This window comes from Dendropsophus ebraccatus, chromosome 3 (genome assembly GCF_027789765.1).
Source record: "Dendropsophus ebraccatus isolate aDenEbr1 chromosome 3, aDenEbr1.pat, whole genome shotgun sequence".
Taxonomy (NCBI): domain Eukaryota; kingdom Metazoa; phylum Chordata; class Amphibia; order Anura; family Hylidae; genus Dendropsophus; species Dendropsophus ebraccatus.
Window position 1 is genome coordinate 173,306,507 of NC_091456.1, and position 68,856 is coordinate 173,375,362.

The 68,856-nt window shown below is 44.7% G+C and overlaps 1 protein-coding gene across 1 annotated transcript; it reads right to left on the reverse strand.

The window, feature by feature from the left end:
• Positions 1-24,847: 24,847 nt before the first annotated feature.
• Positions 24,848-60,125, reverse strand: MBD2 (methyl-CpG binding domain protein 2). The gene is made up of 7 exons (XM_069964794.1): positions 59,902-60,125; positions 43,818-43,977; positions 37,949-38,086; positions 35,104-35,194; positions 33,454-33,631; positions 29,172-29,302; positions 24,848-25,303 (listed from the first exon to the last, which is right to left on the reverse strand). Exons 1-6 carry the CDS (start codon positions 60,009-60,011, stop codon positions 29,185-29,187), a joined length of 795 nt encoding a protein of 264 aa, XP_069820895.1. The 5' UTR covers positions 60,012-60,125; the 3' UTR covers positions 24,848-25,303; positions 29,172-29,184.
• Positions 60,126-68,856: the final 8,731 nt, after the last annotated feature.

Below are 68,856 nucleotides of genomic sequence, written 5' to 3' on the forward strand. Positions count from 1 at the left end.
TGTTGGTTTACTACAGGTGGAGCAGTATTTATGTCTGCAATGTGGTGTTGGTTTGTTTTTTGCTCCACTGTGGTTTGGGTTTGTCACTGGTAGAGAAGTATTTATTGCTGCACTGCAGTGTTGGTTTACTACAGGTAGAGCTTTATTAATTTTTGCACTATGGTGCTGATTTGGTGCTACTCTGGGATATAATGTGCGCTACATGACAGTGCCTAGCACTGTGTAGTAGTATGTGTTTGTTGGTGAGGCCCCAGCATCAACATTGGAAGGCCTGGTGAGGGCCAAAAAGGAAAAGTTTGAGAAGCCCTGAGTAGACCAAAGATACTTTGAGATCCAGGTGTCCATTTGGGAGCCATCCCATCCTTAAAGAGGTGTTCCCATCTTAGCTTGCTAACCCTTATCCTTGTAGGTTGCTGACAACTTGAGCACCCATAGCCACATAGATAACTAGAGTCGTATACTTGCAATGGGGCTCCTGTACAGCTTATCCACAATGGCTACCCCCCTAGGATCAAGCATGTCCCACAGAGATGGATAAACCCAGTTCAGGATGTTAAATTAAAAATACATGAATTTTTAATATTGAAGAATACAGTGCTGGTCCCCACTGAGGAAAGCCAGAGAAGTTGCACAATAATCTATGAATGTATTAATTATTCGCTTTTATAAATCTCATTTACATAAATTAACATGCGACTTGTATTCCTGCTTTTCCTGCGATTTATCAAGCTTTCATTTTATTCCATTGAAATGCTAGACGAAATCACGCGGCCGGAACATTGTTTTCAATTTCTGACTTGCTCTAATTTTGCGCATCCATCATGCGACTGATCTTGTGGATAATTTTTTGAGAAATCAATGAAAAGCAAGGGGGAAAAGAGACATCAAAGTTCTGGCTTATTTATTAGGTTTCATAGATGATGGAGTACTGATTAGATGTGGACCGGTGGGGGGTCTGACCATTGGGTCACCATTGTCTATTTGGGGCTGTATACTGCACATGGCATCCAACCAAATTAACATCTGGGAGGGGCACTGTAAGGAAGATGAGTGTCGGCTACCCTAAGCCAATCATCTTTGGAAGATCAATGGATGCCTATAGCTTTTCCAGAAGAGTGGAGCTAGTCGTGTAGCAAAATCAGGTCAAATATATTATTACCATAGAATTAGGGTTAAACTATTGATAAGTGATATTCCGTAAATATTCATTGACAGCCTATCCTTAAAGTGGTTTAAATAAGTGCATGGTAGTATAGGGCTTCTCAGTCTGATTTTATGCATACCTTGCCATACCTTAATTTTACAGATTATCCCCTCCAGTGTAGTATTTTTATTATTACAGAAATGAGCTCCAAAAGCTCAAGTGGTGTTCCCCCTGGATGCACAATCCCAGCTATGTTAATGTCTAGAGATTAGTGCATAAGTGAGTCTGATCGTTCGGTATTTGAATACCTGTAGCTGAAGAAGTTAGATACAGCCCTAGGGAGTCCTGGAAAACATGGATTCAGCCATAGGCCATATACTGTATCCACGTTTTCCAGAACTCCCTAGAGCTGCATCCAACTTCTTCAGCCACTGGTATTCAAATGTCGAACGGTCAGAGTGGAGCATGCTCTAATAAAGGCCTAACAGTTGTGCACGGTGCCACTCCAAAGGGCCACAATACCCTAGACACTACCTGTCAGATGCTAGGTGTTCAGTTGAAAGCCATCTCTGCCTTTAAAGGGTTATTCACATCCTATTCACATATCTTCTATCCACAGCAAGAGTTTCCTCCAATCCTACTGTAAACTAAATTTTTGATACCTCAACTGGCTCCCTTAAGACCCTTAGCCTAGCCAACCAGACAAACCTATTTTTTCTTGCCTCTGCAAGGCCAAGCCCGTGGATTGCTGAAAGCTTCAGATGTAGCTCCTATAGCTATGTAAATAACTAGGCCTGGCCTCAAGCCCAGCGGGTCCTAGACTTGAAGTGGCGCTTCTGTACTGCCTGCCCCCGATTCCTAGACAAATACTCCTTTCCTCTCTCTTCTCTTCCGTTTTCACTTTAGCAGTGGACAAGATGACCTGCATATTGCAAGTCCTTTGCTGGGGCTTAAAGGGGTACTCCAGCGAAAATGACCTATCTTCAATCGCCTATCTTCCCCCCTTCCCTATCTTTTCCCCCCTCAATCCTCCACCAGGAAGTGAAGTAAACTCTTTCTTACCTAATGACTGTTGACCTCAGGCTGCTCTGTGGCAGCCATTTTGTGACGATGACATCATCAAGAGGGAGGAGGGTCTAAGCTCTGTTAGGTCAGATGACTCAGGTTGCTCAGCTCTGATTGGCTGAGCAAGCTGTAAGCCATCTAACAGTTTTAAAGAGTCAGTTAGACATCACAGGAGACAAAGTGCATCATGGGAAACCCCAAACCAGGAAGTGAAGAAAAAATGAAGCCACCAACTGGAGCTTCAGGGACCTGCAAACAGCGGGAAATTCAAATGGAGACAGGAGGGATGGTAAGTGGGAAAACTATGTTTATGATTGATTGACTGATATTTTTTATCAGTGCCGGAGTTCCCGTTTAAGCGCCTAAAGTATTCAGAAATCCTAACTTATCACTATGGTTCCACTCTACCTAAGCGTCCACAATGATGGTGCAGTAAATCTCTCATGCAGAGGTCACACTGACAATGCACAGGGCACCCCCCTTAATCCAACCCTGTGCTCCATCATGATGGACAGTGAGCAGGACCATGACTTAAGATAGGATATTAACATATTAACAGTCACAGTTCGCACCTGGCACCAGATATTACAGCTGTCCTCCATGGGAGCAATGCAGTAGATGCGACTCTATTAATGAGCAGGTAGTAATTACAGACGCCGCACACACAATCATTTCCATATAATGATAACAAGGTCGTCATATCACCTGTGATTATCATACCATACTGTGATTCAGTATTATTTACTATCAAGCTGTACTCCGCGCTGCCCCCTGGAGCTGTCACTGACAAATATTGCTTTCATTTCCATTCTAGCGCTTTCTTAATTAATTTTTCACCCTTAACAATTTCAGATTTTTTTTTGTGATTATCCCAACAATGTGTTGGAGAACCTGGTTTACAAAGAAAACAATGGGAGGGGCCACCTTTGTTGCCATACAAGAGAAGAGGAGTGGCTTACAATAAAGTGGGTGTGGCTTAACATGGGAAGAGGGTGTGGTCTAAGTGCATCCAAAATGGTGTAAAATAATAGCTGGTGGAAACTTAGACTAGACAGCCTAAATGTGATAGTAACCAGATAATAACTTTGACATATTCTTAGCCCGTCTAGTCTAAGTTTACACTGTCAAAGAATAAGGATGTTTTTATTTACCCCACTGTGTGTAGATACAAATATAGGACATAGGAGGTATATAACTCATCATTTTGTTGAGTTTTTCCCATATTGTGGATGCCCTTTTGACTCCATCACACAACAACTGGTCCTGGTGTGGGTAGTGGATGGTCCTAAGAACTAGACAGTGCCAGTGAAAAACATGCAGTATGTATCTAGTCAGCAGGCCAGGTCACCAAAAAGAGAGTCGGAAGGGTACCAGGAATGAAGCAGCGGCATAGTCAACCAGGTGTGGGATCAAGGCAGGTGGATGAAATGCAGTTCAGACAGTTTGAGGCAGCAATGGAAGAAGGAAATGGTTCAGAATTGGGCAGGCAGTCAAGTCGAGAAACAGACAGAATGGAAGGCACAGGAGCACACCTTTAGTCAGGACCACAAGGAATCAACAATGCTCAGGCAAGAAGGAACTGGCAGGGCAACTTTAAAGGAAACTAATCACTGCCAAAATGGCCAGGAAGTTATATGTACAGCGTAAAGAAGCCCACTGCACATCTATGAGCCTCAACTATGTGGGCATTTTTTAGCACAGAACTAGTCACAGATGGTGCATTCAAGTTGGCTGTAATCTCAAGGAGAAACTCTACTCCTTCAAGCCTGTAAAAATATTAACCCTTTTACTAAAATGATAGCCGGCAGACTGGCCCCCTCGCTCCCCTCGATCAGCCATACCGATCAAGTGGGTTTTGTCCCTAGACATGAAGCGAGGGACAACCTCAATAAAACGTTACTGTTGATGTCCCATGCCCAGGGGACGCGGTCCCCAGCGTGTATGCTATCAATCGATGCTGAGAAAGCATTTGACCGCGTCCACTGGGCATTTCTCTGGGCCACACTACGCCAGCTGGGTATGGGAGATGGGATGATGGGCAGGATAGGCGCCTTATACCACGGACCAACAGCCAGGGTCAAAGTAAATGGACTCTTTTCAGCCCCCCTTACAATTGCAAATGGGACACGTCAGGGGTGCCCGCTTTCTCCTCTGCTGTATGTCCTGGTTATGGAACACTTGGCGGTGGCACTGCGGGCATCTCCTGATATAGCGGGCATACGTCTGAAGGGCTCCCACTATAAGGCGGCACTTTACGCGGATGACCTGCTGCTGTATATATCTAACCCTGTCACAACCCTTCCAGCGGTCCTGCGGGAACTAGAGCTCTATGGCCAGGTCAGCAACTTTAAGGTCAACTATTCAAAAACGGAGGCCTTAACCCCTTGAGGTCAAAGCCAATTTTCGTTTTTGCGCTTTTGCTTTTTCCATTTTATGTTTAAAAGTCCATAGCGCTTGCATTTTTTCACCTAGAGACTTATTTGAGTGCTTATATTTTGCGAAACCAATTGTACTTTGCAATTACTGGCATAATTTTTCCATAAAATATGTTGTGAAACCGGAAAAAAAACATCTGCGCTGTCAAATTGAAAAAAAAAACGAATTTGTTTTGATTTCGGGGAGTTTTGCATTTACGCCGTTTGCCCTATGGTAAAACTGACTTGTTATGCATGTTCCTCAAGTTGTTACGATTACTATGATATATAACATGTATAACTTATATTGTATAGGATGGCCTGTAAAAATCCGTGCCACTAGACACCAGGGATAGTGTGCATAAAGCACTTCAATGCAGCTGTCAGGTTTGACAGCTGCATTGAAGGGCTTAATTAGCCGGCGCGGCAACGGGACCCGCGCCGGCTAATAGAGGCACTGCCCGGCTGCAGATTGCAGCCGGGATCGGTGCCGTTCAGAGCGGGGTCCCGGCGGGACCATGACGTATCAGATACGTCATGGGTCGCTAAGGGGTTAAACATTTCCCTCCCGGCCCCTATGGCACGGCAGCTCAGGGACGCCTTTTCATTTAAATGGCAATCACAAGCCCTCAAATATCTGGGAATCTGGGTTCCAACGGACCTGTCATTGCTGTTCTCTCTAAATTTCTCCCCATTGCTGGCCCGAACAAAGACTGACCTTTCTAATTATAATCACTCCCTCCTCTCCTGGTTCGGAAGAATCAACGTGATCAAAATGGATGTCCTGCCCAGATTTTTATATCTCTTCCAGGCCCTTCCTCTATACATACCCGGCCCGTTCTTTAAACAATTACAAACCATTGTCCGGAAATTTGTCTGGGGCTCTGTCAGACCCCGCATCAAATACAAGATGCTCACGCGTGCGAAGCACTCGGGAGGCGCTGGATTGCCAGATTTCTCCATCTACAGTAAGGCATGTACGCTGTTGCGCCTTGTGGATTGGTTCCACAGAGCCTCAGACAAACAATGGGTGGGGTTAGAGGGGGCCCTGTCCCCGATCCCATTAAAGTCTCTGCCTTGGGTGCTTCCTGTTGACCGCCCTGCTATCTCTGCCTTTCCCCCGCTGACTGGACAGTTCCTATCGGTGTGGGACAGGCTCCTAGCGTTATATAGTCTCTCACATCGCCCAGGTCTCATGAGCCCCTTGTTTGGTGACCAAGCTTTCCCTCCAGCTTGCGGTAGGGAGTCTTTTCTGCTTTGGTCAGCCTCGGAGGGCGCCCGGATAGGCCAGGTCTTGGGCGCTAATGCCACTCTTCCACCGCTAGCAGCTATGCAACAACTTTGCCCCGAGAAAAATCTATCCTGGTTCGAGCATGCACAGTTGAGAGCGTATCTGACCCTGCATTTCCCAGGAGGAGTCCGCACTGTAGAACAAACCGACTTGGAGTCCTTGCTCCTGTCACCGTCGCCGCCCGAGAGGGTTGTCTCCCGGATGTATCGTCTTCTCATGGCTAAAGATGCTGATACGGCTCTTGCCTTCATCTCGGCCTGGGAAACAGACCTAGGCGTCACATTCTCGGAGCCACACTTGCAGAAAATCTTCACCCTGACGCATAAATGGCCACTGGCTTGTCACGCGCAGGAGAAGAACTTTAAGATACTCACCCGATGGTACCGTTGTCCCTCGCTGCTTCACAGGTTCTACCCGGACGTGCCCGACACATGTTGGCGCTGCACCACAGGGGTGGGATCTATGCTCCACATTTGGTGGGACTGCCCTGTCCTGCGCCCCTTCTGGAATGCAGTCTTCGAAATCTATACCACGGTCACGGACAAGAGGTTGGTCCCTTCCCCTGCTCTTGCCCTGCTCTCCTTGGTCCCGGGCCCTCCCTCGGCCGCCAAGAAGGGCCTACTTCGTCATTTTCTGACGGCTGCCAGAGCTGTTATTCCTAGGCACTGGAAGTCCACAGCAGCCCCTTCTATTGCTAATTGGCTAGCCGAGATGGACTTCCTCTATCGAATGGAATCCTTGACGGCAGAGGAGCACGGCCGCAGTAAAAAAGTGGACCATACCTGGCTCCCGTGGATGACCTTCAAAACCAGCCCCTCCCTTGCGAGATGGCTCCCGTGAGCTGTCAGGACGAGGGTTAGCCCTCTCCCGGGCCCCGGTACTGGGGGTTGTCTCTCCTGCACTGGGGACGTCATGGCCCCCCCCTACCCCCACATGTTCCCCCCCCCCCCTCCCTGACCCCCCCCCCTACCCCCACATGTTCCCCCCCCCCTCCCTGACCTCCCCCTACCCCCACATGTTCCCCCCCCTCCCTGACCCCCCCCCCCCCCTCCTTCCTCTTTTCTTCTTTCTCTCACCTCCCTCATCCTCCCTAATGGGAGGTAGAATTGTGCTCCATCTGCCTCTTCTCTCCTACTCTGTACTTTTCTTTCTCCTCTCTTATGGAGTGGTGCTTTGAACAAGTTAACCGCCTAGACGGGCGATTCTGTTACGCTATTGAATTGTATGGTGGACACAAAAGCTCACATTTCCGTCTTGCGTGGGCGGAACTGTTCCAACATACTGCTTGCTTCGACGAATACCTCGAACTTTTTCTCTTCTGGACTGCTAGCTGTCTGAGGACCCATTATCTGTTGGACTCTGATTGGTCTACCATTACTTTACTACTTTATTACTTTGTTCCTTGTCTGCTTTGTTATTGTGACATACCTTTCAATAAAAGCCTGATTTACAAAAAAAAAATATTAACCCTTTTAAACCAAAACATGAAACTGGACATAACTGAGAGAGTAATTGTGGATTTGCTGCCTTACTGATCAGTCATGTATGACTATAACCTGTGCAGCCCTGCCCCCGCTGTGCGGTGATGAAATGCCTATGCGACCTTTCCCTGCCGCAGGTTGTAATGAGGACAATTAATTTAACGCCCGTGTACCGTCCTTGAACTTGGGGTCTATGCAAAACTCTGACAATGATATTGTGTGGGAGTAGATCATGTTTACAATGCGGTGACATCTCACTGTGCCGAGTGGGAGAAGCCCATCAATAACATGGAGAGGGGGTGAAGTAACAAAGCGGAGGCTTGTGGGACAGACGTTCTTATGTTATTCATGACGGGAAGTCTCATCCTGCTGGGAAAGCCATATGAGTATCAGACACCAACCGGGAATATAACCATACCATAGAGAAGTGACAAATGGAAGGCAGGGAGATGTTTGCAGCAGTAGTGTACTGTATGTGCCATCTATTTATAACAGGCACTTAGAAATGAACCCCGATCCCAGACCAGCCCCCCTAAATAAATACAGACCCTAGATTCCACAAATCTCATATGCACCGCAAATAAAATCTTCAGACTTAAACAAAAAGATTCAGTTCAACAACGTTTCTCTGAACCCAAACTATTAGCATTTTACTCCTGGCGTCTGGAGAAGTCAGATGCCGCCCTTGGGCTGCTGGGAAGCCATGGATACAGCCCATGGCCTATGGCTATATGCATGTGTTCCTGGACTCCCTAGGGAGGCATCCGACTTCGCCAGACATCAGGAGTCAAATGCCAATTTCGACAAGCTGCCTTATCACCACTGTGGTGTACCACTACGGGTGTTGCTATTGGTTACACCCTTCGTAAAAGCCTGTACGCTTAAGAGTAAGAGGTAATGTAGTAGTACCAGAGTTTTGCCACAAAATGTCGCTGTTACAACTATGTGCACCCAGATATTGCACAGCTGTAGTACCCAAAAGGGTTATTGTTTTGCTTATGTACCACATGGGTCTATACACCAATGAGAGTTCTTTCTTCTTCTCACCTATCATCTCTCTCTTTACTTTCACACACGCACTCCTCACCCACTCACAGTACACCTTACATGCCCTGTAGGGAGGAAGTCACATTGGTAAAGGAAGTGTAAGGTTTTTTGCCTTTAGATTCTGTAGAGATAGGACGCTCCCTACAGTTTTCTCTCAAGTAACCTCAGGACACAATATGCAGTGTTAAGCTTCCACTAGAAAGGACAAGTCAGGGATCATCCTAACCCACGCCATGGACCAGAGGAACACAGTGCAGGACAGTATCCATAAAGAAGTAAGAAACTGATCCAGATAAAGCAAAGATGCTATAAGCCTAGGAACTCTATCTCGCAGCGCGGGTGTAAGTAGGGGACCCTCAGCATACCGCTCATCATAGGTAACAAGGTCTGGGGCTTGTGTCACCCTCTAGGACGGGTCACTCGACACTGGTGGGCAATAGGTGGCGCAAAGACCAAAGAGTCAAAACGCAGTGTTCTTTCTACTCTCAAGTATTGTTCTATTTCAACCTCTGCAGTTCCGGCAGAGGACAGTACTACTTGGGTTGGGACTCTCTCAACATCCTCCTCTCTACTCTTCTGATCCTCTTTCATACAGTCAGCACGACTCAGTCAGCACGACTGTATCACTTCTTCTACTCTCAGTATAGATCTGGACTCTAAAGTAACTTATCAAGTTTAAAGTATTGTATCAAGGCAAAGCTGTATTATCTGCTGCCTACCTCAAGTATCTTTAGAGTTAACAAGATTATATTTATGCTAAAGAGACTCTGTGATTCCTTGTCAAGCACCGACACAGCACACACACATTTATTAGGTCATCTTCCCTTTCTGTGGGTGGCAGTACCAATAGTCCAGGTGGGTCACTACTCCACTCCGGACCACCATGATAACTACCCAAGGGACCCCGCAACAACCCGACAGGTCACTGGCCACAGGGGAATAAGGTATAGCCGGCCCTTTAAACTAAAAGCAGGTGTGCCACCATACCTGTGTGCCCAACCGGCACTGACGTCACAATAAAATACCACCGGGCAAGGCTATATCTCGGCCAACCACCACAGGACTGGCATCACACTTAACCATCTAGCAAGTGACTGGCCGTACCCTCACACTGGGGGTCACCACACTAGTGCTAACATTTTCATTATGATTGACCTTCACATACCATGCTATGAGCACCGATCCTCAGGGGGCCTCTATCTGGATGACATCTTTGCCATCTTGTACAGACAGTTCAGACAGCGGTCATCTGCATTCAGCACAAGCCATTAGACATCCAGACAGAAAGCAATGGCGGCAGCCGCCCGTCCCCTCCCTGAAGGAGCAAACACCATAGCCACAATGTAAATAAATAATGGAATAAAGCATTAAATACTGAACGCCGCATGGAAATAACTCAAATCGGAGTTTTCTCTGTTCTCCACCTTTTACCACTTTTACCAGCGAGTTCTCAATGTGAATTATTTTGTCAAGTGGGCCGGAAAAAAAAAAAAAAAAAAAAAACTTAAAAAGCATTGGATGTGACCCAAAAAATCCACATCAGATATTATAGGATCTGGCCCTGTAAACTGCTAATGTGACATCCGGAATCTTTGTAATAAATCTTCCTTACTGTTTTGGTTTATCTTATTGTCATTTGTTTTTAAAGTAATTGATTTCAAATTAACTGCTGTCAAAGAGTTATATAGATTTGTAAATCTTAGTACTTATCAGCTGCCGTATGCCCTGCATGAAGTGGTGTATTCTTTCCAGTCTGATACAGTGCTCTCTGCTGCCACCTCTGTCCATGTCAGGAACTGTCCAATTCCATGATGGAGGGCGGAAATTCCCCATCCCTGCCCTACACGTACACCTCAGCTTCTGTCTTATAGAGTCACCATGTCTTCCATGTCTACGGGCTGTATTGAGTCTTTTTTGAGTTGCTTCGGCAGCAGCCTTCTGCATTCATTGAACTTTTGTTGTACATAACCCAGCGTCTATCCCCATAAGACCATCACCAGACCCGATTCCTTATTTTCAATTTGTTCACAGTCTTAAGGTCACTGAGCTGAGAAGGATTGAGATTCATAACACAGAATTACGGGAAACAACCAAAAATCTTCTAACCCATCTGTTCGAAAAAGTATGGAGCTGCAGAAATGGCGGCTTCCTGCAACTGTGATTAGTGAAGAGTGAAAATTGGCCGGCACGTAGCGGAGCAGCAAACATTACAGAAAACATTAATTGGATATATAGACCATTTTCTTGGCAGTAGAAAAAACACGACTCGTCATAGAGTCTAAGGAAGGAGCGATGTAAACTTATCCCAGTCATGGGTGACCACACCGATCTCCTACTGTGCTCTCTCAACCTTGTATGTATCTTTGAGCTGTATATTTTTATTCATAGGGGGCATGAAAAAGGATAATTTTTGTTATGGGAATAAACCCTTTAACCCTTTAAGTTAAAAGGGGCTATCCAGTGTAGAAAAACATGTCCACTTTCTTCCAGAGACAGCACCACACTTGTCTCCAGGTTGGGTGTAGGTGTTGAAACTCAGTTGCATTGAAGTGAATGGAGCTTAATGGCAAACCGCACCTGAACTGGAGACAAGAGTGGTGCTGTCTCTGGAAGAAAGTGGCCATGTTTTTCTAATGATGGATATCCCCTTTAAGCCACAGTCACAGAGCTGATCAGATCAGCGGAAGGTGGAAGAACGAGAACACAGCCAGGTCTGGAAGATCACACAGCGGGAACGAGGAGGGGTGAGTATCGCCGTAAGTTGTTTTATGCCAGGAAGAGGCAGAAGGGAAAGTTTAACAATTTCTCCCTTTGAAGTTGGTACACTCCGGATAGCACTGTAAAAAGGTCAACTTAAAGGGGTACTCCATAGAAAGATACCAGTTAATTTAAACACATTTTGTTTTTTTATAAAAAAAAAAATGTGTTCAAAATAACTGATGTCATAAAGTTGTAACAGAGTTGTAGATTACATCCATTTAAAAAAATAAGTTCTCTGCCAGCTGCCGTATTTCCTGCAGGAAGTGGTGTATTCTTTCCAGTTTGATGCAGTGCTCTCTGCTGCCACCTCTGTCCATGTCAGGAACTGTCCAGAGCAGGAGAGGTTTTTTATGGGCATTTACTACTGCTCTGGACAGTTCCTGACATGGACAGAAGTGGCAGCAGAGAGCACTGTGTCAGACTAGAGAGAATACACCACTTCCTGCAGGACATACAGCAACTGATAAGAACTGAATGACTTAAGTAATTTGCAAATCTGTATAAATTCCTGCCACCAGTTGATATAAAAAAAATCCCCCTTAGGAATACCTCTATAAAATGTACTGCAGCATCTTTAAAGGGGTATTAAGGGGGTGGGGTGCAGGCAATTAAGAAATAAAAAAACAGTCCTATGCCACTGCCTTTACAGAGCTCCTTCCTGATGCACAGCACATCCTGTCTTCAGTGGGGGAATGTGCAGTAGCCCACTCAACCAGTCAATACCAGAGGCAGATGGGAGAGCAGGAAAGGGTGTTTTATAAAATGATTGGCAGAAATAGTCAATGCTGCCTCTAATTAAAATTGATTGTGATTATAAACCATCAATATTGGGATCTAGAAGGACCCCTTTAAGGGAGTGTAAATTAGATATAGCAAATTATGTGGATACTGTATGTCCACAAAAATCCAATATAACTATGTATAAATGGAGATGGGATATTTGCCAAGGAATTTATTTTCTATCACACCAGCTCTGAATCTGTAATGTCTCATTTCCCCAGTGGAGGCGCTGCAGGGAGATTGAACACTTTCTGCTGGGTTCCCCCCAACAGTTGATCACAGGGAATCCATATCTAATGCCTAAAGCTCTGGAAAGACTCAGTCACTGACTTCAGGTTGAAGCTTCCGAAAGCGTGCGCTGAAAAGTAGAGACATTTTATAGTATTGCAGATGAAGGTTGTAAATGTTATGGCTGCCCGTGAAATAAATGCAGATTGAAGATGGTTGTTGTGATATTGACCAGATGTTTCAGAGTCATATACTGAGCTGTAAACAACGAGAGGGTGCTGTGCAGTAAGCAAAGGAAAGTGCGCAAAACATTAACTCTTAATGGCCTGTGAAAATATAGAGAAGCGTGGCGCTACACTGAGGAGTCTGAAAAACTGATTATAATAGGGTTAATAAGTGCTGGATCTGAACGGCACTTTATCTGGGTCAGTGGCTCTTAAAGGGACTACAAGGGATCATAAAAATCAAAAACAGTTAATAGACATCCAGCTTATAATAATAAATAAATACTCACCTATCCACCAAATAAGTAATAACTGCTAAAGTAGTGGGAGGCCGATCTGCTTCTGCCTAAATGAAACGTCACGTGAACATGTGCGTTTATGCTCCATTAACACTTTATGAGACTGCCGAAGATGGCTAAAAAACATTCATATACCTTCTGCAGGCCTATAAATACTGAATGCAGCAGCACATGCTGACTCTGAGAACAGTATTATAGTAGTTATATTCTTGTATATAGGAGCAGTATTATATTAGTTATATTCTTGTATATAGGAGCAGTATTATATTAGTTATATTCTTGTATATAGGAGCAGTATTATAGTAGTTATATTCTTGTATATAGGAGCAGTATTATATTAGTTATACACGAACTGGAGAGAATGGAACGGCTGCACATCCTATCTATGGCTGATACTAATGCCGCCAGGCCTATATTAAAAATCAACACCAGAGTGTCTGTATATGAATTGATCAAACCATATTGCCCCGTGTACCACCGCGCAGGTCCTCTGGTCCACACGGGTCCCTACGCTAACTCCACACCGTGTCGGTCAGCGACCGCCAACCCCGCAAAGCGTGCACGTGCAGGGAAGGGAGGCCACGGAACGGCCCTGCAACCCCAATGTCACAGGACCAGACCCAAAAAGCCCCACCAAAACCCAGCCAGCACCACCGGCGGGGAAGGCTGCCCCCAAACGACACAAGTATGGATATGGTATTACACTTACCATTGCTGCTCTCACAGAATGGGGAAGACATAGGGTCCAGACATGTGAGCACAGACATATCCTGCTAAATTTGGTCATGTGGGTCTTATAAAGGAGTGCTAGCTGTTCAGAGAGGGAGAATTGCAAAACACCTCCTCCTGGTGAGACCCACATGACCGCAATTAGCAGGAGACACCTGAGTGCACATGGTTTTAATCCCTCCTGTTTTTTTCCCATTCTGTTTGCTGCAGCTATGGTGAGCGCAATACCTTATCCAGACTTGTGCTGCTTGGGGGCGACCTTCTCCGCCGGAGGTGCTGGCCGGGTTCTGGTGTGGTGTTTTTGGGTCTGGTCCTGTGGCATGGGGGTCGCAGGGCCGTCCCATGGCCCCCGTTCCCTGGCTGTGCACGCCTGCGGGGTTGGTGGCCACTGACTGGCACGGTGTGGACTTAGTGTAGGGACCCATGTGTATCAGATACCGGCACGAGGTACATGGGGCAGTATGGCTTGATCAATTCATACACAAAATTCTGATGTGTTTTTTATTTAGCCAAGCGGCACTAGTATCAGCCATAGGTGTGAGGTGCAGCACTCTGTTTCTTCCCTGAACCGCATTTTGTTTCTCTCTTTTCTCCGTGTATTGCACTCCTCCTGGTGAGACCCACATGACCGCAATTAGCAGGAGACACCTGAGTGCACATGGTTTTAATCCCTCCTGTTTTTTTTCCCATTCTGTTTGCTGCAGCTATGGTGAGCGCAATACCTTATCCAGACTTGTGCTGCTTGGGGGCGACCTTCTCCGCCGGAGGTGCTGGCCGGGTTCTGGTGTGGTGTTTTTGGGTCTGGTCCTGTGGCATGGGGGTCGCAGGGCCGTCCCATGGCCCCCGTTCCCTGGCTGTGCACGCCTGCGGGGTTGGTGGCCACTGACTGGCACGGTGTGGACTTAGTGTAGGGACCCATGTGTATCAGATACCGGCACGAGGTACATGGGGCAGTATGGCTTGATCAATTCATACACAAAATTCTGATGTGTTTTTTATTTAGCCAAGCGGCACTAGTATCAGCCATAGGTGTGAGGTGCAGCACTCTGTTTCTTCCCTGAACCGCATTATATTAGTTATATTCTTGTATATAGGAGCAGTATTATATTAGTTATATTCTTGTATATAGGAGCAGTATTATAGTAGTTATATTCTTGTATATAGGAGCAGTATTATATTAGTTATATTCTTGTATATAGGGGCAGTATTATAGTAGTTATATTCTTGTATATAGGGAGCAGTATTATAGTAGTTATATTCTTGTATATAGGAGCAGTATTATATTAGTTATATTCTTGTACATAGGGGCAGTATTATAGTAGTTATAGTCTTGTATATAGGGAGCAGTATTATAGTAGTTATATTCTTGTATATAGGAGCAGTATTATAGTAGTTATATTCTTGTATATAGGGAGCAGTATTATAGTAGTTATATTCTTGTATATAGGGACGGTATTATAGTAGTTATATTCCTGTATATAGGGGCAGTATTATAGTAGTTATATTCCTGTATATAGGAGCAGTATTATAGTAGTTATATTCCTGTATATAGGAGCAGTATTATAGTAGTTATATTCTTGTATATAGGGAGCAGTATTATAGTAGTTATATTCTTGTATATAGGGACGGTATTATAGTAGTTATATTCCTGTATATAGGGGCAGTATTATAGTAGTTATATTCTTGTATATAGGGACGGTATTATAGTAGTTATATTCCTGTATATAGGGGCAGTATTATAGTAGTTATATTCTTGTATATAGGAGCAGTATTATAGTAGTTATATTCTTGTATATAGGAGCAGTATTATAGTAGTTATATTCTTGTATATAGGGAGCAGTATTATAGTAGTTATATTCTTGTATATAGGGACAGTATTATAGTAGTTATATTCCTGTATATAGGGGCAGTATTATAGTAGTTATATTCTTGTATATAGGAGCAGTATTATAGTAGTTATATTCTTGTATATAGGAGCAGTATTATAGTAGTTATATTCTTGTATATAGGGGTAGTATTATAGTACTTATATTCTTGTATATAGGAGCAGTATTATAGTAGTTATGTAATGGGTAGACAAAGACAGCACTCACCCGGTATCTTCAATCAGCTCACTTTATTTCATAAACCGCAGACAGCAGGGAGGGAGAGGTAAGGACGCGCACTGGGACGGCCGTTTCGGGGACACGCCCCCTTTGTCGACCAGGTGATGACATCATGTGAGAGGAGGTGTGCTCTATATACAGGTAACGTGCACGTGACCAAACAGAAAAAAATGTCAACATATAAAATTTCTTACACAAATACACTGAGATCATTCCGCTCATTTAGGCCGAGCGGACCAGTAGCGTTGAGTCGGGAGATCCAGAGAGACTCTTTTCTTAGAAGTGTTTGGTGTTTATCTACTCCCTCTGGCACAGAGTTAACTCTTTCCAGTCCGAGAAACTTCAGAGTCTTTGTATAGCCTTGGTGGGCAGTCCTTAAGGCTCTATAAGGCGTGGGACACCTTTGCCCGTCCTTACAGAGTAGGCATGTTCTTTAAATCTTACCCATAGTGGTCTTTTTGTTTTCTTCACATAGAACGCCCCACAGCTACAGACTATTGCATATACTACAAATGAAGATTTGCATGTATTAAAATCCCTAATCATACATTCATGTTCTCCTAAGCGAATGAAAGCGACATTTAACAACTGGGTGCAGTACTTGCATTGGCCGCATCTCCTGTTGCCTTGAGGCAGTGTCCGAGACAACCAATCAATATTTTTAGTTGGTAGATTGGGAGTGTTTAGGTGATCAGCTATTGTTTTGTTTTTTTCTGTAAGAGATACATGGTTTCCTCTCTGCAATCTCTCTGAGGTCGGGGTCTGACTCCAACAGATGCCAGTGTTTTTTAATGGCCTCCTGTACAGCTGAATTATTGGAGGAATTCTGAAATATGAAATTGAACCTCCTATCTTGGGGTTTGTGTTTAGCTGTGGATGACAGAAGAGTGTTCCTGTTTTGTGTACTAGCCCTATGACGTGCTTCCCTAACTAGGGTGTCAGGGTATCCTCTTTCAGCAAATCTCTCCATCTCGGCAGCCCGTTTATCGAAAGAATCATCAGTGGAATTCACCCTGCGCAGGCGCAGCATCTGACCATACGGAATTGCTTTCTTAACGTGCGCAGGGTGCGAGCTGCCGAAATGGAGGAGAGAGTTGCAAGAGGTAGGTTTTCTGTACACCGAGGTGTGAATCTCATTGTTGCGGATATTAACTTGAACATCCAAAAATTCCAGAGAATGACCCCCGAACTTAGATGTAAAAAACATATTAACGTGATTATGTGTATTAAGAAAATGAATAAAATCAGAAAACTGTGCCTCTGTGCCCTGTCAAACAACGAAAACATCGTCTACAAAACGGTGGTATGACCTAATGAACTTAATGTATGGATTTTCTGTGGAACAGGTTAGCATACTTACAGGAGACCGGCGTGCCCATGGCTGTGCCGATCTCCTGCCGATACCACCTGTCCTCGTAGCGGAACATGTTGTTGGTGAGAATAAAAAGTAAAGCTTCACCAGTAAAGTCCACCATAGCTGTAGGGTTGTTGCCCTGCGTGACGTACCACTTGACAGCCTCCACACCCGCATCATGTGGGATGCGAGTGTAGAGGCTCTCCACGTCTATTGAGGCCCCCCCCCCCCCCGACTGACCACTAAACGGTCAAGTGAAGTCATAACTACATAACTGCTAGCTCTGGTCAGGAGTGCTTGCAGTTAAAGGGACATTTGCAAAACCCAGGAGACCAGCAGGGCCACCCGGTGCTGCAAATGATGACGGCTCAGGGGGCCCAGTGTATTGCAGGAGCAGGCCATGGGGCCCCCTGATGCGGCGGGTCCCATAGCAGCCGCTATGGCTGCTATAGTGCTAGTTACGCCCCTGAGTCTTGTATATAGGGGGCAGTACTATAGTAGTTATATTCTTGCATATAGGAGCAGTATTATAGTAGTTATAGTCTTGTATATAGGGGGCAGTACTATAGTAGTTATATTCTTGTATATAGGAGCAGTATTATAGTAGTTATATTCTTGTATATAGGAGCAGTATTATAGTAGTTATATCCTTGTATATAGGAGCAGTATTATAGTAGTTATATTCTTGTATATAGGAGCAGTATTATAGTAGTTATATTCTTGCATATAGGAGCAGTATTATAGTAGTTATAGTCTTGTATATAGGAGCAGTATTATAGTAGTTATATTCTTGTATATAGTAGCGGTATTATAGTAGTTATATTCTTGCATATAGGAGCAGTAATATAGTAGTTATATTCTTGTATATAGGGGCAGTATTATAGTAGTTATATCCTTGTATATAGGGGCAGTATTATAGTAGTTATATCCTTGTATATAGGAGCAGTATTATAGTAGTTATATTCTTGTATATAGGAGCAGTATTATAGTAGTTATATCCTTGTATATAGGAGCAGTATTATAGTAGTTATATTCTTGTATATAGGAGCAGTATTATAGTAGCTATATTCTTGTACAGGCTCGGACTGGGCCACCGGGGGGCCGGGGAAACCCCCGGTGGGCCCCAAGCTGGAGTGGGCCCCCTGCTCCTAGGGGGGCCGGGGGCCGCACCTCCCTTTTTAACTGGAAGCGATCGCAACAATCGCTTCCAGTTAAATGTAAGGAAGTGTTCTGATTGACAAAGCGGGAAGCCGTAGGCTTCCCGCCCTGTCAATCACTCTTGTGACCGCAAGCAGAGATTTGCTTGCGATCACAAGAGTGTCGCAAGCTCCGTTGCGAAGTGCCGCCAGCGCCATCACTGACCTCCAGCGCAGCGGCGGCTAGGACTTCCGGTTCATGGAGCGAATACCGGAAGTCCCAGCCACCGCGGCGCACACTGAGGTCAGTGATGGCGCTGGCGGCACTTCGCAACGGAGCTGCTCACCTGTCAGGAGAAGAGGAGGCCGGCGACCGACGGGGGATCGTGTGGTTAGGTGAGTAGTCTTGTTTTTTTTTTGTTTTTTTTTTTATCAGAGGGGGTAAGATAAGGGGGGGGGGGGCTGTATACAGGGGGAGGACAACATAGGGGGGGTATATACAGGGTGGATGACAACATAAGGGGGGCTGTATACAGGGGAGGACAACATAAGGGGGGCTGTATACAGGGTGGAGGACAACATAAGGGGGGCTGTATACAGGGGAGGACAACATAAGGGGGGCTGTATACAGGGTGGAGGACAACATAAGGGGGGCTGTATACAGGGGAGGACAACATAAGGGGGGCTGTATACAGGGGAGGACAACATAGGGGGGGCTATATACAGGGGGAGGACAACATAGGGGGGTATATACAGGGTGGAGGACAACATAAGGGGGGCTATATACAGGGGGAGGACAACATAAGGGGGGCTGTATACAGGGGGAGGACAACATAAGGGGGGCTATATACAGGGGGAGGACAACATAAGGGGGGCTATATACAGGGGGAGGACAACATAAGGGGGGCTGTATACAGGGGAGGACAACATAAGGGGGGCTGTATACAGGGTGGAGGACAACATAAGGGGGGCTGTATACAGGGGAGGACAACATAAGGGGGGCTGTATACAAGGGGAGGACAACATAGGGGGGCTGTATACAGGGGGAGGACAACATAAGGGGGGCTGTATACAGGGGAGGACAACATAAGGGGGTATATACAGGGAAGGAAAACATAAGGGGGGCTGTATACAGGGGGAGGACAACATAAGGGGGGCTGTATACAGGGGGGAGGACAACATAAGGGGGGCTATATACAGGGGGAGGACAACATAAGGGGGGCTATATACAGGGGGAGGACAACATTAGGGGGGGGCTGTATACAGTGGGAGGATAACATAAGGGGGGCTATATACAGGGGGAGGACAACAGAAGGGGGTCTGTATACAGGGGGAGGACAACAGAAGGGGGGCTATATACAGGGGGAGGACAACATAAGGGGGGCTATATACAGGGGGAGGACAACATAAGGGGGTCTGTATACAGGGGGAGGACAACATAAGGGGGGGCTGTATACAGGGGAAGGACAACATAAGGGGGGTATATACAGGGGAAGGACAACATAAGGGGGCTATATACAGGGGAAGGAAAACATAAGGGGGTATATACAGGAAAGGACAATATAAGGGGGGCTGTATACAGGAAAGGACAACATAAGGGGGGCTGTATACAGGGGAGGACAACATAAGGGGGTATATACAGTGAAGGAAAACATAAGGGGGGCTGTATACAGGGGGAGGACAACATAAGGGGGGCTGTATACAGGGGGAGGACAACATAAGGGGGGCTGTATACAGGGGGGAGGACAACATAAGGGGGGCTATATACAGGGGGAGGACAACATAAGGGGGCTGTATACAGGGGAAGACCACATAAGGGGGGCTATATACAGGGGGAGGACAACATTAGGGGGGGCTGTATACAGTGGGAGGACAACATAAGGGGGGCTATATACAGGGGGAGGACAACAGAAGGGGGTCTGTATACAGGGGGAGGACAACAGAAGGGGGGCTATATACAGGGGGAGGACAACATAAGGGGGGCTATATACAGGGGGAGGACAACATAAGGGGGTCTGTATACAGGGGGAGGACAACATAAGGGGGGGCTGTATACAGGGGGAGGACAACATAAGGGGGGGCTGTATACAGGGGGAGGACAACATAAGGGGGGCTATATACAGGGGGAGGACAACAGAAGGGGGTCTGTATACAGGGGGAGGACAACAGAAGGGGGTCTGTATACAGGGGGAGGACAACAGAAGGGGGGCTATATACAGGGGGAGGACAACATAAGGGGGGCTGTATACAGGGGAAGGACAACATAAGGGGGGTATATACAGGGGAAGGACAACATAAGGGGGCTATATACAGGGGAAGGAAAACATAAGGGGGTATATACAGGAAAGGACAATATAAGGGGGGCTGTATACAGGAAAGGACAACATAAGGGGGGCTATATACAGAGGAAGGACAACATAAGGGGCTATATACAGGGGAAGGAAAACATAAGGGGCTATATGGGGCAAGGACAACCTAAGCCTAAGGGGGCTATACGGGGGAATAGACAACATAAGGAGCTATATGGGGGGTAGGGATGGCCAACATAAGGGGGCTATCTATATGGGGGGATGGATAACACAAGCGGGCCAGTTATAAGGGGGATAACACAGGGAGCCATCTAGAAGGGACACTGGTTGGGGGCAATTTATAAGGAGGACAACACTGAGGAGGCATCTATAAAGGGCACTACACAGAGGGGGACAACAATGTATAAGGGTAACTATACTGGGTGCGGTGTGTATACAATAGGGCATGCACAGAGAGGGGCATCTACTTTAGTGGACTACAAAGAGGGGTCATCTATAAGGGGACTACACAGAGGGGGCCATATACTATAGGGCAGGAATAGGGAACCTTGGCTCTCCAGCTGTTGCAAAACTACAGCTTTAGCTGTGGCTGTCCAGGCATGATGGGAGTTGTAGTTTTGCAACAGCTGGAGAAGTTCCCTACCCCTGATATAGGGAATGCACAGAGGTTGTCATCTACTGTAAGGGGATTACACAGAGGGGGATCTCTACTATAGTAGAGGCACACAGGGCCATCTATATGGAGAACTGAACAAGGGGCCATCTACAAGGTGTGTACACTATATATATATATATATATATATATATATATATACACACACACACACACACATACACTCGCTACAAATAGTCAGGGCTAATCACTGAGAGAAGGTGTAAAGGGGCCAGTACAGATGTGCAGTGTGTAGAGAGATGAGGATGGTGACAGAGTGAGGAGCCTAATATATTTCTCTGGCAGATTCTGTGGATTCGTGGCTCGGAGAAGTTCTCATAAGGGCCCAGGGCAGATGGAGAAGAAGATGAAAAGGGAAGAACTCCGATCAGAGAAGACGTCCCCCTGTGAGTCACTAAATCTATGTGCACTGTAACGTATATAGTGTAGAGCTGGGGCCACCTCTATATGACTGTATGAGGGGATATTCATCTTTTGTTCAGAGGATTTTATTCAGTAGCAGCGGTGGTGTTAGTCAGTATTTGGTGGTGTTAGTCAGTATGTGGTGGTGTTAGTCAGTATGTGGGGGTATTATTTGTTACTTGTAATCTGGTGTGGTGTTCATTGGTCTTAGTATACCAGATTTGGTCAGTAACAATATGGTAGCAATGGTTGTGGTGTTGCGGTAATATTTCCCCCTTGTATACTGGTAATATTGGTCTCAGTATACAGGATTTGGTCAGTAACAGTATAGCGGTAATATGTATGGTGATACTATTTCCCTCCTGTATACTGGTTTATTGGTAATATCGGTCTTGATAGACAGGATTTGGTCAGTTACTATATAGCGGTAATATGTGTGGGGATATTTGCTCTTTGTATACTGGTGTTATTGGTAGCTGTATGACTTGTATCTAAGTATACAGCGTTATCATACAAAAAAATTGTCTTATAGCCTAATTACACCGGCCAATAATCGGTAACAAGTGCTGGTAGGAAGTCTATTCAGCCGATGATCGGCCCATGTAAAAGTGCCAGAGATCTGCTGACATGCAAGCAAATGTCCCATAGTCGACTGATTTGATCTTTTGTGCGGCTGCACATCACCTGCCCTGCTGATTAGCAATCATTTGCAGCCCTATGCTGCCCCATATCACCCCGTGTTAATGGACCCTTATTAATGTTACCATAGATAAGTGCGGTGGCAGAAGGGTGGGCCCCAAGAATGATTTCCCCTGGTGGGCCAAGGCACTCCAGTCCGACACTGTTCTTGTATATAGGGAGCAGTATTATAGTAGTTATATTCTTGTATATAGGGAGCAGGATTATAGTAGTCATATTCTTGTATATAGGGGTAGTATTATAGCAGTTATGTTCTTGTATATAGGAGCAGTATTATAGTAGTTATATTCTTGTATATAGGGGCAGTATTATAGTAGTTATATTCTTGTATATGGGAGCAGTATTATAGTAGTTATATTCTTGTATATAGGAGGCAGTATTATGATTTATATTTTTGTACATACAGTAAGAGCAGTATTATAGTATTTATATATTATTAAAAAAAATCTTGCAGGGTAAAATATTCTTATCTGCGGGTAAAAGCAGCAAAGAACACTTCTACAATTAAAGCTTTGCATCTAATACTATTGTACAATGCTGCCATCTGAAGGCCAACTCTATATTTGCAATACTTTCAGAAAAAGGTGACACAAAAAGGGAGCATACTGCCAAACAAGATATACAGTAAAGCTTTTCTACAGTGCGCCAGAATTGTAGCTACTTTGGTAAATTACTCCTCCTCAGCCTTGCTCATCTTTAAGGCCTCTTGCAGTGTTAAGCATATTCGCTAGTCACTGTCCGATAACCTAATTAAAATTCACAGCCGGATTAAATGACAAGTGTTCAGGAGCCGGCGTTTTAGTAGAAGAGTCCCAGGGTTCTGTTTTTACCATCTGCTCCTTACAACAGTCCACTTTGATAGTGACCTGCAGCTACTCGCTAAGAAAACTTTAAAGCGTTTATCCCAGTTTTGATGGTGTCGGCAGAGAGAAAGGGAAAGCTGTTCTTTTGATGGGAGACTAAGAGCGGATGCTTCGGCTTAGAGGGAAAGAGACTTTGAATGGTCTTTTCTATGATGCTGGAACTCTGTGTAATGACTGCGGAGGACAGATGGACCAGTACAGTATGGGACCAGTGCAGTATCACAAAATCTACCGTAACATAGTGTCACTGCAGTACATCAAGTATCGGTCAACATCGCAGTGGTTTTGTATATTTGCCAATTGTCAGCAATACATCTACAGGCCAAAGTGTCAGATGCCGGCTGGTTTCTATTTTGCTTGTATTATCACGTCATTGTTTCTATCTATCTAAAAATTCTTTCCCTTCAGTTGGCTCGTGTGATCTCATGGTGACCCCCTGGAAAGTACATGTGTTTCTGTGCTCTCTGTGGGGTCACATATCAACCAGAATATCCTGTATGATGAAGCTGCATGGACTGTTCTACACAAGCTCTTCAAAGGGGGAGATATTGAAGGTGATTATTTGACTCCTATCACACAGTTATAAAGGATTTGATAACAGTTCGGCCTCCCTGACTGAATACTTATAATTGTTTAGCTTATTCAGATATATGTAAAAAAAAATAGTATTATTACACAGCAGGTAGAGGTGGTACTGGCTTTAGCTGCCCATGTGATGCTGTGCTGATTCATCATGGGATTGATAAAAGATATGAAAGGGAGAGAAGAGGTCACATGACCTGGATACAGTAATGACATGTATGGATACAGCTGAGCTGGAATGAAACAGATAACACTGCAGGAATAGTGACTGTTAGGCTGGGTTAACACTACGTTTTTGCAATCCGTTTTTTGCAAAAAACAGATGAAAAACGGATGGGAAAATTGGATGGATGTGTGTGGATGGATGATCCTTTTTTCCATTGAATTCCATTATATAAAAAAAAAAAACGGATCAAAATTTTTCAAATTTTTTAACGGACACAATAATGAGGTTGACTACGTTTTTGTGTCCGTTAAAAAAAATGGATCCGTTTTGATCCTTTTTTTTTATAATGGAATTCAATGAAAAAGCGGATCAAAACGGATGCACACACATGTATCCGTTTTTTCCATTTGTTTTTTGCAAAAAAGGGATGAAAAAAACGGATTGCAAAAACGTAGTGTGAACCCAGCCTTAGGCTATGTTCAGACCTGGTATAAGACTGGTCGTTCCAGAAAAGATCATCCCGGCTGGTACTGCAGTCGTACGCGCCCTCATTAGAACTCCCCACTGCACACTATGGAGCGAGTGGCCAGAGCCGCTCGCTCCACAGTGTGCACTGACAGGGTTTTCTGCGGCCACTATTCATCGAATAACGGACACAGAAAACTGAGATGTCAGTTCTTTGCGGCGCCACGAGAGATACTATGTGTGTACACTCCGGCCGGGATCCCATATGGGGCTATATTGCGTATATTTTCGTAATAACTACGGCCGTTGTTGCACTCGGCAACAATAGCCGTAGTTTTACGAAAATACTCGTAGTGCGAACATAGCCTTAGTGATATTGCACACTAAGGTAGGTAAAAAACAAGACTTATGAAAACAGGATTTCTGGCATGGGCCAACTAATACACAACACAGTAACAGAAGTTTACTTTCTTTCTGCTCGGTCTATGGTATCATTGTTCTGCAATTTTGTGTGATAAAAAGTTCCAAATTATTAAACTTTCTCAGTAACCCAAAATGTAACTGTAAAAAAATGAATTCTCAAAAACACAAAAGGTAAATGCAAGTAAAGAACAGGTGAGAATCATTGCATAGAAATTCTTTATTTTTTTTCTTCTTTTTTTTTATATACTTAAATATAAGATGCCGTAAATGTACACACGTCTCTGAGGTATAAAAAGGGCTTTAAATAACCTGGAATTACTATAAACGCCAATCAGAAATCCACAATAAGACACGTCACAGGATTATTATATTAACAATAAAAATGTGCCCAGGACCCCTGGTGCCTAGGGAGGCCCTGACACATAAAACCAAGGCTTGATTAATATTAACGTTGCTTTACATTTAAAAAGTCAGACATCTCAAAGACAAAATAAAGATTGCTCTGTGTTCCTTAATAGTATAGATATGTACATTAAAAATAGAAGTCTAGGAAGGCATTGGATCGAGGCTTTAAAAAAAAAAAAAAATCCTATATAAATGTGCATATGCCTTTAGGGTAAGGTCAGACCTGGGAATTGCAGTAATTGTTAAACAGTCATGGTACCTGCAAAAAAGTGAAATGCAAAAGTTACAGTATATAAATACGTAGGATCACTGACTAATGTTTTACAACAGTGTTATTGGGTTATATATAGGGGTTAGACAAGGCTGAGGAAGATTAGAAAAAGACGCTGCCTGTATGTCCATGAACAGTGGATGGTAGTTATGCAGTTTCCTGACACCTGCACTTAAAACACCCTGGGAAAGCCGTGAGGTAAAACATGTCTTAGGTGGAAGCTGCGGTCACAGAGGACAGGTTTCTTTAGTCCATTGGTCATCAGGGTATTTGTGGGTTACTGATGTGTAGGAAAGATAATAGGGACCATCTAGAAGACTAGGTGACTATGTTCAGTCTATTCCCCAAACGTGGACAGTCCCACACAGACATAGCATATACCTTCTGGGAATAAACTGAATATAGTCACAAACTGATGGGCTGAATATATTGTGTTTCGAAAAAAAAATAAGACAGGGTCCTATATTATTGTTTTCTCTTAAAAAAGGACTAGGAATTATTTTCGGGGTAGCTCTTTATTTTAGAGAGACACTGTATGCCCCAAAAATGTATCCCCACTATATACATATACATGTATGTCCCACTGTACATGTACTGTATGTCCCACTGTTGCTAAGCTCCTATACTGTAAGTTAGTTAGACCTTCATACCATATACCTCCCCCCTCTGTACTTCTTTCCCTATACTGTATACACCCCCTCTGCAGGTAGTTCCCACATACTGTATACCTCCCTCCCCCCCTCTGTAGTTGTTCCCACATACTGTACACCTCCCTCCCCCTCTGCAGGTAGCCCCCATACTGTATACCTCTCTTCCCCCTCTGCAGGTAGCCCCCCCATACTGTATAACTCTCTCCCCCTCTGCAGGTAGCTCCCCATACTGTATACCTCCCTTCACACTCTGCAGGTAGCCCCCCCATACTGTATAACTCTCTCCCCCTCTGCAGGTAGCCCCCTATACTGTATACATCCCCCCTCTGCGGGTATCCCCCCCCATACTGTATACATCCCCCCTCTGCAGGTAGCCCCCCATACTGTATACCTCCCTCCCTTTCTGCAGGTAGCCCCCAATACTGTACACCTCCCCCCGCCTCTGCAGGTAGCACCCCATACTGTATACCTCTCTCCCCCTCTGCAGGTAGCCCACATACTGTATACATTCCACCTCTGCAGGTAGCCCCCCTATACTGTATACCTCCCCCCTCTGCAGGTAGCCCCCATACTGTATACCTCCCCCCTCTGCAGGTAGCCCCCCTATACTGTATAAATCCCCCCTCTGCAGGTAGTCCCCCTATACTGTAAACCTCCCCCCTCTGCAGGTAGCCCCCATACTGTATACCTCCCCCTCTGCAGGTAGCCCCCCTATACTGTATACCTCCCCCCTCTGCAGGTAGCCCCCATACTGTATACCTCCCCCCTCTGCAGGTAGCCCCCCTATACTGTATAAATCCCCCCTCTGCAGGTAGTCCCCCTATACTGTATACCTCCCCCCTCTGCAGGTAGCCCCCATACTGTATACCTCCCCCCTCTGCAGGTAGCCCCCTATACTGTATACCTCCCCCCTCTGCAGGTAGCCCCCATACTGTATACCTCCCCCCTCTGCAGGTAGCCAGCCTATACTGTATAACTCCCCCCTCTGCAGGTAGCCCCCTATACTGTATACCTCCCCCCTCTGCAGGTAGCCCCCCCATACTGTATACCTCCCCCCTCTGCAGGTAGCCCCCCCTATACTGTATACCTCCCCCCTCTGCAGGTAGCCCCCCCCATACTTTATACCTCCCCCCCTCTGCAGGTAGCCCCCCCCATACCGTATACTCCCCCCCCCCCCCTGCAGGTAGCCCCCCCATACTGTATACCTCCCTCCCCCTCTATAGTTCTTCCCCCATACTGGACAATGACAATACGTCTAATGGTGGGGGGGGGGGGGGGGGCTGGGGGGGCAAAAGTAGCCTGGAACTGGTCTCCTGTCCAGGCAGAATATCACAGGGACATATATGCTGCATGACAGGAGGGCTCCTGCTCTGACAACCTGATCTATAATATTATCTCATTATTTATCCCACGTGGTAAACGCTATAAAACATGGAGAAAAAAAATACTACACCAGACTTTTGTATTTGTATTTTGTTAATTTGCTGCAGAAAAAAAGACAAAGCAATCAAAAAGTCAAATGTATCTGAACATGGTGCCAAAAGAACGTACAACTTGTCCTACAAAAACAAGCCCTCAAATAGGTATGTTGACTAAGAAATGAAAAGGTTACGGCACTTTGAAGGCGACAATAAAAAAAAAAATGAAATTGCTTGATCATGAAGGGGGAATAAACCCCACTCTGCAGGTAGTCCCCATACTTTATACCTCCCCCCTTCTGTAGTTGTTCAACCCTGCAGGTTGTGTGTGGAGCAGGTGTGTGGGGGTGGGGGGGGGGCATAATGCCGCCCAGTGTCAGGGGTCTGGTCAGCTGACTAGCTAGGGCTTATATTTGGAGTAGGGCTTTTATTTTAAAGGGGTTATCCAGCGCTACAAAAACCATGGCCACTTTTCCCCCACTCTTGTCTCCACTTCAGGTGTTGTTGGCAATTACGCTCCATTTACTTCAATGGAACTGAGTTTGAAACCCCACCCAATCTGTAGACAAGAGAGGGGGAAAAGTGGCCATGTTTTTGTAGCGCTGGATAACCCCTTTAAGTCTGCTCCAAAAAAACTTAAATAAAGCTAGTTCTTATTCTTGGGGTAGGTCCTAATTTTTGCAGAAAGACGGTAGTCTAAAGATGGCCATACACCTTCACTGTCAGTAATCTCTCCTGTCCTCCCCATACACATGAGCATTTGAAACGGCCGAGCATTCCTGTGTTTTCTATTGGACAGGAGGGGTAAGTTATGACCAGACAATAAAAATCCATCACACTGGACCCCTATCTCCACCGACATCATCTGTAGTGGAGTCCCGGGAGAGCTCCATACACCTTATACTGATGGCCGAACCTGCCACAAGCATAAGTATAAACTTTGAAATTTTTCCAGACAAATGCCAAGAAATGTGATGTAAACAGGGCCTAATGGGCTATTTGCATCTCATAAAGGGATGCTATGTTGCAAGAATATTCCATCGGTTTATTCCCGCTATGCTAGCACACAAGAGGTAAGATGACTAATATATATGTTGAGCAAAGAATTTTGGACTGGATGGTCAGAAATAAGGGGCTAGAAAATTAGTTAATTTCAGGATAATAAAGTTCATTTTTTTATAAAACAGATAAATAGGAGATAGATAGATAGATAGATATGAGATAGATAGATAGATAGATAGATAGATAGATAGATATGAGATAGATAGATAGATAGATAGATAGATAGATAGATAGATAGGAGGGAGATAGATAGATAGATAGATAGATAGATAGGAGGGAGATAGATAGATAGATAGATAGATAGATAGATAGATAGATAGATAGGAGATAGATAGATAGGAGGGAGATAGATAGATAGATAGATAGATAGATAGATAGATAGATAGATAGATAGATAGGAGATAGATAGATAGATAGGAGATAGATAGATAGGAGGGAGATAGATAGATAGATAGGAGATAGATAGATAGATAGATAGGAGATAGATAGATAGATAGATAGATAGATAGATAGATAGATAGATAGATAGATAGGAGATAGATAGATAGATAGATAGATAGATAAATAGATAGATAGATAGATAGATAGATAGATATGAGATAGATAGAAGATAGATAGATAAATAGATATATATCTAGATAGATAGATGATAAATAAGTAGATAGATAGATAAATAGAAAGATAAATAGATAGATAGATAGATAGATAGATGTTTTACACTCTTACCAGAGACAGAAAATTATGTTTCCATTTCAATTTCTGTGTCGCTTGAGGTTTCAGCAGCTCGTGCCAATATGTCTGCCATTAATGCATCTTCTAATTTCTTTCGCACATGTTGTACTCTCTCTTCTTGTTTTCTAGAATATACAACATAGCACAGAAGTTACACATGTAAAAGTTATATTCTTCATTATACTCCAGAGCTGCACTCACTATGCTGATGGTGAGGTCACTGTGTACATACATTACACGTAGATACTGATGGATAAGCTTTAGCTGTAGGCAGAGCCCCGTCCCCATCTCCCAGGCATCCGTAGCCATCAGGGAGTCATTGCTGCAAACCTCAAGCTGATGACATCAGGAGCAGCACAGCGAACCTTACAGATGCTTATAAGATTGATCATGGGGCTCTGACAGCAGCAGGAGAGGATGTGATGGAGGACCCCACCAGTGACCTACATTTATTTATGAATTTGATGTATAACTACAGGCATGTTTTTAAAGTGTATATCAATGATCAGTCATATAGTTTATTACACAGAGCTGACAGAAGTGTGCCGTCCAGTGCTTCACCCCCCACTCGCTTCAGTTCTATCTCGCTGCAGGAGACAGTCTTCAGGGTTCTAATGGAGACTGCTCCCTACAGTGAGATGAGGCTGTGAGCCTCAAAACATTTAGAGCCTCTCCCAACTTTAATGGTTGGTGGGATTTCAATACTCAGACACTAACTGATCAATACCTGTCTGTGTAACATGTCAAATGTTTTTATTTATTTATTTTTTTTTTTATGTTGACAGGAACACTTTAAATACTACATGTTAGGGAAGCATGCTCATACAGACACTGACCAGCAGGGTGCGCTAAAGTCAAGAAGTTTTGTGAATGCAGTTGTGGAGCAAAACTAGGCTACAACAAGGAATTAGTAATGCAAAGTGTTTATATTATTCCTAATAAATTACTATATACATATATATATATATATATATATATATATACACATTCTCACTTTTCACACTCTAGCTGTCATCATCATCCACGAACACCAGAGCTGTGTGGGTTCTACAGGAAAGCGACCACGCTACTAAGGGAGGACTTGGCAGATCACAGAGGGTACAAAACGGCCCCTTCAAGCCAGATTTGTAGCGCTGGGCGAGCTCCATTAATCTATTGATTATCTGCGCTGCCCACATTAAATACTAATGAACGGGACCCAAACTGCTGAGCGAGCACCAAGCTTAACCCTTTATGTAACCTGCCTGCACTGGCCATATGGCCATAGGAATTTTAGCAGCATTCCAGGAGACGTCACTGGTTTTTGCAGGACAGGAAGCCATTCATTGGTTTCAGGTAGTGAAAAAAAATTCTTGGACATATAATTATTATTTATTGATTTATATATTTTACAGGGCACTGTGTAATACCTATGCATTCTATGCATAACTATAATAGATGGTGCTGCAGCGTTGCCCCTCTTTGTTGGTGTTTGGAGTCGGCCATCACTGCTGAGACAAATCCATATTAAAAATAGGAAGCTAAGCGAGGAGTTAGGGACCGGGTGACAACTGGTGACTTGGATAGGAGAATATGTTTCTTATTTTCTTAAAGCCATAATCAAAGATTTCCTATATATCCAGAATAAGCTGCTAGGATCAGCGCTCGCTCTCATTCCAGTAGCTGGGGTATAAGCCTGGATATCTATATTATCCTCGGTATCGATGCCGACCTCACTGGTGCTGCAGCAATACCTGTGGGATCATTGTGATTATATATATATATATATATATATATATATATATATATATATATATATATATGTATTAGAGCCCTCGCTCAGATATATATAGGCTTATTTGCAGGTAATGACATTTTCTCTCCTTGTATAACATATTGCACACCGCATACAAACCCCATGCGGTAACACAATACCAGCTACAGCATATTACCAAGCTGCAGACTATCGTTTCCAGGAAGGATGGCTCGTACATATTTATAACGCCGGTGACATGCAGAGGCTTTCACTATTTCTTCTTGGGCAAAAGTCCTAGATCCGACATGGGAAATCTCTCTGTATTTTCACACAATAATATCTCTTTATTTAGACGGCACAGGGGAGATTTCTCTCTCTTGACCCAAAAGCATTTTTATGGCTTTTTTACAACTTTAGCTTTATCTGACATAAAACTTTCGGGCTGTGTGCAATGTGGCCGAGTTCTTAGTATTCCAGGGGTGTAAATCTGACAACTTTCCTATATAAGAAAAACTGACGGGATGGCTGGATATTGCCCCTGAGATTGTGCACACAAAGCTCCTTATAGAGAAGATGCATGGCTGAGCGATGGGAAACATCGGCTTCCAGGGACCAGAGACAAGACGGCGCAGGTGCCGACTGCTGTATGAGCCGACAGGGATGTGAGGTTGTATAGTCTTTTTTTTAGTACTTTGAGGTATAATAGAAAATTTATAGCTGCACGAATTACCTGGATTTTTGCATTGTAATAAACCATGGTCCGGATGTTAAAATCACAGACAAACATGATGTATAGTACAGTAGTAATGTTCATGTATTTATTGAGCACATTGGGTAAACATCCACAGTGCAGGGAGAATACTGTAATGACTTCTCCAAGAGCTGACTGGCAATAGATGTCTCTATAAAAAGGGGTTATCAAGGATTAGAAAAGGCACAGCTACTTTTTTTCTTTTTTTTTTTCAAAAACAGCACCACACCTTTGCAGATGACACCATGCTTTGTAGTACAGTCCAGCCTATGTAAGATGTGCAGATGTTGCAGGCTGAGTCTTTGGGCACCCACTTGGCAATTGATAAATGTAGAGTTATGCACCTGCATGCTAATAACCAACATGCTTCATATGTCCTAGGTGGACTTATGCTGGTAGAGAAGGATCTGGATGTACTTGTAGATTATAGACTACAGAACGGCACACAATGTCAGGCAGCTGCTTATCATGTATAAAACAGGCATGGACTCACGGGACAGGGATATAATATTACCGCTTTATAAAGCTTTGGTGCGGCCTCATCTGGAGTATGCTGTCCAGTTCTGGAACCCGATTCACAGAAAGGACGTCCTAGTGCTGGAAAGGTACAAAGGCGGGCAACTAAACTAATAAGGGGAATGGAGCATCTTAGTTATGAGGAGAGATTAAAAGAATTACATTTGTTTAGTCTGAAGAAGAGACGTATAAGGGGAGATATATATATATATATATATATAAATGGTCCCAACAAGAAATAAAGACCATGCTTTTTCAAGCATCTTGAAAAAGGCGATGGAGATCTCCGAAACGTCGCATCATACCGCTATTGATCTGCTGTGCTGCACCAATGTTTTTCTACTTTTGATGAAATAAACACACAAAAACTTTTTTTCACTACAAGGATGTGCTGCAGGAAATTTGTATTATCTAGATAGATAGATAGATAGATAGATAGATAGGAGATAGATAGATAGATAGATAGATAGATAGATAGATAGATAGATAGATAGGAGATAGATAGATAGATAGATAGATAGATAGATAGATAAATAGAAGACAGACAGATAGAAGACAGACAGATAGAAAGACAAATAGATAATAGACAGATACAGTTTTGTTACATTCACAGTAGTTACAATCAGATCCTGCACTTTGGATATGTCTCTTATTGCAGCATAGTATTACTCAAGGCTGCCACCTAGTGTCTGTCCTACAGAAAGCTTCCTCCAGAATGCATTTCACATTGCAGTAAAGAATGTTCTCAGCATACAGTATGTAAACTATTCGAAACACATTATCAGTGTAGTAATTTATGAGGAAATTGCTATTTTTAAAGAATGTACACAATGTCTTTTTTCACACATAACAGTGGAGGAAGGAGGAAGTTTAAATGAATAGATGGAGTTGTCATGAATGTTACACATGGCTCTTTACAGAGTCAGTGACGCGTCTTCTGTCCACACTCACACCTTCAATATAAACAGTGTGTGCCTACTACCCACAATGCACCAAGGACTTCACTGCATTGAGCGCTTTCACTAGCAGCCGGCAGTGTTGTCGTTTGGCTGGTCTCCCTGAGTTCAGCAATCTGTATCTCTACTATCCACACAGTGCCCCCGACCGTACATACACATACAACAGACTCAGAATGGAGGAGAGCACTGCATGGTCTACTCCCCTGAGCGCAGGACCTCACCCCTACAGCTTTAAGTATAGACTGGTATCATGTCTTATAACTCCATCCACAGGGTAGGTGCACCACATGGACACCAGGTGACATCTGCCCTTACCTGATTTCTTCATCTGTGACTATAAAAGCTTTGCAGAGTGGCTGTGATGTGTTTAACCAGACAGACGGGTTTTTCTCTACAGCTGCAGAAAGTTGCCCTGTGATTGGTGCAGAGCTCGTGTGTAGGGCACTGGCAATGGCGGCAAGGAGGGTGTCCTCATTGTTTCCGGGCCCGACACCTGCAATAAGGGAATAAAAAAAAACATGAAGAATAGGACTTAATAGTAAGCGCTAAAAGATGTAGCACACATTATACACGCAGAAGGTCAAGCTCTATGTACTGGACTGATGTAGGATCCCTACAAATACACTGTGGGCAACATCATGTGACGTCAAGAAAAACTGTACAGGCCTCATTCTTGTTACGATTGTATTCAGTCTAGTGTAATGGAATTCAACTAATGTATGAAGCAGCCAGGAAAGGAGAAAAATGCTGCTACCCTGACATCCTTCTGTAGGGAGCGGCTACTTATAATGGTATTAGGCTCTGATCGGAATTTATCAGCTTCGAAAGGGCCATAAATGAGCATAGATGAGTGTTCAGGAGGATCTGAGACGGAGCAATCTATCAGAGATCCCATCCAATGAAATAGACACTAAAAAGCATTCAGCAGCATGTAATGTAAGAGAATTACATGCAAGCTGTGGGGGAGAAGCACTTAAAGGGAACCTGTCATCCTGGGCAGAACCCACCCTTCCCCTGGACAAAGGATCATATCGAGATTTCTCCACAGCGGGACCGGCATCAGGAGCGGGTAAGAATTTGATCTTTTATCCGGGATTAGGGTGGGTTCTGAACCAGGAGCCAGGGTAGCGGTTTCCCTTTAAATAGCTGCAACAATGTCTTCTGTCCTCTGCAGATATGTATCTGAATACATCGCAACAGTGGCTGACAGTACCTGAAGGAGCAAGAGAAGGGATATGCTGCAACTGGTAGGGGTTTTTGAGGTCAAAGGTAAAACACCATAAACCACTGTATAAATAACGTTTTGCAACTTTGTATTATATATTGTTTCAATATCTAATATTAAGCCGGCAAAAACTACGCTAAGGCTGGGTTCACACTACGTTTTTGCATTCCTTTTTTTTAATTTTTTTTGCAAAAAACGGATGAAAAACTGACTAAAAAAACGGATGCATTTGGGTTTTTTTAACGGACACAAAAGTAGGGTCAGCTACGTTTTTGTGTACGTTAAAAAAAACTGATCCTTTTTTTTTTAATGGAAGTCAATGGAAAATCGGATTAAAACGGATGCACACAAATGCATCAGTTTTTTTCGTCCGTTTTTTTGCAAAAAAAAAAAAAAAAAAAAGGATTGCAAAAGCGTAGTGTGAGCCCAGCCTAAGGACTAGGTCTGGACTGTACTGACACTCCCATCGGCAACACATATCCCATAGCCACAGAACAGGGAATGAAGTGTATGATTGCCGGGTGGTCCAACTTTCCCATCAAGCAAAAACAGTGCCACCCCTGTCCTCAGGTTGTGTGTGGTATTAAATCTCATCTCACTTCACTTCAGTGGAGCTGAGCTGCAAAACCCACACCCAACCAGGACAGGAGAGGTGCGGTTTCTGTAAGAGAGCAGCCATGTTTTTCTAAACCTGGAAAACCCCTTTAATTTTTTGGTTAAAATAATGACAACACACTCACCTTGTAAACCTTTAGGAAGCTCCATGGACTTTATTACTTGTTCCGTTACATCTGACGCACATAATCCTTCTAATCTCTTCTCCCAGAAAAGCTGAAAGAAACAAACAGTATGAAAAAAAAATAATGATATAACCTGGTCAATAGGCAAAAGAGTAAACACTAGAGAGGAGTACCATATGGCCATAGGTTGCATCCATGTTTTCCAGGACTCCCTAGGGCTGCATCCAACTTCTTCACCCCTCGGTAATCACATGCTGAACTACTGGACTCGAGCATGCTCATGTTGTGGGCATTTCTAGTAAACACTATGGGGGAGATTTACTGAGGAGTCTAATTTGTATGACTCTTCTAATAGGGATTGGTTTATATTTTGTTCCAATATCTTGTGACTGAATTATTAAAATGTAGCACTGCCATAGTGAATGTATTTAAGTAAAAAGTCGCAAAAATTGTGCAGTTATATTCACCTGGTACTGACCAGACATAGGTCAGCACCTGTTTGTGCGACTTTTTAAAAAGTCACAAATGATAAATTGGGAGCTAATCCCGGATTATGCGAACTTTTGGCCGAATACTCAAAACAGGCAGATTTTTTAAAAGTCGCATCTAAAAAATATTCACCCGTCGAATACTGGTTCACAAACAGAACTTAGACCAAAACTGGGTGAAAAATCTAATTATTCACCTAAAAATAGCCGCAAAGCTCTTGATAAATTTCCCTCTATGTCTTTGGGGGTGAATGTCTGAATCTTGTACAATCCATCATATTTAAATATATTATATTTATATATTATATATTTAAAGCATATTCATGGGAATAATTATAAACATTAGACAGGTGTGGGACCCAAGTATCTCCAGAGCTGGGGTCCTGTCCCCCTCTGATGGAGTAAGTGGATAGATGTCAGCACCATCCTGTCAGTATCTATTTATCTCTATGGGAGGTACTGGTGCAGCACAGCACACCTGGAACTCTGGGACACTTGCAGACATGCCAGTGCCAGGCCGAGAAGAAAGTGATACCCTTTTTAAATACACCAACAATTGTTTTGACACCTATGGCTGAGGTTTTGAATATCCCATCCACTATATACACACAATGAAAGAATCGGCACAGAATTTAGACTAAACTAGATGGGCATTTGCAGGAGAAAATACATAGTGTTTGAAAAGAGCGCTCCTTTTACAGTGACTTTGTTGCCAGCCCTTTAAGAGCAACTGTGGTGCAGGCCCTTTAAGGATAATTTGCTACCAGCTCTTTAAGAGCACCTTTGGAGCCACTTTGTTACTGGCCTTAAGAGACTGACTTTGGTAGGCCCTTTAAAAGCAACCTTTAAGCGACTTTGGTACCAGTCCTTTTAGAACGAATGCAATACAAGGCCTTAAAGAGTGAAATCAGTAACGGCCCTTTAGGAAAGAATGCCGGCCTTTATCAGTGAAATCCACAGAGGCCTAACAGTAGTTAAGAATATTGCTCGGTTACCATGACAATCTTGTGGAAATCTGTATTTATGTAATTGAAGCAAAATCGTAAGGACCTGCCATTTTCTATTGTCCAACACAACACATGTGACTTCGTCGATGTTGTCAGGCACTGAATGAAGGACCTTAGAGTTTCTATTGGCTGCTACATTTCAGCTATTTGCATATCTGCTACGATTGGCTGGTTACTGCTGTGCTAGGCTATTTGAATTTCTGAACATTCCGCCATTCATTTCTACGGGGGAATTTTCGGTCTTTAAACGTAATTTCTTAAAAAAGAAATCCGATTAAATCCAAAAATACTTAGCACACCTGTCAGCGCTTCAAAATGTAGTTTGAGGAAAGTCTGTAGGCAAAGTGGTTTGGGCTTTATTAAAGGAGAAGTCCGGCGAACAGGGGGGAACATAAACCATCATACTCACCTCTCCCCGTACCTTTGCAGCATTGGTTTGGTGACCAGGGACCCCCGCCGGGCTCAGGGATCTCTTTTACAGTCGGCGTAACAACCCAATTGATGCGCTCAGCCAGTCAGTGACAGGGGCAGGACACCACTGCAGTCACTGATTGGCTGAGCGGGCAATCCAGTTGTAACAACATAAGAGAATCGGGCACAGGGAAAGGCAAGTAATGATTGTTATGTTCCCCCCTACCAGTTGTCAATTCGCTGCACTTCTCCTTTAATTGCAGAAAATCAGAAAAAAAGAAGAAGAAAGAATGGGCATTACAATACAAGGCTTTTTCAAGCACTATAATTATTCACCAATTTTATGGGATTATCCCTTTTGTTTTCCGGTGAAATATATAATTCTCTGTGATGTCTGATCTCACGCTCGTCTGGGACAATTCTCTATTTCCAGCTCAATATATAAAGCTAAATAAAGTAGTAGATCTCTGTAGTGAGATATCGGCTCCTCAACCACAGAGGAAACCAGCAGGGTACATATAAAGCAATGAGACTTCCTGCATGTCAGCCCCAGGATTCATTAACCCCCTCAGGATGCAGCCATTTCTTAGTTTTTTTCCTGTCACTGCATTACGGGAGCCATAACTTTAGTTTCTATAGACATATAAATGGCTTTCAGAACAAGTATTTGATTTCATTGTAGTTTTCATTGGAACTCCAGCACTTAGTCATTGAGGTGCACTTGCACTGATGAGCTCACAGAGGGAGCCCTCTCCCTCTGTATAACCACTTATATGCCACAGACACTAGTGACCATGGCATCTGAGGGGTTAAATAGGAAAAATCTACTAAATTCCTTAAAATTATTAGAATTTTACATCTACATGTACAGAGTAGAGAAACTTACATCTTCCACAATTCAACACTCTGGCGGACATCAGCTAAGCTTTCATGACTTACCTGGCGAGGCTGCTCGTTGACCCGCTGGGGGTCTGACTTGACTTTATTGTTGGGATGGTTGGTTATTTTAGTGACTGGCTGCTTGAAGATGGACGCTGTCTGACGGATAGGTAAGGTTGTGTTCAAGTCGGGTTTTGACTGTGGGTAAAAAAACAAAGCAAAGTTATTCCTGATGATAAAGGAGAACGCTACCTTACACCGACTAACATATACTACAGCTACAGATGCTATCCAACTATAGCTAAACTTTTTAATGCCAAAACAGAATATAGCTAGGTTAGGGTAAGGACCCCGCTTTCTAGACCTGTGTAGGGCACAGGCATCAAACTTATGGCCCTCCAGCTGTTGAAAAGCTACAATTCCCATCATGCCTGGACAGCCAAAGCCAGAACTTTGGCTGTCCAGGCATGATGGGAATTGTAGTTTTGAAACAGCTGAAGCTTGGTAAGTTTGAGACTCAGTAGCTGCAGAGATGGTAAAATGTATATCCAAATCTGAGAATTACACAACTTTATATTACAAAATCAGGCAGAAACTGGAAGCAGCCTTCTCATTTTCTGCAGATGGGCAAAAAATATGGATTAGGGATGCCTACTTTTAGACAAATTTTTTTGGACATAATATACAGTCCTGCCAAACTACCGAACGTGCCATCTCTGAAAAGATCATCCCGGCCGGTACTGCAGTACCAGCTGGATGATCTTTCGGGCCTCAGAGCTCTGATGTGGGCGCATTAGTGCGCCCCCGCATCAGAACTCCCTACAGCACACAATAGAGAAAGGGGCCGGAGTCGCTTGCTCTATTGTGTGCACTGACAGGGTTTTCTGTGGCCGCTATTCACTGAAAAGCGGCCGCAGAAAACTGACATGTCAGTTTTCTACCGCGCCGCTAGGGATCCCGGCCGGAGTGTATACCATGTGTATACACTCTGTCTGGGATTCCCTCAGGCTGCAGCACTACGTAAGTGCTGCAGGAATCACGGCTGTTGTAACAACGGCCGTGATTTCCGCGGCACTTATGTAGTGTAAACATAGCCTTAGACTTCTATTGGACAATCTGTGTCTAGTTACGGTCCGTACTAGAGCTTGTCAGTAATTTTTGCGGATCACGGACAGTGTGACCATCCCAATTGAAATCATTGGGCCCTAAATTTCTCTGTAATTGTGTAACCGCAATTACGGAGAAACTCAAAAAACGTGTGAATGTAGCCTAAGAGCTCAGCTGTAAGGTCGCATGTCTGACTGCCAAGCGGAGCCTCACTGCTGTCTGTTTTCAAGGGCAAGCCACAAAATTTTGAAAACAGCCATGAATATTAAAGGAAAAAGAAGAAATTGCTAAAAAAAAAAAGTCACACAACATGTTCCGTCAGTGTAATTTACGAAGTTTTAGTAAATGTAGAATTTCACTTCAGGTCAGCTGGTGCCATAGATATTGGCGGGCTTCATCTGATGTGTATGAGCCACCTGCACATACAGTAACTGAACTCGCTGCCAATTGTTATAAGCCCCCACTCCTCCCCCGAATGGCTTCAAGTTGTTCTATTAAAAAAATAAATAAAGAAGTGATACCTGCGCCCCAGAAACCACAACGCCAAATAAACGGTGCCCTGGTGAAAAACAGGTGCACATACTGGGGATCGGGGGCATTTCTGTTACAGCTCATCTGCTGCTTGGCCGCCAGGCCACTAAAGCAAGCAGGCATGTGTGCTCAGCCTAACATACTAAACCCCACAAACAAGTGGTAAGTATTAATCTATAGTAGCGAAGATGGATTTCTAAATGTATTGTGCAATTTTCCCTCTCTGAACGAGGTGTTTCCCCTGTAGGGGGCGTAGCTGAGCAGTCTGCATATTGCATCATTACGTCAATTACGAAACAGAAACACGCACCATCATCTACAGCTGTCATCTGCAGTTACTGCCCTAATAACTGGTCAGGTCTACTACTCATAATTCTGCAAGCTTCAGAGCTAAAGTATCCCAGCAATCCCTGCTGGTTCATTTACCTGCACAAAGCTCCAAAGCTCAAACCAATGATCTGCATTTTGGCAAGTAAGCTCTGAATCTGTAATGTATGTACACAGTGACCCCACCAGCAGAATAGTGAGTGCAGCTTTGGAGTATAATACAGGATGTAACTCAGGATTAGTAATGTACGTACACAGTGACCCCCACCAGCAGAATAGCGAGTGCAGCTCTGGGGTATAATACAGGATGTAACTCAGGATCAGTACAGGATAAGTAATGTAATGCATGTACACAGTGACCCCACCAGCAGAATAGTGAGTGCAGCTCTGGAGTATAATACAGGATGTAACTCAGGATCAGTACAGGATAAGTAATGTAATGTATGTACACAGTGACCCCACCAGCAGAATAGTGAGTGCAGCTCTGGAGTATAATACAGGATGTAACTCAGGATCAGTACAGGATAAGTAATGTAATGTATGTACACAGTGACCCCACCAGCAGAATAGTGAGTGTAGCTCTGGAGTATAATACAGGATGTAACTCAGGATCAGTACAGTAATGTAATGTATGTACACAGTGACCCCACCAGCAGAATAGTGAGTGCAGCTCTGGAGTATATTACAATAATGCAAAGTGACATGACCTTTTATGTAGCCTAATTCTAAATGTAACCTGTACATTTATGGACTTTGCCTCAGAGGAAACAATATTTGATGTTAATTAAATATATTTTACCTAAAAATAATGTTCAACAATGGTGGAACGTTTTAAGAAATCCTGAGTGCCATTGTTTTATGCTATAAACAGGATAACCCTGATCACCAGGAATCACTGAATGGAAGCCATGTTAGTGATCTCCACCATTTAACCCTCAAAACCAAGAAAGTGCTGAATCCTGCACACAGCTATGTTCAACCAACTGCAATGCTCATTGGACTAATGAACTATTGCAACCACAAAAAGCTACACAGTGAACACAGCTCAGTGATAGCAAAAAAAAAAAAACTGCATACTGAGATAAACTGTATACTTATAATCGGTTCAGCTACAGCAATAACTGCACAACGTCCCCTAGGGAGCTGTGCTAATGCTTAGCTGTAGACATAAACACTGCTTTAGTCCGGCCGGGTTGTGCAGGAAGAGCGGTAGATAGGCGGTATTTATTTTCATGTCCGTACAGCCCAACACAGTGTCTGCAGGAGCCTCCATGTTCAGCTGTGCTTATCACTGGTGCGGAACCAGACATATTATGGCCGTGTGTAAATTATACAATGGGGGAGTGTATAGGCTTCCACACAGGCGTTATGTCCACTGCATGTGAAGAATATTTATTACTGAAAGATGGCACCCAGTTCAATACAGCATGTTTACTGGTTTGACTGGTTACTGTATATAATGCAATACAGTGATAGATAGATAGATAGATAGATAGATAGATAGATAGATAGATAGATAGATAGATAGATAGATAGATAGATTATATATAATATCTCCAGCCTGTGGTTCTCCACTTGTTGCAAAAGTGCAGTTTAATGAAATAAAATTCAAGTAGGACAAATCAAAACAGTATAAATATATAAATATATATATATATATATATGTATAGCCTTTGCACAAGAACTATTTCTGCTCCTTTTTGCTGCCCACTGATCTCTATGTAAATGGCGTTGATGTCGGACAATTTATAAGCTATACAACAGACCACCATTCCATGCCTCATAGACTTGCTTTAGGTATTTATATGGTACCGATAAAAGATTGCAAAAGAAATTCTACAGTTTTAGGCTATGTTTACACGCAATATTTCCATCAGTCTTTTGGTCAGTATTATTTCAACCAAAATCAGGAGTGGAAGTGACAAGGAAAGATTTACACAGTTTCTGTGTTTTTCACCGTTTTTTTGTGAATATTTTATTTGCATTGGGCCCTTCTGTGCCTCTTGCGCCAGAGGGGTGGGCAGGGGACATAACGGGGGGGTGGCAACACACAGAGGGGAGCGGCGTCTGCATATGCTGCATTTATAATTTTTCAGGAGAAAAAAATGTCAGTGAAACCTATGCCAACTCTGAGCTGGTGTAGGTTTCACTTTGTTCGCATGGAAGGGCTCAGTTGCCCACAGGATTTATGTAGAAATCCTTATAGCTACGGCACTGCGGGGACGTTGTTAAACCCAGCACACAAAAAAAAACGGAATAAATAAGTGTCCCTATGTTAACATAGCATTAGAACTGTACATTGAATCTCTTCCCCAATGCCACTTATTAAATATAATTTAAAGAAAGAAGATAGATATGCAGCTAGGTGGCCCTAGGTGGAATTTTAACAAGGCTTTTATGTGTTAATGGTATTTTATTGAGACTTGCACAGGCGATTAGCCAATATTTCTCCACCATTTTATGTGTAAGATTGGTAGGGGTTATTATTTATATTTTTTATATTTTTTTTTATGTTGTGTATTATGGGGTTTTGTTTGTTTTTTTTTTACCTTTTTTTCAAATATTTTTTTTCCCACTTATATGACCTATAACTTGAGCTGTTATATCATCCCCAGTTACAGGGGGGAAAGTTCTCTGACATGTGACAACAGCCATTGTCAGGGTTCTGGTTATAACCCTGACAGCATGGTCTTGTGACCTGTCCCTTGGGATCACATGACCCTGGGACCTATGCAGGCAGCAGCACTGCATATACAGCACTCATATGAGTAATGTGTAATAAGCGGTTCTGGCAGCCGGGCACCTGACTCACCCCCCTGCAATATTGTGTGTGGCTGATTTAGGATAAAGTCTATTAATGACAATAATTGAGAGGTTGTCCATGGACAAAATGACTTTTGTTATGGGCCTTGGATGCTGGCAAAAAAATAAATAAAATAAAGCATACTCACTTAACCTGATCCCTCACCAGAGCAGTCTATCAAAATTCTAGAAATTCAGCTGTCAATGAAGAAACGTCCTCCAGACCTAATGCTTTTATACCCAGGAAAGACTCTTTGCTTTTCCTAATTACATATCTTCGGGGAACCTGATTGTTCTACCTGTGATCCTGACAAGTTTACGTCTTTGGGGGTCTTTATCCATTCTGCATACAGTACTGTGCAAAAGTTTTAGGCAGGTGTGAAAAAAATGTAGCAAAATAAGACTCCTTCAAATTGTTATTCTGCTGCAGGACAACAACCCCAAACATCCTGGCAATGTCATGAAGACTATGAACAGTGTAAAGAAGAAGTCCTCGAAGTGATGATATAGCCCCCACAGATTTCACATCATCCAGTCTGTACAAATCTCCCTGTGCAATACAGTGATCAGCTGATGTTTAAGCAAATGCACTTTAAGGCTATGTTCAGACTACGTAAAACTACGCCCGTAGTTCTCGCCGCAGAACTACGGCCGCAGTTTTGCAGGGTGGAACATAGTCTTATTTTCAATGGGATCCAGGCCAGATCGTACACGCATCGTATACGCTCCGGCCGGGATTCAGTGAATTCCGGACGCAGAAAGACCTGTCAGTTCAGACAGTGAAGCGAGCGACTCCGGCCGCTTGCTTCACTGTGCGCTATGGGAAGCTCTGATGCGGGCGCGCGCTGGGGTCACGGAACGGCCGGTCTCTTACCTAGTGTGAACATAGCCTTAAACGTGTCAAACAGTTGGAAGCCCTGGATCATAATATAGGTGTGGGACCCACATCTACGGGACATGTAAGTCATATACCATGGACATGTTCTAAGTGTCACGGATGGGTATACCCAACACCTTTGTTACCTTATAACAATAAACTATTATAACTTCTATTTCTGAATGTTTCTTACTCCGTCGCTTTTCTTCCACACCTGCCTAAAACTTTTGCACAGTCCTGTATATCTCTACGCACAAGAAAATACGATTGGAGCTTCTAACAAACCTTCATCTGATTGAGCGGATCATTTCTTAGCCTTTGTTTGTTCTTCTGCAATTTACTGGGCATCATCTTTCCCGTCCTGAAGTCAAAACTGCTGAGGTCAACAGAATTCCCCAGGTACCTGGCCAACTGCGGCTTGCTTCTGAACTTCTTACCGCTCGGACTAGAAAGAAGAAAATATATAAGTGTGGGTCCTTAGAGACCTGGGGGGATTTTATCTTCAGGAACAAGTCCTATAACTCTACAGTAAGATTTACAGATAGAACCTATCATCACAAATAGGCTATGCCCTTGATTGACAGATCTCTTTGTTTAGATATAGGGGGAAACCAATAAATTGAGGTCAGAAGAGTGTGGAGAAGCTGCCAAGGACCGCCCCCATGACTCATGGTTCAGGCACCAAGAAAATCATATCAGGTTCTCTTTAATAGCCATCTGGTGAACTCCAAAGCGGATCTGTAACCGGGTTTTAGGTGGTTAAACTAGGTACATTGTTTTACAGGGCTTCTCAACCTGATTCCATGCATACCTTACTTTTACAGATTGAGCCCTCCAGTGCTGAGATACTTGTCTTTTTAATAATATGGAAATGAGCTACAAAAGCCCAGGAGGTGTTACCCCAGATGCAAAAGCCCAGCTGTGTACATCTCAGCACTTGCCTGCAACACCCCTGTCTTCAATTCTATTCAGGCTTTACTTTCAACTTCACCTGACAGCTGAGCTTTTTCCAGCATTTTTAATGATAGGTCTGTGTTTGGGCCATAGACGCACCATGGAAAAGCCCAGATAGCCATGCATGTGCTGAAAATGGTTTGCAGAGTATTCGCACAGGATTTAATCCCAGGATGTGTAGTGGAGCATACTGGATGTCAATCAAGCAGCTGAATGCGGGAAGAAGCAAGCACAAGGGTGTTGCTGGGATGTACATAGCTGGGCTTCTGCATCCAGTGGGAACACCCACTGGGCTTTTGGAGCTAATTTCCACAATAATAAAGACAGTTACCTCGGTGCTGGAGGCCTAAATCTGTAAAAGCAAGGTATGTATGAAATCATACTGAAAAGCCCTATACAACTATGCACTTAGTATAACCAGCTAAAATCTCATGACGGGACCATTTTAATTCCTACTATCCCCCCCCCCCCCCCCCCATACACGAGTTTTCGGCTTAGTTGTGCATGTGTTCAGAATTAAGTAAGGTGCTGCCACACAATTCTAAAGGCAGCCTATCTGCCTTAAAGGAGAACTCCCATTAAATTTAAAAATCAAGCAGGCAGGGGGATGTAGGAACATAATACAGAAAGTATACTTACCCATCCCCATGCCCTAATTTTTGGCCAGCTTTTGCATACGTCACGGCCCCGGGACCTTCTCTCAGTCGGTAAGCGACTGCAGCGGTGTCCTGACCAAGTCACTGGTTGGCGGAGTGGGCAATTCATCAACATGGTACTGCTGGAGCTGCTGGAGGCCGGTGGCTGCCAGCTATCGGGAAAACATCAATGCAAGGACCCAGTAAGTATACTTTCTAATTATGCTCCCGCAACCCACTGCCTCTGATTTTTTTGTTTAATAGAACTTGTCCTTTAACATGTCCAATCCATGATCTGCAATCCCCCCTCATACACCTAAGACCGGTAGCTGGACCTGTTGGTGGGTTTGGTGGCTTTTATCTTAGCCACTGATGTCTGACTTTGTTCTAGGAGAAGGAGATTGGAATAGAGCAGTGCCAGCCACCAATAATGCAGATTGGGCCCGATTAACGGTTCTCGCATCTTGTACAGTTACCCCTTTCCAAAGAATTGGGGAACCTTCATCCTTCCAGCTGTTAAAAAACTACAATTCCCATCAGCTTTGGCTGTCCAGGCATGATGGGAATTATAATTCTGTAACAGCTAGAAGGCCGTAGATGATCGAGATGCGTTCCAGGCTTTGTGTGCTTTGTATTCACTGACAGCAAGCAGTTATTGATGTATAAATGGATTTTCTATTATACATTGAGTGTCTTCACCCAGAGATGTCTAAACATGTAATGTAGGCAGGATTACAGATGACACAATAGGGATCGGCACAGTGTATTATCAAGTATGGAGCCTCATTATTTCCATCTTAAATGCACAGATCAGCGGCCACAGCCTTTCTTATGCATCAGCGGCTTTTCTTCCTATACAAAGCCGTAATTACTAGGAGACGTGGAGTCATCCCAACACAGTGTCTGCCACCGTCCTGTGATGTCACTGGAGCATTCTGTCATTTCCATAACATGAATAGAGTCATTCATTTCTCAGAAGCCAAAATATGGCCCGACAATGGCTCGAGCAACGAAACACATGTCCCCCTCCAAACAAGCCCAGGAGTGTGCCGTGCCTATAGTGAACCATGAGGTAGTAAACATATGTCTACATTGAAGATATACAAAGAAAAAAGGAAGAAAGATGACAAGATGCAAAAGAACACTTGACTGTAAGAGATGTATGGACGTGAAAAGTGGGCCGTCCAGAAACACTTTAAAGGGGTTGTCCTGGCTTGAAAAACATGGCGGCTTTCTTTCAGAAACAGCACCTCCCCTGTCCTCCATTGGGTGTGGGTTTTAGAGCTCAGTTTCATTGAAGTGAATAGAGCTGAAATGTAATACCACACAGAACCCGAGGACAGGGTTGGCAATTTCTCTGGGATAGGGTCTTTACTAGCTGAAATGAATTCAGCAAGCATTTGTCTAAGCCTGTGTGGACATGCTGGGAGTTTTAGTGTAGCAACAGCTGGAGAGCCACAGGTTGTCGCAGATTTACATGCCAATGTTAGATGCCATGCTGAAGGTACATGCCCATAGAACCAGCCAAGAGTAACGCTTGTCTGCACAATCTCCAAGCTTGATGGGTATGATGCAACACAGCCATGCGGTGCCAGGCTGCAGAAATATTGCGCGCGATATCCAGAGGGCGCTCAACATCTGCTGCAGCCACTGTTGCCATGTCGTCTGATGTCTCCTTTCTAAAACAGTCCTCATACAACCTATCACATCGATTTCATCTGTAACGTTAAATGAAATGTTCAAAAAAAAGGGGCATTTTTGTGCCCCTATCAGATAATTCTTTAGGTCTGCCGTTCTCTGGCCTTTTGCGCTTTGAATAAGAGCAGATGTTTTTCGATGCCCTCTGTCCGCACTGGCCAAATGTTCCCGGGCATCTGTCGGAATAATTTTACAGCACCTCGATGATTCGCTGTGACAGACATCTGCTACTCTGATCAATGCGGCATCACGAGATGGTTGGCATTACAGCAGTCCTCAAGACTGATCCACACAGATCCTCTGACACGTGCCCAAAAAATGTCCAAGTGCTTCAACACACAAGCTCAGGCACATATATACCAAGTCTTATTCCCAGATGCCGTACATTTAGGGAGGTTTCGAGGGTCTTTTCTTGCAATTTGCAAATGTTATTAAGCATTTATGCACCAAAAACTGGGTAAACTTGAGATTTTAGACTGCTAGTTAGCCTTCTTTATATATCTGTCTGTGCTTCGTAATGTAGAAAAATCCTTCTATTGTCCTGTGCAAAGTGTCAAAGAGGCGTTTCCAAGCCCCTGAAGAGCTGATAGCTGAAACACCTTCTTCTGCCCCCTTCCACCTATGCTTGATTGACAGTCCCAAGCAGGTAAAGGGATGGGAGACAATACAGCCCTCTGCACTTCAGGAGCTCGGGAACCCCTCTGACACTTTGTGCTGAAAAATTCTGGAAGCATAGATATATGCCAATCCTTAGTTATCTAACCGTGTCAGCCGTTTGGAACCTAAATACTTGCATCAGGTTTATTGGGGTAGTCCAAAAGGGAAACAAATATATATCTATATATATGTTTTTGGGGTAAAAACTTAAAACAAGTAATACTTACCCACCTCAGTCCCCTGCAACTTCTGGCTCCTTGCTGTTCACTTTTCTTGACATGTCAGAGAGGACCTGTCCTCCCACTTAGCCAATCACTGGGTGCAGTAGTGTCCTGATTCAGCTGAGTGGGCAGGTCCTATTCTACGGGTATGTTCCCACTACGGAACACACGTGGAAAATTAAAGTGGAGGCTTTATTTTATTTTGTAATATTCATTTAAAGGAGTATTTCCATTTTATAGGTCAGGGTTTCCCAACTTGTGTCTCTTCTGCTGTTGCAAATCTACAACTCCCAGCATGCCCTGACAACCAGCATGATGGGTGATATAACTGTGCAACAGCTAGATAGCTATAGGTTGGGGTCATGGCATATTGTGGGAATATGTTATTATTTTTAAACTGATGGAGGTCTGAGAACTGGGATGCTCCCTAGTCCTGAGAACGAAGAGGATGCTGCGCTAGTGTGGCACTACATATTCTCCTCATTGCAAACTCATGCACGATCAGCCAAACTAAGTGTGCAAGCAGACATCCATTGGGGTTATCCACCGCTTAAAGGGGTTATCCAGCGCTACAAAAACATGGCCACTTTTCCCCCTCTATGGTCTCCAGTTCAGGTGTTATTGGCAATTAAGCTCCATTTACTTCAATGGAACTGAGTTTGAAACCCTACCCAATCTGGAGACAAGAGTCGGGGAAAAGTGGCCATGTTTTGTAGCGCTGGATAACCCCTTCAACCTTTTATGGTGTGTTTACACAGACAAATTTATCTGACAGATTATTGAAGCCAAAGCCAGGAATGGATTTGAAAAGAGGAGAAATCTCAGTCTCCTTTATGACCTCTTCTCTGTTTATAGTCTGTTCCTGCTTTGGCTTTAATAATCTGTCAGATACATCTGTCTGTGTAAACACACCCTAAGACTTTACCATGTATGACCAGTTTTATTTCCTGAACTGCTTGAAGCCATTTTTGCAGCAGGCCACCACCCCACAGCGAGATACTCTAAAGCTAAGTGTGAGACCGCAACACCACGTAAAAAAGGAGAAATAAACACATCGGATCTGTGACGTGTACAGATCTCCAGTCCCTTTACTGTAAGTGTGAGCCACAAATCCCTCAGAGAACACGGGAGGAAGCGATGAATCACCCCCGGAAGTAATCGCCTCAATGTGACACCCGTCATATAGTGCATGCTGGAATGATTGTGCTTCTGCAAGGCTTCCATTAACCCCTCACTGGCCGGCTAAGGAGAGCACTAACAAAGATGCAGGGCTCGGATTACCTCTCCTGTGAGGCCGAGCCCAGATTGTTTTCTTCGAGATGAGGAGTGATTGATTCCTTGGAGAATACTCAGATATGGCGCACTTAACCTTTTGAGTCTGATCTCACCTTGGTCCCCACTAGCATAATGCGGATGTATTTCTGTGTTACTATTATGTAGGTAAATACTTTCGATCAAGGTATTTTAGGAGTGATATCTTTATTGGTCAACATAAAATTGTTATAATTTTGAGCTTTCAGGATTCACAAGATCCCTTTGTCAGTCAAGTTTACAAATGAATAACAGAAACAGCACAACATTTTAGGGATGTTACAAGCAAAAATGACATCAGTGAATGGTGTGGGCTTGTGTCAGGGGAGTGAGGGTAGATATGTTGCAGTGAAATGATAGAATCCAGGGATCTGATCAAATCCCGGGAAATGATAAAATGAACGTGCCGTTGCATCATTTCCCTAGGGATTTGATCAAATGCCTGACCCCTTTCAGGGAAATGATGGAATGAACGATTTAGGAGTCCCCCAGTTCTATGTTTGGCAGAGGAGGCGGATAAGGGAGAAGAGTGGCACACCTGCCTGGCAGGTGTATGGCGGCAGACGGCGGACGGGGGAGCAGAGCGGCACACCTCCCTCGGCAGGCATATGGCGATGGGGCGGACAGGGGGAGCAGAGCGGCACACCACCCCGGCAGGCATAAGGCGGAGGGGCGGACGGGGGAGCAGAGCGGCACACCTCCCCGGCAGGCATACAACGGCGGGATGGACACGGGAGCAGAGCGGCACGCCACCCGGCAGGCATACGGCGAGGGGAGCGGACGGGACCAGAGGTGGATGGGGAGCAGAGCGGCACACCTCCCGGCAGGCATACGGCGAGGGGGGGACGAGACCGGAGGCGGATGGGGAGCAGAGCGTCACACCTCCCGGCATGCATACGGCATCAGGGCGGACGGGCCTGGGGAGCAGGAGGCATGTCGCAGGGCGGGGCGGACGACACCAGAGGCGCATGGGAAGCAGAGCGGCACACCTCCTGGCATGCATACGGCGTCAGGACGGACGGGCCGGGGGAGCAGAAGGCATGTCGCAGGGCGGGGCGGACGGGGAGCAGAGCGGCACACCTCCCTGCAGGCATACGGGGGGGGGGCAGAAGGGGAGCAGAGCGGAAAGGCTGGGTGGAGCAGAGAGGCAATATGGTAATTCTATGTCGCAGGGGAAAATGATTCATGAGTTCATTCCATCTTTTTCCTGAAAGGGGTCAAAGATTTGATCAAATCCCTAGGAAAATTATGGAAAGGCACGATTATTTCATCATCTCCCGGGATTTGATCAAATCCCTGATTCTATTATTTCACTGCAACAGATACATATTACTATTATGGACACAAGTCCCGGCCAGTAATCTAATGACTACAGATGAGCGAAGCAAAACTGATCTGCACTCATATAACTCAGGCTGCCGGCTCGGTAAACTGCTTTATAGGAATTGGAAAATGCCAAACATGAACGCATAAAATGACATCAAATAAATAAAAAAAAAATATGACAAACGAAAAACGTACGTTAAACGTAGTTTTTTTTTAGTGCATCTTTGCAAAACTTATATTAATAAAATAACCTACTGAGCTCTATAAGGGCAGAACACCACAAGTTATTGTACGTAGGGAGTTGTATATCAAACTCCAAAAATAGGGGCCGTATTACACGGCCAGATGACATGATGTAAGCGAGTGCTAAATCTGCTAATCGTACAGCAAGGGCTGTGTGTGTGTGTGTATATATATATATATATATATACAGTATATATATATATATATATATAGCAATATCTGTGCAGCCCTTGCCTAATAAGTGTAATATAATGAACTATACATACCTCTACCTGATGTCCTGCTAGCTTTGGCTTGCTTCCCACAATGTCTGAAGTCACAGGCCGCTCAGCAAATCACCAGGACAAAGCCACGGCCAGTGATTGGCTGAGCGGCATGTCACTTCAGACACTGCAAGGAGTGGGGTGAAGCTAGCATGACATCAGGGAGCGCGGAGAGGTGTGTAATAGATCAGTTGGCCGTGCATCACTATTCCACGTAGCAATGCACGGCGGTCGCTGATTTTAGGTCAGGACCTAAAGAGACCATTAGAGGATCGTTGTCATCGGCTGACTGTTTTCTTTATTACAAGGAGCGATGATCTGCTGAATTGGCCTGATTCGGTGTAATAGGGCCCTTAGGTCACATGATGCATTTTGCATGAATTCTGTAGCAGAATATGTAAGAAAAACTGCAAGTAATACATGGTCGCACTGATCTGTGGATAGGAAGAACTGCAAGACTGCCTGATGAGCCAATCACTGACTGAGGCGGAGCACTGCTGCGGACAGTGAGTGACTGAGCACTTCCTGCAGGATCAGCACATTCCAGAAAGCAGGAAGAATTAGAATGAGTTGTCAGATCAGGGTAGGCGAGTATCACTTTATTTTTTACCACCCCCAACCACATATAAAAGTATTAACCCCTTTAATGAATAGGACCTATAGCTGCAGGGGTAAGTGGTTTACAAAATGTCCATACATTTTTCAATACATTTGTATGAAACAGGTCAAGAAAAAAAATATTACATCTGACTTTAAAGAAAAAGGACTTGAAACTAAAAGGAAACGTGGCATGAATACAGCTAAAAACATGAACCCCAATAAGAGGTGAAAAGGTGGTCAGGGGGGCCGGGTTCTGGTACTAAGCCTACAGCACAACAGTACAGCAAGTATCAGCAGATTATACACAATGCACTGCACGTGGTGACAGGGCCACAATGAATACAGGGCATACAATGAATGAAACCAGAAGAGGAGGAGATTTATAAATTATTAGGAATTAAGAAAAATATATAATATATATATAAAACACATATGCAGTGGAGTCACAGTACTATGACAATCAGCTAATATCCACAATAGCCGCCATGTGCTGCACAGACAGCAGCTATACAGGCCGGGAGTGAGTCTTTATGGTCCTGGTAAGTGTCACAGGTATCTGTAGCCATGATCACTGCACATCACAGCTGCCAGATGAGCCATAGAGGGAACACCATAGGAGAACACCACCCTCTATAGGCCACTTATTATCAATCTGGTTTAAGTTTGCGGAATTCGGGCAAAGGTCTTGTTCCTGCGCTTCCAAACCATGTCAGATTTCTATCTGCCAGAGACGTCACATTGTCTTGTTGGAAGATCCAATTCGCCCCAGGAGAGGCAATCACCCTGTATGGGTGTACGTGATCTGCCGGGATGGATTCATACCTAGATCAGGTGGATGGCCCAGAGAAAATCCCCCAGACCATAACGTTATATATCCACCCCTCACCACACGTGACTCCTTCATGTGCTACGCGCTGCCAACGTCACAAGTAGGAAGTGGTAACAAAAAAGTCACTCTGCCCACTGCCCTTTCATGTTTGCCCCTTTGCTGCAGAGGATCTTGTGGATGGAAACAATATTCAAATAAATGGTATCTCCAGGCCCGCTTCTGCCATGAGGCGGAATGAGCATTCTGCCTCAGGCGGCAGATTTTGTGCTCCTGCAGGGGGCGGCATAATGTTACTCTGCTGTCATTTTTGTTAAGTTTCACTTAACAAAAATGACAGCAGCCGTGCAGCCGCTCACCTGTCCATAGCCGGCCCGCCGCCCGCGCTCACGCGCTCCGCACGTCCTGATGGGCTCCTGCGACGTCACTCAGCAGCACTCCTGGGTTACTTGGCTGTGGTGAGTGGCCGGAGTCGTCGGTGTTCGTGCTGCGGCGATCGCGTCTCCGTGGGGGGTTCGGGGCCTGCTGCGGGTGGGTGCGGGGGTTCGGGGCTTGCTGCGGGTGGGCGCGGGGGTTCGGGGCTTGCTGCGGGTGGGCGCGGGGATTCGGGGCTTGCTGCGGGTGGGCGCGGGGTTTGAGGCCTGCTGCGGGTGGGCACGGGGGCTCGGGGCTTGCTGCGGGTGAGTGCGGGGGTTTGAGGCTTGCTGCGGGTGGGCGTGGGGGTTCGGGGCTTGCTGCGGGTGGGCGGGGGGTGTTCGGGCGCTAGTGAGGGGGCGGCCGCCTGAGGTTTGCCTCAGGCGGCAGAGACCCCAGAATCGGCCCTGGGTATCTCTATGATGAATGGGTGGAGAACAGTCAGGAAACTGCAGCACCCCCACCCTAAGGGCCCTATAACACGGGACAAATATTGTGCGCATAATCGAATTTAAACGATAATCGTTCTGTGTAATTACAGGCAACGATTGAAAAATCATTCATATGTCGTTGATCGTTGACTTAGATCTGAACCTAAAATTATTGTTAATCGTTCGCTGTAATTCCACATTCGTTCGCTCAAGATCCACATTTTCTCACTAATCGTTCAGTGTAATTGCATATTGTTCATTGTTTTGCTGGGATCAGAAGGAATAGTAACAATTGTAACTAATGATTATCGTTCTGTGTAATATGGTGAACGATTTCAGGTTAACGATAAACAATCTCGTTTGCGATCATTTATCGTTAGTCGTTAATCGTTAAAAATCGCTCCAAGTAATAGGCCCTAAAGGCCCTATTCCACGGAACGATTATCGTCCGTGTTCGGTCCATATCGGCCGTTACAGACGATTATCGTCTCGTGGAAAAGAAGGCAACGATCAGCCAACATCGTTCATGACGGCTGATTGTTGCAGTCGTTTGTTTTTCAAGCGTGTTGAAATACAAGCGACTGTGATAGCAGCGATCTGCTGCCATCGCTCCGTGGAACAGGAGCGGCAACAGCAGACCGCCACTATGGGCTGCCCGGACGATCTAGCGATCACCCGGGCAGAACCCCCACAGCTCCCCGCGGCCCCTCCCGCACTGACCCGCTTGCTGCCGCTGCGTGTAGTGACTCTGGCAGCGAGCTGACAGCGCTCGTTTGCTCCTCTCAGTCGGCCTGTGGAATAGGGCCTTAAGGGCCCTATTACACGGGAAGATTATCGCGCAAAAAAAATCATATCATTCAAATTTAAATGATAATCGTTCTGTGTAATTGCAGGCAACAATCGGAAAATCGTTCGTGTGTTGTTGATCGTTGATTTAGATCTGAACCTAAAATTATCGCTAATCGTTCGCTCTAATTCCACATTCGTTCGCTCACGTTCCGCATTTGTTCACTAATCGTTTAGTGTAATTGCACATTGTTCATTGTTTTCCTGGGATCAGAAGGAATAAACAATCATAGTAACCATCGCAATAACAATCGTAACTAACGACCATCATTCTGTGTAATATGGTGAACGATTTCAGGTTAACAATTAACAGTCTCGGTAATCGTTATAAATCGCTCTGTGTAATAGGACCCTAAGTGGAGGAGGAGGTGTACTGATGCAGGGAATGTTTTCTTGATCTTGGAGACAGTCATCAAGAAAATTCACTATGCAACAAGGGTTGGTCATATAGTCATGGATTGGCTCCAAGGACATGGCAGCGAGTTTACCCTGCTCTCCTGGCCTTTAAAGTCGCCAGATGTCTCTGGGCTGAGGTCAAAGTGGCTGATCAGAACATGTCGTTTGGGTATCACCACAAGACCATTATATATATATATCACCTCCCCCAGTGATATCCTGGTTCTTATAACACATAATGACTGCCCATATGTTGCAATGAACGTTCTTTATTGCTCCGGCAACTAGGGGATTAGATGTCTGCTGCTCCTCCAGATGTGTCACCTCTAAACACAAGAGACAAGGCACTACCAGACGGCACCATCCGCAGGCACAGGCCACAATCACATAACATTTGATAGATGTTATCTATGTACTTTCTAGTGACCATACACTGATATATAGGCACATACTGCACCCCTATGGCAGCCCACACAGCCCATAAGATCACTGCTTCAGGAGCAAATACTACAATGTAAGGCTTTAGCTCATACATTGCTTTTAGATCTAAATCCATGTGGAGTTCTGCTTTAATAGGCCCCATGTATAATACACACAGCCAGTCATATAAACTAGAGTAAGGTGTAAGCTGACTAGCTATAAACTCTACTACGTAACTACGAACCAAGAAACCGTCCGACGTCACACGGGCAGAGAGGAGAGATACGTGATGGGACACACCCGACCATAAATCCTCCCCCGTGCTAATATTCAATAGAGGTTACACCCTGTCCACCCACTACTATGTCACATTATATAACACAGCAATGCAGCTGACATATACCCGCCAGCTGCCTACTTACACTGTGCCCATGGATAGGGCAGGAAGCTATTCATGGTGGACTTCATCTTTCTTACTGGTGTTTTTCCCGCCTGTGATAGCCTCTATGGGCTATGTGGACCAAGGCAGGGTAGAAGACCTATACCCAAAATATACCAACTTCTTAGTGGACGTCTCTTAGTGACATGATCTGATCTTAGTGAGCTGATCACTGATAAAGACCTTTAATTGCCAGGCACCGACCACGCATCAATACGTATAATAGTGGTGCGCGGCCGGCGGCTGACGATATGCAAAGTGCATACATTACCTATCCATGATCCAGGGCTCCTTCTGCGCTCGGTTTCTCCCCGGGTACCGCGCGCTGCAGCTTCAGAGCAGCCTGTCTAAGCTGACAGGCTGCTCAGCCAATCACTGGCCGGAAATGCCACGGCCAGTGATTGGCTGAGCAGCCCGTTAGCCAGGACATGCCGCTCTGAAGCTGCAGCGCGTGGGACCCAGGGAGAAGTGGACCGCAAGAGGAGCCCTCTGGCAGATCAGCGCTCGTTTACAGTTATTATTGCCCCCCGTCCCCGTCAGCGCCACCACTGTCCTCAGGTTGTGTGTGGTATTCTCATCTGGACATCAATGGCCTATATTTAGAAGAGACCATTGATAATATATCAGAGAGGTCCAGTAGCTGGCAGCCCCAACAATCAGATGACTGAGAAGGTCATGACGCTCACACGATTGCTACATCCTCTACAGTGTTTACATGGAGTTCAAGCTGATTCATACTTTTTATGATAGTGGAATCAGACCCCCACAATTTCATACTTCATGGCCTGTTCGAAGGCTAGATTGTAAATGGCTGGATAATCCCTTAGGCTATGTTCACACGCCGGAAGAGACCGGCCGTTCCGCTCGGAGCCACTCGCTTCATTGTGTGAACTGACATGGGTTTCTACGGCCACAATTCACTGAATTGCGACCGCAGAAAACTGACATGTCAGTTCTTTGCGGCGCCACATGGGATCCTGGCCGGAGCGAATACTATGTGTCTACGCTCCGGCCGGGATCCCATAGAAGAACAGGCTGTGTTGCCAATGGCAACAACGGCCGTACTTTTACGTAGTGTGAACATAGCCTTAAAGAGGTTTTCTATGACCAGTACATTAAAGGCCTATCCTCAGGATAGCTTATCAATCTATCATTATTGGGATCTAATATCCGACATGCCTGACAATCAGGGATTTCACTGTGGAGCCTTTATAACAGTAAACAGAGATGAAAGCAGGCAGCGCCATACATTGTGTAGTGGACATGGTGGGTTACTGCAGCTTAGCTCCTACTGAAGTAAACAAGAGCTGCAGTACCCAGCGTGGCCACTACACAATGTACAGAGCTGTTCGCTTCCGGCTCCATTCACTGCGTAGGCCAGCCAGCTGGAAGCAGACATTGGCGTACACATATCGGGTTATTGCAGCATAGCTGACACTGAAGTGAATAGAAGGAGAGCTACAATACCCAGTGCCACTACTATACAGTGTATGGCGCTGTCTGCTTAGGGCTCTGCTCACTGTGTGTTGCAGGTGGCATCATACTGGCATGACACGATTGACATTATTTCTACTATAATTGTTGGCACCTATCTGGTGTGAATTCTAGACAATATGGAAAACCTTGCCTCTACCACTTAAAGCTCTATTACATGAAACGATTATCGGCTGATATTGGCCGTTAAGGCCGATAATCGTCAGGTGTAATAGAAGACAACGATGAGCCGACATAAACAATGTCGGCTGATCGTTGTCTGTTATTGTCTTTCAACATGTTGAAAGACAAACGGCTCATGGTCTGCAGCTTCAGTGCCACCTGTCTGAGCTGACAGACCGCTCAGCCAATCACTGGCCGCAGTGGTCCTGGCCAGTGATTGGCTGAGGGGTCTGTTTGCTAAGACAGGCCGCACTGAAGCTGCTGCTGTGCGCTGGGCTGGGAGGAAGAAGGAGCGCAGGAGAAGACCTGCAACATGCTTAGGTAAAGTATGGTGCTTTGGAAATCGTCGGTCGCCCACCACACATCGCTATTTGAACCTAAATAAACAATCAGCTGATGAGACGATCATCGGCTGATCGTTGTTTCTATTCCACGGAGCGATAATCGCTCAGTGGAATAGGCCCCTTACCCGCTCATTGCAGACACGTGTAATAGCGCCGGCATTAAGCAGGGAACGAGGAGCAAGTGAGCGCTGACAGTGCTTGTTTGCTCCTCTCCATCGCCCCGTGTAATAGGGGCTTTAGATATAGATAGATATATATTTATGTTTATCCCAGGCAGGTTTACATTCCTTTCCTTTGCCAACCACATCTGCTGGAAATTCTTTCCAAGCATCTACTACTCTTTCAGTTGTATAAAGCCCCTATTCCACGGGTCGTTAAGAGGAGCAAACGAGCCTTTTCAGCGCTCGTTTGCTCCTCGTTCCCCGCTCGCTGCCGCCGCTATTCATCGCAGCAGCAGTGAGCGGGTGAGTGCGGGAGGGGCGGCGGGGAGCTGTGGGGGGGCTGCCCGGGTGATCGCTAGATCGTCCGGGCAGCCCATAGGATACAGCAGTGTCTGCTGCCGATGCTCCTTTTCAACGCAGCAATGGCAGCAGATCGCTGCTATATCAGTCGCTTGTTTTTCAACATGTTGAAAAACAAGCGACTGCAATGATCAGCCGACGTCGGCTGATCGTTGCACTCTATTCCACGGGACGATTATCGTTCGTAGCGGCCGATATCAGCCGAATACGAACGATATGCATTCCGTGGAATATGGTCTTAACCTGACTGATATATCCTCCTCATCTCTCTCCAGATCTCCGCCCTGTCCTGATGTTACAATGTAAACAAGTCTGGAGTCAGGATGTCTAGGCTGGATACGACTGTAACCAGTCCTCAGGGGGACAAGAAGTAGGTCCCCAGTGATCAGCTGATCAACCAGCAAACGATGGTTAACCGACTGATTGGGTCATTTTAAAAGGATTAAAAAGTCATTGTTAACCGTGTTATAGAAGAAGTGTGACTGGCTGATGTCCGATTCCACTGACCATCCCTGCAAATCACTGGTGCAGTATAAGGGTTTCGTAATTGAGCGTCGATCTACGAGATTGTTGCTTGTTCATAGACTTGTGTTAATAGGGCTTTAGGGTCTGTAGGGGTCGTCGGCCTCTATATGGTCTTATTCACACCTTTTTTTTTCCTGTGCGGACGTCACGTCATAATCCACATGACAACCAGATAGGAATGGGCACCATAGTTCATACCGTAAACTTAAAAGGGGTTATCCGCCATAAGAAGGGGCAAAGTTACTATGTTGCAAAACCAGCACCACCCCTCTCCTCAGGTTGTGTGTGGTATTACAATTCAGCTCCAATCAATTCAATGGGAGCGAGATGCAATACCGCACTTAACCTGAAGACAGGAGAAGCACTGCTTTGGGGAAGAAGATAAAGGGATATCCCCTTAAAAGGGGTAGTTCACCCCAAAAAAATTCTTTCAAATCAGAGATTTGTAATTTACTGCTATTAAAAAATCTCAAGTCTTCCAGTACTTATCAGCTGCTGTATGTCCTGCCGGAAGTGGTGTACTATCTCCAGTCTGACACAGTGCTCTCTGCTGCCACCTCTGTCCATATCAGGAACTGTCCAGCGCAGTAGCAAATCCCCATAGAAAACCTCTCCTGCTCTCAAGACTGGGAAGAATATACCACATCCTGCAGAACATACAGCAGCTGATAAGTACTGGAAGACTTAAGATTTTTTAACAGAAGTAAATTAGAAATCTCCAGGCACTTTCTGGCACCAGTTCATTTGAAAGGAAAAAAAAAAATTGGCGACAACCCCTTAAAGGAAAATATTTTTATTTACCAAGCTGAAAAGGCTATACAGTCTTAGGGTCTTTTCTGTTATTCCGATTTGTCAAATGAGACGACTGTGGATCCGTCGCTTTATAAAACCTATAGGCCTTAAAGCAGGGATGGGGAACCCTCGGCCCTCCAGCTGTTGCAAAACTACAATTCCCATCATGCATGGACAGCCAAAGCTTCGCTTTGGCTGTCCACGCATGATGGGAATTGTAGTTTTGCAACAGCTAGAGGGCCGAAGGTTCCCCATCCCTGCCTTAAAGGGATACTCCACGTAGGAAAACTAGCCACAAAAAGTCACCGATAGTGGGCGTCCAAATGAGGAAAAATCCCCCCCCCCAGTGGAGTGGCGCGTTCCACCGCTCTCTATAAGGCATCTGAACAGAGCGTTCCATTCATTTAAGGCAGGGGTGTCAAACTACTGTCCAGGCATGATGGGAATTGTAGTTCTGCAACAGCTAGAGGGACGCGAGCGTGACTTAATCTGTGATTTAAAGGAAAATTTTCTCGTCAACCAGCTAAGGAGTTAACTATGGCGTCCGCCATAGTCTCTTTCCACCCCGCCTTATTCCCTCACGCCGCTATATAACTTCTAACTATATTCAACCCCCAAAAATGAGAGGCGACGAAACGGTGACCCGAAAACTCCTTCTTCTTCACCCCGTAACGTACAGACGGCCACTTTCCTGTCATGTGCCGTGACGTCTCGTATCGCCCTGACGTGTCGTCACGTCACGACTCGAAAGAAGAAATTGTGAAAAAGTGTGAAAAAGTGTCACGTGACCTGGTGGCACAAGTCACCTCACCAGTGCCCCCCCCTCCTGTCATGACAGCCCGGCTCCTCACCTGAAGTAGTAGACATCGCTCTTGCCCGCACTCAGCCCCGACTTTCTGATCACCTCCTCCTTCTTCCAGCCCGGCGGCAGAGCCGGACAGTCCATCCTCCTCTTCTCCATGGACCGGCTAGTGTCCTACACCATAGCCCGGCAGCTCCGCTCTGTCCCCCACCTCACACTCAGCTGTCTGCTGCCACCAGCGCCCCCTAGCAACGCGATACTCTTCCGCAAACTAGTCCCGGTGTCACAGGCGGAGGGATACCGCCAGACCAGGAAACCGGTCCAGTCAGCGCTGAAGTGACAGGCGCTCGCTTAACCCTTTCCTCGTCATATGACACAAAATAGTCCGCGAATTACTTCATATATTCACACACTTTATCACCCTCCACGACTTATTTATTTTAATAAACTACAAATCTCATGAGTCTTGGCATTTTATATGGGTTTGTGAGCTCCTGAGGCTGTGAGTTATAAAATCACATAGTGTTCTTCCGCCGATGCAATAAGTCATGGGCAGGGATGTGTAACCTTACAGGGTTAACCCTTTCACCGCTATTCGAGACCAAATGAACACCTATTTTATTAGAATTTTTTTCTCGTGATTTACTATTGAATAAGGCTCCTATTACATGGAGCGATTTTCACGGAGCGACTGAGGATAAACGATCGCAAACGAGATTGTTTATCGTTAACCTGAAATCGTTCACCGTACTACGCAGAGCAATGGTCGTTAGTTACGATCGTTACTACCATCGTTATTGCGATCATTACTATGTCTGTTTAGGGCCCTATTCGATTATCGTTCAGATCGTTCGGTTGAATAGCAGTCAACGATTAACGACCGAACGAGAAATCGTTGATCGCTTAATAAGACCTGGACCTATTTTTATCGTTGCTCGTTCGCAAATCGTTCGCATTGAATAAGACATCGTTTGGTCGTTTGTAGTAGTAACGAACGCAATAGCGACGATAAGACGACCACAAGAACGATTTCGGGTCTTTCGCAATAGCGGTCGTTTGAGATCGTTTATCGTTAACGATTATGCAAACGATAATCGTCCCATGGAATAGGGCCCTTACTCCATCTGATTCCAGTAAAACAATGAACAATGTGCAATTACACTGAACGATTAGTGAACGAATGCAGAACTTGAGTGAAAGAGTGTGGAATTACAGCGAGCGATTAACAAACGATTAGCGATGATTTCAGGTTCACATCTAAATTAACGATCAACGACACATGAGCGATTTTTTAATCACAATTACACAGAACCATTACGTTTAAATTCGAACAATATAACGATTTTTCACACGATAATCGCCCCGTGTAATAGGGCCACGTTTAATTATCAGTATTTGTTACAATGTGTCGGTAAATGTCTGACACATCACACCGCACATCCCTATAGACCTGGACACGACGCCATGTTTTTTGACCGCGCCAAAGGGAAACCTTAATGGACATATGGAAGGCAGTATTAGTCCTCACTGGGGATTGTCCAGGCTGGATGTAACTGTACCAAACCTTCAGCTGAGAGAAGCATTAGGTCCGTAGCTATAGCCCATATTAAAACGGTATTGCCTTACTAAAAGTACCCCTAAAATGGCGCACCCTGTCAGCGCAGATAGGACCCCTATATGCCAGCCTGTAGGTGGAGGGGCACCAATGTGAGCTCTCAAAGAATAGGGCAATGGTGAATGCTTAAAAGGAGTTGCTCAAGATTAGAAAAACATGGCCGGTCTCTTCTAGAAACAGCGCCGCTCTCGTCCTCATTATGGGTGAGGTATTGAAAGTCAGTTCCATTGAAGTGATGGTGTTGAGTTGTAATACCACACATAACCTGGGGACAGGGGCTGCGCTGTTTTTGGAAGAAATAAGCTATGTTTTTCTTATCCCAGATAATCCCTTAAAGCATTTGGGCTCAAATCAAGTGTGTCACAGCCTTTAAGGGTTTTCTAAAGGAAAAAATCTCTAGTGGAATCAACCACAGTGACCTTCATATGTCCTTGGATTTCTTACACATAGGTGCAGCCAGTGTCGGACTTGGTTGGTGGTGGCTCTAAAACTGGGGGACCACCGGGCCAGTCCAACACTGGGTGAAGAGTCCGGTCTGGGATTGGATGTGGTTTAACCCATTCAGTAGGGATAATCTGCATCCCTAAGTAGTCAAGTGGGAGGTCCTACTCAGTAATTGACAGTTATCTAGGTGTAAGTGTATATAGAGAGCTGTCAATCAGTGTGTAGCACCACCCACTTGACTATTAAGCTCAGAATCAGCAGAGGTTTATATGAATAGATCACAAGTTATCCTGAAACTTTTCCCATCTATCAATTTGCTCGACTCCATGGCGTCTACAGAATGTGTTTTCAAAGCGACAGATTTCCTTTAAGAGACTTTAAATGACAGACCATGTAAATACACCATCTAACTTTAGGGGGTGCTGTATAGAGGAGTTTTTATGGCCATTATCTCTAGCATTAGGATTGTGCAAGAATTGGGAATGGATCCCAGAGGAGGCATAATCACATATTTTACTCTTTGGGGGTTGTAGTACTGGGGGGTGTTAGTTGATACACAGCCGTCCACTACTCCTTTAGTAATTGCCCCCCATCAGACCCCCAGTTTACATTGGCAGGGTCTTATAATTCCCATGACGCAGGCTCCCTGCTGACCCATTTGACCCGTTCAGAGCCAGACTGCAGCTATAACACATCCCTGGACTACAAAAGCCAGTATTTGTATTTACATCCCAACAATGGCGATGTCTGGAGCGTTCCTCTATACGCGAGACCCAGCGGCAGCCAGATGTGACATGTAAAACAATGGGGGATCACAAAACCCCAGTGTAACAATGCCGCCCAGCACTGAGCGTTATTGAGTCCTGCTGTTTCTTTTTACAGTCCTATCGTGCTCCGTCCCTGGCATCTGGCGGACTTTTTCCACCCTGAAAGGCAAAAAACGTGTGTCTGTCTGTGTGTACCACGCCCAAACCACTGTATCTGAACCCAACCTCATAGCCACCCACATTCCAACCTGTTTATAGTTTCCTGTATAAAGTCCATCAATGCACAGGTTACATGTAGAATTAACCTATATAAAAGGTTGAGTTACTTTGCATTACTGTAACATACTCCAGAGCTGAACTCACTATTCTGTTGGTGAGGTCACTAGCTACGTACATTACATTGCATATCCTATACTGATCCTGAGCTACATCCTGTATTATACTCCAGAGCTGCACTCACTATTCTGCTGGTGGGGTCACTGTGTACATACATTACATTACTTATCCTGTACTGATCCTGGTATTATACCCCAGAGCTGCACTCACTATTCTGCTGGTGGGGTCACTGTGTACATACATTACATTACTTATCCTGTACTGATCCTGGTATTATACCCCAGAGCTGCACTCACTATTCTGCTGGTGGGGTCACTGTGTACATACATTACATTACTTATCCTGTACTGATCCTGAGTTACATCCTGTATTATACTCCAGAGCTGCACTCACTATTCTGCTGGTGGGGTCACTGTGTAAACATATTACATTACTGATCCTGTACTGATCCTGAGTTACATCCTGTATTATACTCCAGAGCTGCACTCACTATTCTGCTGGTGGGGTCACTGTGTACATGCATTACATTACTTATCCTGTACTGATCCTGATACACATTGTGTATTATACTCCAGAGCTGCACTCACTATTCTGCTGGTGGGGCCACTGTGTACATACATTACTTATCCTGTACTGATCCTGGTATCATACCCCAGAGCTGTACTCACTATTCTGCTGGTGGGGTCACTGTGTACATACATTACATTACTTATCCTGTACTGATCCTGGCATTATACCCCAGAGCTGTACTCACTATTCTGCTGGTGAGGTCACTGTGTACATACATTACATTACTTATCCTGTACTGATCCTGGTATTATACCCCAGAGCTGTACTCACTATTCTGCTGGTGAGGTCACTGTGTACATACATTACATTACTTATCCTGTTACTGTATTGCTCACGTCGCCCCCTGCTGGATACAATCACTACTTGATGACCCTGTTAGATGTCGCAGTGTCTCTGGCTTTGGATCATTGATATGCCCCCACAGGGCAGGTATTGGGGACCACCTCCCTGGCTAACCTCAGTATATAGCGCCCCCTGATGGCAGAGATGACTATAATCTGCGTATCAGGACATGGCACATGGAACTCTTTCCTTCTAACCCTTACAAGCCATAACCTGTCCATCATGGCCTCCCATGTGCACCTGACCTGCACCCATCACTTCCTAAACCACAAACATCTGCAGGAGCAAGAAGCTACACGCCGACAAGATGTCTCCTGTGGGATCAGACACCTCTCAGGCAGCCACTTTGATGTTGGCGTCTATTGTTCCAGAGGGTGCAGAGTAATTGTCTGCGGCTTGGATCATGGTGGTTTTCCGCCATATAGTTATTAGGGTCACTGGAATTAGAAATACTAGAACTTAATGGGGTCACCACAAATGCCCTACCCCAGCAATCAGCTGCTGAAATCCCACATTACACCTGGCGCCCACCACAGGAAAGATGTGGAATTACATGGTGGTAGAGTTGGGATTCCTGTTGGCCAAACCCTATGCATCTGCTCAGCATATATCGCCCATCTGGGTATAGGGACAGTCTGATAGTTGGCCTTCATCTGCCTATACCAGCTAACACGTCTCTCCTGTGTGTGGGGGGTCAAGATATTATACTTGCAGAAAATATAATTTATTCATTGCCTAATAACAGTTATATGATAGCTAATATACTTTCAATATTAATGCTTCAAGATCTCTGCTTGCTGCAATATAAAAGGAACTTTGTTTGTTTCCTATCAAAGGCGGAAGAGTGCAAGTGATCTGTCTCTCTAGCGCCACCTATAGGTAACTACTCTGTATAAGGGTCCTACTACATGGAGCGATTTTTAACGATTAACGACTTACGATAAACGATCGCAAATGAGATTGTTTATCGTTAACCTGAAATCGTTCAGCATATTAGGGTCCATTTACACAGAAAGATTACCTGACAAAGATTTGAAGCCAAAGCCAGAATCAGACTATAAACAGGGAACAGGTCATAAAGGAAAGCCTGAGATTTCTCCTCTTTTCAAATCCATACCTGGCTTTGGCTTCAAATCTTTGGCAGATAATCTGTCAGATAATTTTTCTGTGTAAATGGACCCTTACACAAAACGATGGTCGTACGATTAACAGACGATTACCGATAATTTTAGGTTCAGATCTAAATCAATGATCAACGACATACGAACGATTTTTTGATCGTTGGCTGCAATTACACAGAACAATTATCGTTTAAATTCGAACGCTATATAACGATTTTTCGCACGATAATCGTGCCGTGTAATAGGGCCCTTGGTCACTGACCCATAAAGGAAACATGACTAATGGTCCTTTTACACGGAACGATTATTGTTCGAATTTTCACGATCACTTTTAAGCGATAAACGGCTCGCGTAAACAAGGGAAGAACGATAAATCATTTATCGTGATCTTTCAACATGTTCTGAAATCATCGTTGGTTGTTCGCGAAAAATTCGCAGATCGCTTCGTGTACTTTTGTCAGTCTTTCAACAATTCACCCTATGTGTGAGATGGGCTTAAGGGATCTTTAAACGATCGCAATAACGATTTTTCCAAACGATATATCGTTCTCTAAACGCTGATCGTTACAAAAAACACAAATCATTACTTTGAAATCGTTAATCATTCGAAGCGATAATTCGCCCAATCGATCATTTAACAATTTTGAAGCAACAATTTGGTTTTTATAACGATCAGCGTTTAGACGAATAAATTGTTAGAAAATTTGTTAGAAAAATCGTTATTGCGATCGTTTTTAAGATCGCTTAAGCCCATCTCACACACAGGGTGAATCTTTGAAAGTCTGTTTACACAAAGCGATCTGCACATTTTTAGCGAACGACCAACGACGATTTGATAACATGTTGAAAGATCAAAATGAACGATTTTTCGCTCGCCGCTTGATCGTTTGCTGTGTTTACATGAGCCAATTATCGCTTAAATGCGAGCGTTATTGTGAAAATTTGAACGATAATCGTTCCGTGTAAACGCTCCATTAAGGTGCGTTTACACGTAACGATTATCGTGCGAATTTGCGGGATAACGATCGAATTTGAACGATAATCGTACGTGTAAACGCAGCGAACGATCAAACGACGAACGAGAAATCGTTCATTTTGATCTTTCAACATGTTATCAAATCGTCGTTCATCGTTCGCAAAAAATTTGCCGATCGTTCCGTGTAAACAGTCGTCATGCGAAAGTCCGGCCGCCCGCCGCCCGATTGCCACCCCCGCCGCCACTCTGAACGCCCCTCCCCCCGCCACCGCCGCTCCGATCGTCCGCCCCCCCCCCCGCTCCGATCGCCCCCGCTGCGAGCATACGGTACCTGCTCCGCGTAGCAGGTCTTCGAAATCCCCGGCTCCCCTCTTCAGTGCATTGATTGGCTGAAGAGGGGAGCCGGGAATTTTAGGAAAGAGCTAATTTGCATTTTTTTCCCAAGTCACACCTGGATCTCCTCAATCAGAACAGATGGATAAGGAACATATAGTGATCACACAGTCATGATGTCAACTCCAGGAAAGCCGGATGAGTAACCCTGTCCGGGGTGAAGCAGGATGACATGAGCATGAGTCAAGGACTTAAAGGGGTCAGAAGGCGCCAGTCTAAGTGAACGTTGTTGTCTCCATGTTGTTGCCTGTAACCAAACAATATACTTTAGGAGAACTTGTTATACGTCTGGATTTCTTTAATTGTCCATAAAAAGTGATTGAATTGTCCTGTAAACCTTCCCAGTGGAAGATCCTGTTGTGTGACGTCCGGAGGCTTCTACTCCCGGCTTATTGGAGGGCTTGTAAATTCTTAACCCTTACTTACCAGGTAGCCAGGCAATAGATTACTGCTTTGCCTCTATTTTCTCTACAACGTGTTCCTTGTATTTTATACCACCCCCAGCAGACTCCTGCCTTATATCCATGACCATTTCAATGTCTTTTTCAAATTTAAAGGGGTATTCCCATCTCTACTAACATAGTTATACTTGTAGCACTCATCAAGTTAAAGGGGTACTCCAGCGAAAATCTTATTCTTTCAAATTTGTAGTTTACTTATATTAAAAAATCTCCAATCTTAAAGTACTTATCAGCCGCTGTATGTCCTGCAGGAAGTGGTGTATTCTTTCCAGTCTGACACAGTGCTCTCTGCTGCCACCTCTGTCCATGTCAGGACCTGTCCAGAGCAGGAGAGGTTTGCTATGGGGATTTGCTCCTGCACTGGACAGTGCCTGACATGGACAGAGGTGGCAGCAGAGAGCACTTTGTCAGACAGGAATGGATATACCACTTCCTGCAGGACATACAGCAGCTGATAAGTACTGGAAGACTGGAGATTTTTTTTTTTTTGGAGTTTTCCTGCTGCGAGTTTCTGCAGAAATACTGATTGCTATCAAGTCAATGTATGTGTATTCTCGCTGCGTGTTTGGTACAATTTTTACACGCGAGCATTTTGATTTTCACATGATTTTCACATGCGAGTTCAACACCACAAAAAAACGCAGCTACTTTCGTGCGAGTTCGGTGCGATAAATAAACAGCGATACAGTATGTGTGAAGGCACCCTTAAAGTGAATAAAGTCAAGCTGTAATATCACACATAACCTGAAGACAGGTGTGGTGCTATTTCAGATTTATTTAACAAAAAAACAAAAAAAAAACAAACAAACTATATTTTCTCTACTTCTGGAAAACTAATCAACCCTTTGAAATCTGAATCTTGTCCTATACTATGGTACATACAATGGGGGAGATTTATCCAACATGGTGTAAAGTGAATCGGGCTCCGTTGCCCCTAGCAACCAATCAGATTCCACCTTTCATTCCTCACAGACTCTTTGGAAAATGAAAGGTGGAATCTGATTGGTAGCTAGGGGCAACTGAGACAGTTTCACTTTACACCATGTTTGATAAATCTCCCCCAATGTTTGTCCTAGCCATGTGACCCTTCTAGGCGGCCGTGACCTGTGCCTTCCCGGCATTCCTCCATATACAGATGACTGATAATAATGATGTAACGGCCGTCCCTGCTGCAGCCACAGGCAGTGAGCACCGATGCTATGGGGCCTGGCATGAAAGGCGTCACTCCCTAGGGCCATAATCCGAGCCTTGGGAGTGGTCATGTGCTGCGGTCACTCTGTAGCTCTCGTAGTCCTGCTATGATGGGGTCAGGGAGCCAAAATTGAGCAATTTAACTCCTATATTGTACAGGTTGCAGTACAGACAGTAACTCCCCAGTACGGAAGGGAAAGAGTTAACACCAAATTACCAAATCACATGCTCGCAGTCTGTCACATTTCCCGTAAAACTTCCCTGCTCTTGACCGCCAGATCTATCTCTTTGGCCTCCAGCCCTCGGTGACTCACTACACTGTTATGCAACATCACGCAAAAAAAATTTTTTTTCACCTTTTATTTAAAGCGAAATGTCCAGAGGCCAGTAAAAGCCTGCACTCCAAGCACAACGGGGAACGAAGAGTTAAAGGGCTCGCAGGCAGAGTTTGCTATTCTTTCCAATAGCACAAGACGTTCTGCCAGATCGGGGTCAGGAGGAGACGGGCCGGGCGCTCCTAATGGCCAATACATTTCTCTTTTCTACGTTATGATGGATTATTACAGAAAGTCAACAGTGTGTGAGAGTCATGGCGTACCCCCCCTTCCCCCCCCCCCCCCCCAATACATATCTCACCCACAATCCATCTTTATTGGTCCAGCATAATCAACCTGCTGGAACTTAGGATCAAAGGGGTCGGCTCCGGTTGCCCCAGCCTTGGCATATGCCTACTTGGATAGCACCTGCTACCCCTAGTTTAGAAAACAGGCACAGGGGACCCCAATATG

Coding starts and splice junctions, on each gene's coding strand:
- MBD2 (XM_069964794.1), bottom strand. CDS start 60,011: ATGGAGAAGAGGAGGATGGACTGTCCGGCTCTGCCGCCGGGCTGGAAG. Junction 38,087..43,817: donor ATCCGCTCAATCAGATGAAG/GTTTGTTAGAAG, acceptor TTTTACCCACAG/TCAAAACCCGACTTGAACAC. Junction 29,303..33,453: donor GTCACAGATGAAGAAATCAG/GTAAGGGCAGAT, acceptor TGTATATTCTAG/AAAACAAGAAGAGAGAGTAC.